Source organism: Cibotium barometz, chromosome 8, assembly GCF_041138505.1.
Source record: "Cibotium barometz isolate CiBa-2024 chromosome 8, ASM4113850v1, whole genome shotgun sequence".
NCBI classification, from domain to species: domain Eukaryota; kingdom Viridiplantae; phylum Streptophyta; class Polypodiopsida; order Cyatheales; family Cibotiaceae; genus Cibotium; species Cibotium barometz.
In genome coordinates this window covers 40,833,049-40,905,137 of record NC_141053.1, presented here as the reverse complement: position 1 = coordinate 40,905,137, position 72,089 = coordinate 40,833,049, and the positions used below count along the sequence as shown (strand labels likewise).

At 42.1% G+C, this 72,089-nt stretch overlaps 2 protein-coding genes across 2 annotated transcripts; one reads left to right on the top strand and one right to left on the bottom strand.

Moving 5' to 3' along the window:
- The first annotated feature begins 20,939 nt into the window (after positions 1 to 20,939).
- On the top strand, positions 20,940 to 39,652 carry LOC147636267 (thiamine-repressible mitochondrial transport protein THI74-like). The gene is made up of 8 exons (XM_086801711.1): positions 20,940 to 21,350; positions 21,728 to 22,134; positions 27,860 to 28,075; positions 28,193 to 28,263; positions 28,378 to 28,479; positions 38,600 to 38,717; positions 38,832 to 38,967; positions 39,057 to 39,652. The coding sequence occupies exons 1-8, from the start codon at positions 21,270 to 21,272 to the stop codon at positions 39,117 to 39,119; spliced, it is 1,194 nt and encodes a 397-aa protein (XP_086657837.1). The 5' UTR covers positions 20,940 to 21,269; the 3' UTR covers positions 39,120 to 39,652.
- An 8,042-nt stretch (positions 39,653 to 47,694) lies between these two features.
- Positions 47,695 to 67,450, bottom strand: LOC147636266 (nuclear pore complex protein NUP35-like). The gene is made up of 4 exons (XM_086801710.1): positions 67,329 to 67,450; positions 65,408 to 66,071; positions 65,199 to 65,310; positions 47,695 to 48,144 (listed from the first exon to the last, which is right to left on the bottom strand). Exons 2-4 carry the CDS (start codon positions 66,067 to 66,069, stop codon positions 47,839 to 47,841), a joined length of 1,080 nt encoding a protein of 359 aa, XP_086657836.1. The 5' UTR covers positions 66,070 to 66,071; positions 67,329 to 67,450; the 3' UTR covers positions 47,695 to 47,838.
- Between the last annotated feature and the right edge of the window lie 4,639 nt (positions 67,451 to 72,089).

The following is a 72,089-nucleotide window of genomic DNA, read 5'->3' as shown; positions in this document are numbered from 1 at the left end:
AAAATCTGAAAAGAATACTTGCCAGTGCACAGATCATCCAACCACCAGAATGGGATAAGATTTTACATGTATTCGTGGATGCATGGGATATAGTAATTGGAAGTGTGCTAATGCAGCAGGTAGAAGAAGGGTGTTACCAACCCATTTACTATGCCAGTCAGATGTTGTCAAATGCTAAGAAAACTTATAGCACCACGGAGAGGGAACCCTGGGATTGATTTACTTAGGCAATAAATTCTGCCATTATCTGTTGGGAAATCACTTTATGTTCCATGTAGATTATCAAGCCCTACTGTATCTGGTGAATAACCCAGATCTGACCGGGAAGCTAGCAAGGTGGATGCTTCTACTGCAAGAATTTCAGTTCACCATTGTGCACACTCCCAACAACCAAAATGCAGTGGCAGTTTTCCTCAGTAGAATAGACACAAGAGAAAAACCTACAAAGGTGGCTAATCAGCTTTCGAATGCAAGTCTGTTACTGTTGAGTCTCATCGCCCATGCAAAGAAATTGGTACTTTGACATGCTACAGTTCATCATAGAAGGCACATTTCCCACTAACATGAGTAGAGATAACCGGAAGAAATTGGATCTTCGAAGCAGGCATTACCTTGAGATTGTAGGAGCTGTGTACAAAAAAAGGCATTAACCAAGTGGTCCGTAGTAGTAAATGTGTGCCAGGCCATGAACAAGCAGCCATCCTCGTGGAAGCACACCAAGGAGTGTCAGGAAGACACTACTTTAGAGAAACAACGGGTAGAAAAGTCTTGTAAAAGCAATACTTAAAGATGCATGGGATCATGCTAGGCAATGTGACGTGTGTCAGCGGATCGAAGAGCCACCGTCAACTACTAATTGGATGCTTCATTAGTCAGTCCTACCACTTGAACCCTTTCAGAAGTTGGGAATGGATTTTGTGGGACCATTTAAACCCTCAACAAGAAGGACTGGTAACAAATACATCCTCGTGGGCAAAACTGACTACTGCACTAAATGGGTGGAAGCAAAGGCCCTCAAAGACAATTCAGCTGCTATGTAGTAGCCAAGTTCCTAAACGAGAACATCATGTGATGAGGTTTAGATGCCCAGTGGAGCTGGTAAGTGACCAAGGAGGGCACTTCATCATGAGGTGATTCAGAAACTAACGGAGTAGCACATGATCCTCCACAAAAAATCAATTGTTTACTATCTGCCACAAGCAAACGATCAAGCAGAGTCTACAAATTAGGTGCTGAAAGGGGTCCTTCATAAAGACAGTCAATCAAATAAGAACAGACTGGGATGAGAAGCTACACTCCACACTGTGGGCATTCCACACAGCATACAAGGTAAGCACTAGATGCACCCCATCTATGGCTTAGAAACAATAGTTCCAATGGAGTATGTGGTCCCAAGCCTCAAAATAGCCCTAACCAAAAGGCTCAACCTCAAGGAATCAGTCAACGAGCAGATGGAACACCTCGTGGAAATGGAGGAAAGCATAGGATTCAGACTCCAACCCTACACAGAGAACGAAGCAACAAAGGGCAGAATCAACCAATCAAGAGGACACAGAGGCAGACACAGCAAACAAGTGCGCATAATGATATCGATCCCCATTTGTACAGTGCAACCAAATGAAGACACGTGCACAACACTCCGATGGGCGACATTTAATGGAGAGAAAATGGAGAGAAAATGCATGAAAAAGAAAAGGAATATGAATGTGGAGCAAAGAGAAGTAAATACAACACACACACACACACACGTGGGAATCATGAAATTCTTGGGTGCCTACCTTGCTTTTGGGGAAATCATCATGGGTGTAGGAGCAAATACCTCAAAAACACGGCCCCAATCATCAAGGAACCCTACCACAACCAAACTCCTCTACCCTGGCTCTCCCTGAATCATTTGCAAATCTCTCTCTCGCTTTTTCCCACTGTCTTGCCTTCTCAAGCTCTCTCGCTATCACCCATATTTCCCTCTTCTTTCAAAACTCCGCAAAAACTAGAACTTGCCATGGCTAGCAGCATAGCAAGCCACTGGAGTTTGACTTCTACAACACCATATTGGACCCTATGTTTCAGTAAGAGTGGCTGCAAAAGGTTGAACTATTCGGCTTCATAGCAAAGAACTGGACAAGCCTACAAGAAAACATAAAAGCCAAAGTGTAGCTAGCAACGTTGTCAACGAACAACACCATCAAGATGGAAGGGGGTAAGGCTGTGCCAGTCACGCCAGAAAACATCGCCAAGGTATTCAATCTTCCATGTGGAAGGCATCACCAACGCGACTCCTATGATGTGTATATTGAGGAGGAACTCTCAAAAGTCGATAAGAAATACTCAGTCGCCACATGATGTGATCCAGATAGGAAAAAGCAATTGAGATTTTACCTAGCCATGATCTATCTACTTGCCAAGAACATCAGTAAAAGCAGAACCAACTACAAACTTTTGGCAGCAGTGGGCTAAACATGGCTAGAAGTTGAATTAGGCAGTAGTGGTGGCTAAAAAAATGCAACAAGCAAGCTCAAAAGCTGTGGCTATCACAGGAGGTCACACAAAGATGGTAAGACACTTAAAAGCCTTGGCCCAGCTCGCTGAGTTAGAGGATGATAGCTCCGCTCTAAAAACCAGGACGTGTGAAAAAGCAGAAGGAAGAAGAAGCAACGAAGAGAAGAGACTAGAGAAGGAGTCTCAGAGGTAGACGCTAGAAGAAGAAGCAGCCACGAAGAGACAAGTGGAAGAAGCTAACATGCAAAAGTTGGCTATAGAGGATAAAAAAAATGCCTTGTAGCCAAATCAACAACCAATCTAGCTAAAGAGGCACAGAAAAAATGCCTTTAAGTTGAATCTACAACCAAGAACAAAGCAGATACTTCCTCAACGGAAGCTGAAAAGACAACACAATACGAAGCCTCCAAAGTAGACTCCCTCAAAAGGAATTTTGAATGGTCTCATGAGGCACATCACCACTCTCAAACCAAAGAAGCAAAAGGAGACCCAAAACAACCAAGGAGCAGCAAAAGCAGCAACTTGAGGACAAAGGCAAGCAATTGGTGAAGAGTTGACTTGCCTCGAGCAGTGAACAAGTAGCAGCCACATTAATAGAACAAGTAGCAGAAGAAGCAGCACAGGGGAAATCCACAAGACACCAACTCCATTAAGTGATAGGCTAAGCAGGATAAGGTAGACAACTAACCCAGCCACTCACAACATTCTCACAACACTAGAAAATATTACAAATTGTGTCATAAACAAGCTGGAGAATGAAGAAAGACTTGCCAAAATAGATGAGGTGTGGAAGCACAGGTGTAGCTGCTGTCCTCTCAAGTCCAACACAACAGCAAGATACCATCACAAGACTTGAGGAGGAAGCAACAACACAGGAGATGAGTTAGAGATGGTGATCGCTGAGCTCTAGATGACAAATCTAGACATCCAAAGAAATATCCAGCAAGCAGATCATGCAGCGTAGTTAGCAGCAGCGAAAAAAGAAACTTGCATTGTGAACCACACCACAAATGATTCACAATGTGGAGCTAGTAGCAGGAAGAGACCGCAAGGAGCTACTCCTTGTGAAAGGGAAGCTACGAATACAAGAGACCATGGAGGCTGATAAAAAGCTCCCCATAGTCTAGATGCCTGTGGAATTAATGGAGCAGTGGGAAGAGGAACTAATAGCATCGCAGAAAGCATGTTGGGAGGACAATCTACAGCTACTCAAAGAATACATTTTTGAGAAATGTAGTGCCAAAGAGCACAAGGAAGGTAGGGAGTGAGTCACATGAGCAAGAGAAGAAGCATGCATATTAGAAAGAGGAATAGACTAAGGGTACTTTGGCGAGACTTTGGCAAAGGTTGTGGTCATTTGTAAAAGGTGAAGTCAAAGATAAAAAAGGTAGCACATGAAAAGTGCAAGGGAGAACATGTAGTGTGAGCATTTATGGACACATGTTTGGCACTAAGGTACACACAAAGCATGGAATGGAGCCCTTCCCAAGGTTATAAATATGGGTGTATGGAACTTGATTATTGTAATGAGATTATGTGACATTTTGTGAGCATACCATTTTGTTAACATCTTGTTTAATTTCTTAATTACCTTATTATTCTCCTTAATCATGTCTTTGATCACTTGCTTTGAGCCTCCTTAGATCCACGTTTGTAGCATGGTATCAGAGCCTCTAGGGCTAGCCATAGCAAGTGATTAGGAGATCATTAGGTTCTTCTTCAACATTAGGGTTGATTATTTTACTTCATTTTTAGTTTGAGTTGGTCTCTCTGAATTCGAGCCAACAAGATCTAAGTTGTCAAAGAAAGAGCTCCACATTATGCTCATAAATAGCAAGGCATTGAGACTAGCTCCGCTGTAGGGGAAGAGAGGCAACCATCACTCCAAGCACAACTTCTAGTAGCAACGAAAGTCTATCTCAGCTATGTGGCTATCAACAACAACAGGTTATCTGCACTTAGGGGAGAGTAGGCATCAAACAAAAGAGCTTGAAGAAGATCAGCTGGAGCACTGGAGAGAGCATCCAGTATGGACGGGTAGCAGTATCAAGCAAAGTGAAAGGCTAAGTTTAGTAACAACTCAGTAGAGAGTGAAGGAAAGAAATAGCAGTATCAAGGGCGCCATCAAATTCAAACATTGTAGAGCAAGCGTAGGCCCGAGAACACAATAGCAGGTGGCGTGGTGACCACCTCCAGCAGTGACGTCAAACAAAACAGAGAGAAATAGTTGAAGGTGTATTAATTTCTTGGTTTTGAAAACACATAGCTTGAATTTGGATTTTTAATTGTTAAGTTAATATTTCGTTATGGAATGTGGTTGGAGCTATCTAGAGTAGCAACAAACCAATCGTCTCATAGGAAGGTAAACCAGTCATCTCGCACAGCGCGACAGTGCAGCGGCATCCACCATGGCAGCCCACAACACAAAGATAAGGTTGATTTGTTTTCTAAAGGAAAAAAATCCTAAGGTTTAAAAAAATTATGTGTTCACACACGCTTTGTAAAGCCAACATAAAACTGCACTCCTTTTTGGACTGTTGGAATTAGGGTTGCAGGAAAGCACACAAAGCTTGGAGAAGAAGAAGCAAGAATGCACACAACACACAATGTATTAGATTGTGTCAATGTACAAAAGATAAGTTAGCCCTAGAGTGATGGGCGTATATACAAGCCGGGGGAGAAAACCTCCTAAAGAGGGAAAAAGTGCCCCGACGGTCCTAAGTGTGTTCACACACATCACTGCCTATATATATGGCAACAAATCCCCCCTGGGAGTGATGGTGTGAACGAGAGCTGGCACTCATGTATAGGGGAGTGCCATGCCCGAAGTAGATCAATCCACAAAGGGGAGCAAGCCCAAAGCTTTGCGGAAAGCTTCAAACTTCTCACGAGGAAGCGCCTTTGTGAAAAGATCGGCGAGGTTGTCCTGTGTTGGCACATAGGTCAAGCTGATCTCTCCTGCTGAGAGTCTCTCCCTAACATAGTGATAATGCACCTCAATGTGCTTTGTGCGAGCATGAAAAACTGGGTTTCTCGCAACTGCCAATGCGCTCTGACTGTCAGTGAAGATAGAGGTGGCAGACTCCTGTCCAACACCCAAGTCAGCCATAAGCCGTCTGAGCCACACACACTCAACCGTAGCTGTAAAAGCTACCCTGTACTCAGCTTCACAACTAGAAGTGGCCACAGTAGGTTGCTTCTTGCTCAACCAAGATATGCATGAGCTACCGAGCATGAAATAAAAACCACTTGTGGACACTCTTGTGTCATAGCAACTAGCCCAATCTGAGTCCAAAAAAGCATGTAAATCTGGCAGTAATGATCCCCCCTTGGGATAAAACAATCCAAGATGTATGGTGCCACTCAAGTAGCGAAAGATGCGTTTAACTGCCTTCCAATGCTGAGACCCTGGGCTATGCATAAACCTGCTCACCTGTGAGATTGCAAACTGAATGTCTGGCCTCGTAATGCATACATAAATGAGGCAACCAACAGCTGTCTGATAGAGTGTGACATCAAAGTGATCTCCAGCATCATGAAGACTCAACTTCAAACCTGTCTCCATTGGAGTAGCAATAGGCTTGCAGTCTTCAAGGCCAAATCTCCGCAACAATGTCTCAATATACTTTGTCTGACACAAAGCAATACCTCCATCACACTGCTTAAATTGTATCCCCAAATAATGATGCAAATGCCCCAAATTTGACATCTCAAAAGAGGCATTCAAATCAGCCTTAAAATCAGCAATATGACTCTCATTTGGTCCTGTGAGCAGCATGTCATCGACATAGAGAGCAATGATTAGATGTACATCATCCACATGTTTAACATACAAAGTGCTTTCTGTTGGACTATTCTGAAAACCATGTGCAGTCAAATATGCATGTATCTTTTCATACCAAGCTCGTGGAGCGTGCTTTAAACCATATAAAGCCTTTCTCAACCTGCACACTTTGTTTTCCTGCCCTCTTTGAACAAAACCACGAGGCTGCGATACATACACCTCCTCATGCAAATCTCCATTCAAGAACACAGTCTTTATGTCCAACTGATGTACATTCCAACCATTATGAGCTGCCAATGCACAAATGCTACGAATGGTAGTCATACGACAAGTGGGAGCAAAGGTCTCATCAAAATCAATGCCCTTTTCTTGAGCATAACCCTTTGCAACAAGTCTAGCCTTATAGCGATCAACACTGCCATCTGGCTTTCGTTTCAATTTAAAAACCCACTTACATCCAATGGCCTTTTTACCAATAGGCAAATCACACAAAGACCATGTACCATTCTTCATTATAGCATCATATTCACTTTGCATTGCAGCCAACCAATTTTTTGAATTTTGTGCCTCATCAAATGAAAGAGGTTCTTCCTCTTCACACATACTAGACACAGCCAAAGCATAACAATCTGATGCATAAGAGGCATGCTGAAAACCTGAACGAGTACGACTAGTCATAGGTGCATCAATCTTACTATCACGCAAGGTTTGCACCAGCCATTTAGGCATACCTCTAGCCTACTCATTTTCAGCCCTATCCTCATGAATTACATCCTGTAAATCTGCATCAGAAATAGGCTGATCTATGATGTCATTTGAAATCTGCATAGGCTGAATATTTGCCTCTTTAGGACTTACATTTGAATTCCCACCTGTAAACAGAGGCAACAATGTATCAAATATATCCCGAGAGCTCACACCTGTCTCTTTGGTACATGATAACAAAGGCTGCACAGCATCTTCCACAAAAACAACATCTCGACTAATCAAGATACGCTTTGACTGCGGATGATACAATCTGTAACCCTTGCTCTCAGCACTATAACCAACAAAAATGCATTTGACAGCCTTATCATCCAATTTTCTGCGTTGTTGCACAGGCACTAAAGCATAGGCCAAGCAACCAAAGACACGCAACTGACCAATAGAAGGCTTCCTGCCATGCCAAGCTTCGTATGGAGTAATAGACTGCAAGGCCTTAGTGGGACACCTGTTGAGTACATATGCAGCACACATGACAGCCTCAAACCAAAACGCATGTGGCAAAGCTTGGCTCTTGACCATACATCGTGCCATCTCCATAAGTGACCTGTTTTTCCTCTCAGCAACACATTTTGCTGAGGGGTATACGGCACTGTACATTGGTGTTTTATTCCACGACTAGCCAGAAATGCATCAAACTCTTTAGACATGTACTCCCCCCCTCGATCAGAACGGAGGGTGCCCACATTATAATTGGATACATTTTCAACCATAAGTAAAAACTGTTTGAAGCACAAAAACACTTCGGACTTTGCCTTCAGTGGATATACCCATGCATGCCTTGAGTAATCATCACTGAAAGTCACGAAGTACAAGTGTTTACCAAATGACGGAGTTTGCATAGGCCCACATACATCACTATGTACAAGTTGCAATTTGCGAGTGGCCCGCACAGAACCATCCTTTGGAAACGCAGAACACTGCATTTTGCCCAAAATACAGCCTTCACAAACATGTTTTAATGGTGCCTCAAGAGGGGGCAATGAAGCAACCATATCAAATTTCTGCAAACGCAGCAAACTAGCAAAGTTCAGATGACCAAAATGAGCATGCCATAGTTTTGCATCTGAAACTGCCTTTTCATCAGAAACTGCATTTGCTGAATCTTCCACACACTTGTCATAAGAATTGAGCCTATATACAGCCCACGAAACAAGGTGCCAGATACAATAATCGTATCACCAGAAGTCAAATCATGAACAGTACATCTGTCATCCACAAATTTGACTACAAGTCCAAGTCTAGCAAGCGCAGAGACAGACAATAGATTCTTCTTTATCCCTGGCACATACAAAGCATCTGAAAGTGTGAATGCGCTGCCATTTGCACAAGCAGTAAGCATAATTTTACCAATGCCCTTCACTGGGTAAGAAGCATTATTGGCACATGTGACAGTATTCCCATTAGGGACAGCCTCAAGAGAAGTGAACATATCACTATGCGAGGTAATGTGCTTTGTAGCACCACTGTCAAAATACCATACATGAGAGTCAACAGAAACTACCAAACATGCATCATGTACAGATGGGTCATACTGGCAATACACGCTAAACGCCCATTCTGTATCCTGCACAACATTTGCAAAATCTGCATTTGTAGAAGCATCCGCTATTGTGGCTGCATTTGACTCTTTCTTCTTTGCCTCTTTAGCCTTTAGCTTAGGGCAATTCTTAATGACATGATCATTTGCCTTACAATAGTTGCACCTGGTCTTTTTCTTGCCTTTATCAAGAGCCTTCTCAGACTTATTGTTGTTACCTGTGGAAGGAGAAGAAGTTGCAGACCTACTAATAGGAGAAGAAACAGTGGAAGGGGCTGCCTTACCACTTCTTCTCTGCTACTGGGCAGCAATAAATGCTTGATCAACTGCATGCTGCCTGGCCCTGTTTTGCCTGGACTGCGCTTCTTGCAAGAGCTTGTTGACTAAAGTATCATACTTGACAGCATCAGGTCTGTCCTCAGCAAGAAGTCTCCACGTGGAAGCAAAAGTCTGATATGTCTCAGGTAAAGCATCAAGAACAGTCTGCACAAGAGAATGATCAGGAATAATCTCACCTGCAAAAATCAACTGTTCTTTGAGATCTTTAATCTCAGCAAGAAAAACATTCATGTCATCATCTTCCTGCATAATCTTCAATTCTAGCTCTTTACACAGGTAAGAGATTTTTGGCTCGTTACGACCTGCATACAAACCAGCTAGAATATCCCAAGTCTGTTTTGCTGTTTTAGCTGAACGAATATGTGGGGTGATGTTACGTTTGACAGAAAGTGCAATCAAGGCATGAGCCTGCGCATCTTTACCATCCCAACAAGCTTGTTCAGTAGTGGGTAAAACAGCAGCAACAGTAGAGCTGCTAGATCCTGCAACATCCTCAACAGATCCTACATCCACAGAACTTGGACGTACATCCATACCCTGTACAATGTTCCACACTCCTTTTGCAACCAAAACATGCTGCATCATGTATGCCCAAAGTGGGTTGTTGCTGTCTCCATCCAGTTTGTCTCTTCAGCAGACAACATGCGAAATACATCATTGTTGTTATCAGCCATGGCCACTGACTGGAACTGATGCAAAAGCTACCTGTAATGAAGCAAAGACTGAACAGAAGACAACTTGTGCTATGTAGCACGGTCCACAATAGAACACGTATGCCTGTTTTGCAAAAAACTGCACTGTCAAAATTTCTGCAGAAAATGACGAAAACACCTGTGCAGAACTTGAAATGCAAAAACGGAGCCCAAACGACCTCAGATGCAAATTCTGAGAACGCTAAGCCTTACAGGCTTATTTGCAGAGTATAGGGACCTGCAAGCGCTCGTGAAAACTCACCTCAATCGGAGAACGTGAGTCGGAGGGTGCTGGCGGCGTAGCCCCGGGAGCCGATGCCTGCTCTGATACCAATTGTTGGAATTAGGGTTGCAAGAAAGCACACAAAGCTTGGAGAAGAAGAAGCAAGAATGCACACAACACACAATGTATTAGATTGTGTCAATGTACAAAAGATAAGTTAGCCCTAGAGTGATGGGCATATATACAAGCCGGGGGAAAAACCTCCTAAAGAGGGAAAAAGTGCCCCGGCGGTCCTAAGTGTGTTCACACACATCACTACCTATATATATGGCAACATGGGCATCACGCGGATCTCCATGGGCTTCTGCAGTAATGACATCAACAAAATCAACATCAAGCATTTGTAACCTTTGTAAAAAACATCGCAACCACATGAGGATGCGAGAAAGTGGGTCTAAAACAAACCTGTCAAGCATGTGTAAGCAGCCAAATGAGTGTGCAAAAATTCCCTCACTACCCTACCCTAAATCATATGTTGTAAAGGCCACTAAATGAGTAGGCAAATTTGTATGTTTTGAGCACACTTGACCACCTATGAGTAGCCAAAGACCACCTAGGGGAAGTGATGCAATTGTAAAACACTAGACCACCAGAGAGTAGCTAAAGTAGCACCCTGGGGGAGTGAAAATCTACCCGACCACTTGAGAGTAGCCAGTCGAGCACCCAGGGGGATAATGATTGTTGTAATTCACGCCCAACCACCTCTAAAAGTAACCTCTGAGCTAGAGAGTAACTAAACCAAAGAGCCTCTAAGTTACCTAGCCAAGTTAGAAATAAGGGGGGGTGATGATATGTTGTAAACCTCGCATCCGACCACCTTGGGCAGCCCAAATATTTGGCACCAAAGGGGGGTTCTAAGAATTGTCGTGCCAAAGAGCACAAGGAAGGTAGGGAGTGAGTACTAAGAGATTGATTTGTATGGTCATTTGTAAAAGGTGAAGTCAAAGATCAAAAAGGTAGCACATGGAAAGTGCAAGGGAGCACATGTAGTGTAAGCATTTATGGACACATGGTTGGCACTAGGGTGAACACAAAGCATGGATTGAAGCCCTTCCCAAGGTTATAAATATGGGTGTATGGAACTTGATCATTATAATGAGATTATGTGACATTTTGTGAGCATACCATTTTGTTAACATCTTGTTTACTTTCTTAATTACCTTATTATTCTCCTTAATCATGTCTTTGATCACTTGCTTTGAGCCTCCTTAGATCCACATTTGTAACATACATGATACTGCCAACTCCCACATGCCATATCCTACTAACACCAATCCCACCACAGGACAAAGATGGAGATGGAGGCAGAACCGGAGGGTCATCCTCTGCATAGCTACAAGGAACCTTAGCTAGCTGCAGTAACCACCACCCCTCCACAGCTACCACCTCTCAAGGGAATACACAATCCGATCAGCAGAGGTGAAAGAGATTCAAAGTAGAATACATTAACTAACTGAGCAGCTGGAGGAAAAAAAGGAACTATAAATTTGACTGGAGCTACTCTAGAAATGAGTGTCAGCTAAAGGTGCTACAATAGAACGCTCCACAAGTCAGCAGCAGCTGCTCGTGGACTAACAAAAATAGATCGAAACACTTAAAAACCAGCTTGAACACGAACAACCAAAAACAAAGCTGGTGCTGGCCAAAGGCAAAGAACCGATACAGTAGCCAGAGAACACAAAGAAGGTCACAGTTGGCAGTTTGCATGCTATCGACCAGATGACACCGGCTCAATTAAAAGAACAAAGTCATCTTGGAGAAGTAGATGTCTATGCATTGGAAGAGGAATTCAAGAAAACGGACAAGGCACTTGCTTAGGCATATACAAAGCTGGATAGGCAAAAGGCAAAGTTTATATAGCTAGAAGAGCAAGTCGCAGTAGAGAAGAAAGTCTCCCCCAAAACAAGGTCCAAACGGAAGATTGACGCACAACACCAAAGCAATAGGAGACTATAACTAAAAGTTACAATAGTTGCGTAGTCTAAAAGAAGAGCAAGTCGCAGTAGAGAAGAAAGTCTCCCCCAAAACAAGGTCCAAACGGAAGACTGACGCACAACACCAAAGCAATAGGAGACTATAACTAAAAGTTACAATAGTTGCGTAGTCTAAAAGAAGAAAACTCCAAGCTAACCTTCCAGCTTGCTAAAAGCTCTCAATAGGAGTTGAAAGCTATCAAGGAAGAAGCCAAAAAATCGCAAGAAAAACCAGAAGAGCTGACAGAGGCAATAAAGAAACAACTGGTAGATCTGCACAGAGAAATCCAAATAAAGGACACCAGGTTAGAAAAAGCTACCAAGGTGGCGATAGAGCTATAAAAGGACCGAACATAGCTCATACAAGAACAAAGCCAACATAGGGAGCTACACGAGGAGCTGCTGACAGCCAAGCAACATTTGAGATCAGCAACTCCGCCAGCTGCTCTACAAACAATCAAGTGAGCATCCTCCATCAGTGGTCAATGTTTAGGAGGCACATCAGGATAGTAGGCACATGCAACATAACAACTAAAGGCTAGAGAACAGAATCTAGAGTATGATGCCTACTCGCTTGCCAAATTCAAACAACAATACGAAGATGAAGATTGGAACCTGTCTGTCAACCCATACAAGTTGGATGAATTCCTTTACAAATACAAACCAGAGGAGTGATCCGCATCCCAAGCCCCAGGATCTTCAACAAGAAGATCTAAATGATGGTGCGCATCAGGGCAAGATAAAGAAGAAACAGACATCTGTGAAGAAGACAGAGAGGCCCTTCAGCAGCTGGACTTCTGCCCATAGATACAAATATCTACTAAACTATTCTTTCATTCTTTAAATTACCAAGCGGCACATGCTGATGTAGAAAGAATTTTTGATATGATTCAACCCCAGGAAAATAGGGTGGAGGGGTTAGGATGATCCACAGGAAGCAAATAGGTACTTGTTGCGAAGATAGAATAAAGGGTCATCCCAATCAAACGCCCATCAACCACCTCCACCCATTCATCAAACCTTCCAATCCACCTCTCAGAGCAAGTTGCTAGCGTGCAAAGCCACCGGGCATGCCAGTTGTTGAGCATTTGACAGGAGCTGATTGGTGGGACCTCAAGAACTGGTCGTCGGAGGACACAAGTCGGTAGTAAAAGGCCAACACAATAACAGTCGTGCACTGACAACAATGCACACACGCCCATTGTAGTCATATGTACTTTATTGTAACAGTTTGTTAACAGAATGAGTCTTGTAATAGTAGGGCAACGGCTTGATGGGACAAGAAGAAGGTCCTTCCAAGATAGGAAAGGAGGAGGGAGTTGGCAGATAGGAAATAGATATATAGAGAGATAGAAGAGAACAGTAGGATAGAGTTAGTCTCGAGCACATAGCACTATGCAAGTTTGACAGTAGTACAGAGTAGCCCTTAAGCATTTTTCATTGTGTACTGTCTGAATGAGTGAGTGAGTGAGAGAGTGAGCTTTGTAGTTTTGTATGTAATGTCTGTTTTAGTTGACGATGGCTAGTGAAATCTAAACCCATTGGGCTTAGGCATTGATAGAATTACTTCTAACCAGTGGTACTATCTTGCCCATTGGATTGACCACCGACACCTATACCTTCGTGCATGCACATTCATTCATTCATGTTCACACATCTCTAGTCTACACTAATGTGCACACACCATCTACCAATACATGTGCATGCATGTGCATACATGCGCACTCATGGGAGTGCACATGCACCTATAGCTACATCCCCCCCGTAGGTGCACATTCATTCATATTGACACATTGCACACCAATACCATTCACATTCATTCATATTGACACATTGCACACCAATACCATTCACATTCACACATTTACACCTACAACCCCCCCCATCGGGTGCAAAATGTGTATCTACACCTACCCCCCTGTGAATGTATATTCCTTCATTTATGTTCCAACATTTGCATCTCTTGTGCCCGTTGTGTGCACACACCATCCGCCCATGTATGTGCATGCACGTGCACACTTATGCGCACGAGCACCTTTATACACATTTGCACATGCCCATACCTCATACCTTGCACGTGTACCCACATTTATGCATGTGTGAACATGCCCTACCCTCACATATCCCCTCCATGTATGCCTATGCACACTAGCATTCACACCTTCTATCTTGATTCACATGACATCACATCTCATCCATTCACATCACATATCATTCATTCATACTTGTCCGACTCACATCACATCACATCCACCCATTCACATCCATCACAAAAATGGAGTTGCACTGAAGGTAATCCAGTAATAAAGTCCATACTGATACATTCCCACTTCATCTGGGGGATGTCCAATGGATGTAACTTCCCAGGCATTTTTACTCTTTTAGCTTTGACTTTCTGGCATGTCAGACATTGACGTACATGATTCAGTACATCCTTTTTCAGACCAGGCCAAAAGAAGCTTTTCTTTACAGACATGTAGGTTTTGATGAAACCTGGATGTCCTGCTATAAGGCTGTCATGGGCTTCATTCAGAAGCTTCATTCAGAATTTGATCCTTGGTTCCCTCATCATTGGGAATGCATAGCCTACGATTATAATACATAATGCCATCATCCAGGCTGTACCCTTGAACTCTGTTCAACTCCTGAGAAGTTTTCCTTTCCTGCATAAGTAAGGTAGCAATAGGGCCAAAGAATATATCCTGCATGATCTTCTCTCTTGCTTCAATAATCAAAGGATTTGATATTACAGTAATTGCAAGCAAGGAGGCTGAGGGCATCTGCTACCACATTCTCTTTGCCTGGGCGGTACTTGATTTCAAAATCAAACTCCTGTAAGGTCTGCATCCACCTTCTTTGGTGCATGTTGAGGTCCTTTTGAGTGAAGATCCACTTTAAGCTCTGGTGATCTGTCATTAAAGTGAATCTTTTTCCCAGTAGGTAATGTCTCCACAACTTTAAGCTCTGGTGATCTGTCATTAAAGTGAATCTTTTTCCTAGTAGGTAATGTCTAAGTGAAGATCCACTTTAAGCTCTGGTGATCTGTCATTAAAGTGAATCTTTTTCCCAGTAGGTAATGTCTCCACAACTTTAAGGCATAGACTACTGAAAGTAATTCCACGTCGTGGATAGCATAATGCCTCTCATGCGTTCTGAGCTTTCGGGAGTCTCTAAATAAGGTACAAGTCGTGATCAAAGGTATTAAGTAAGTTTGGTTCATGTCTAATCACAATTAATCAAACCGAGATATAGATGGACATATTGTTGGAAGGGACTCATTAGAGAGTTAAAATCATGTGTTAGTTGCACATTAGTACATATAATGTATTAACTTTCACCCTAGTACACACTAAGTTGGTATTAAGAAAGAGGTTATGTGATACCTTCATATAATATTAAAAATTCCTTTATAGGTTTAATTCTAAAAAAGAATTGTGCACATAAATGTGCATATGATAACCATAGTAATGTTTAGGGTTTACTTCATTCAAAGGGATTGTTGAATGTTAAAGGATGAGTTATGATAAGAAAGCATGTCGCTTGAACTAGCTGATACTTGGAAACCTTAGATTGTAAAACCTTGAGACCCAAAAATTCTACAAGATTCTAGAGAGAGGTAGTGAAACTCTAAAAAGGTCAGGTTGTAGCAATTAAGAATTCAAAAAGCCAAGGTTAGTAAAGGTTCAAGCTTAAGAGAAATTAAAGGATTTAAGACCTTGAGGGAAGAATATGGACTAATACAAATGTCTATTAAGGCTTTAGAGAGAAATTTAGAGCAATTTTTCAAAGCTTGTTATAAGTTAACTCAGGGCTATCATCCAGTAAATGAGGAGAGCTTATCCTAGACAGATTCTCTTCTGGATTTAAGGAGTAAATAATGCAAGAGAAAGGTCTTAAAGATCTACCTTGGAAACATCAAGTTTGGTTGAAAAGCTGGAAGCTTAAGATCTTGAAATTAAGACCTTAGCATAAAGATTAGAAAAATGACAAAAAAACTCAGCTAAAACCTTGGAGAAACAAGAGGTCTCAATGTTTGAAACAGGATTGGAGACTTTAAGCAAAAATGTGTAAATCAAAATTAAGAGACCTTGTGCCTTTGGTCTAGTGAAAATACAGATTCAGGCTCAGCTTAGCAGCAAAGGATCAAATTAGGAACAAGTAACTTGGGGACTTAACATAGAATTCGAAGAGACCCAAAAATGTTATTCAAAGGCTTGGAGGATAGATAATGGTTGGATCAGGAATGCATTTAGAGATTTAAAGGAGGGCCGAGACTATCTCATCGAAACTTGCGATTGTTTACCCTGTTTCGTAATGCGTGATGCATGGTTGTTTGATCACGTTGGATACCCTTTGGAATACTGCTTAATGAAATACTATTTTTTGTGTAGAGATTATGAAGGTACCTCTTAGGCTGTTGTGCTGCATGCATATGTTATCCGTCAGTGGACGTGTGTTTGTGAACTGTCTTCCAATGCATTTTAGTTGAGTGTGTGATTAATGAATTATGAATATTAATTATAGGTGTGTGGAGTTCACGTAAACTCCATAAGTCCAATGGTAGGGTGGCAAGCTGTTGATTGAGGTGGATTTGAGAAGAATGTGAGTGCATAACTAAGAGAGGTGTGAGGTATGGTGGATGAAAGATGGAAGAGGACATGTTTAGAGCATAATGTTGACACTAATGAAGATATACAAGATATGGATTAGGGCTAATCACATACTGACATTTTTGCATTAAGAAAATGAGTTTGATATATCCATTTATAGCTCTATTGCTTGTGCGAGGCTTTTTGTTGCCATCGCAAAAAAACCTCCAAGATCTAGGGAAGCCTTCTCTCTCTCTTGGACCAAAAATGATAAAGTGAGCCTTTTTAAATTTCTCTCACAAAGTAAATAGTAGCTCCCTCACTCTCACACACATTAATAACTAGCTAGCATAAGAGAGAGAGAGGCACATAAGAAACACACACACATACAATACTCTTTATAACTTCAGTGGGGGGAGCTCTATTGGTTATCTTATAAATGACTTATGTGGAAAAGGGTTGTATTCACACTAGCCCAACTAAGACTTAGTACTTGGTCCCATTATAAGTCAAATAACCATGGCTTAAGCCTCCCATTGGCTATTAAGCTCAATATGGAGCTACATGAAATGTGGGATGCCTTTTAGACAAGTATGGAGCACGCATAACTCATAAGATCTTCCGAAGATAAGTCAATGAAGTGGTCAATGTAGCCAGGTTAACTAGAATGGTTAATAAATTACTAGTAAGAGTAGCAATCATATTGGTTGCTTCTAGGACTAGTAAAATACTTTTGGTGCGTGTCACAATTTTTTCTCCTTGATACTTTGCATGGAAATCATAGTGTTAAAGTTGTTTTAAAAAAAAACTTGTTTTTGGGAAAATCATTTAGCGGGGAGCCTTTTAAAATCCGTGAATAGAATAATGATTGAGAAGGCCATCTACTTAAGACAATGTGCATCAAGCTTTACCCCAATACCTTTTATAGGGTAATCCTAGAGCAATGCAAATTCAAAGAGAAAACATAATCATAATGAAATGACATTGGCTCCTTATGGAACATGTTACATTGGGTGTCACTCAATTATTTTTAAAAAAGAAATCCATGGAAATAAGCCTATTCTAGAAGGCCTTTGGCTTGAAAATAGGATTTCTTTGGTGCAAACATGATAACACTATCATTGTTTTATTTTGTATGTGGAAATTTCAACTAGACAAAACCTTTTTAGGGAGCTTCTGTGTGCAGATTTATACAAAACTTGCTTGGAGAGGGTCCACTCATGATGTTTGTTTTTAGAGAGAGAGAGAGATGGGAATTATATATCCATATCCATGATTGATCATTGTTCAAAAACTGAGCATGCTTGTTCTTTCACATAACTATACTTGAAATAAGATTAGTTGACATGACAATGCTCTTAATAAGAATAGTCAACATTACAATGATCTTATCACTAGAAAGCAATAAGAAAAAATCATTGAGTTGACATGATAAGAACCTTTAATTATGCAAGCATTATTCCTCACTTATGAACATGGATGGTAGAATGAAGGGGATATTTTTAAGCTTGAAAATGCAAATATAAATGATTTGTCAAGCATTATGTCTTACACATGTGTTCACCGACCCCCACAAATACTTTTTAAATAAATGTACAGTTTTATCTAGCATGCGTATGCGTGGACTTTAAATAGACTCTTCAAGAGTTAATAGTGACATCATATTGAATATGATGGATTAAGGATTTTTATCCCATTCTTTTTTACATTGAAGAAGGTAACAAGCATTGGGCTAGCTTTAGAATTCTACACAAGCAAGGGGATACATCATGCTACTATGCCACCTATTCATAGAATTAAAAATAAAGAAGAGTGCTTATCTAGCAAAATTATGGCTTAGAGATTTCATTTTCACATTAACTAAATGGCTTTGAGTGATGGCCATAACATAAGAGACAAGGTTTACCTAATTTTTGTTAAAAAACTAGATTTGAAAATATATTATCACTTTTGGATGTGGTTAGAATTGAGTTCAAAATATTATGCACGTTTTTGTAAAAAAAGCTACCTTCCCTCATGAAGTAGGATCATTGCATTTGTATGCATGAAGACCTTGTCTCCCACTTCCGCATCCCACTTCCACACAACTATTAAAAAAACAAGTTTATGAAGAGTTGCTATCCCTCACTATTGACCCCACAAGCATGCTCAATTAATTATGAGACGAAGGCAAGGATCATCTTAAAACCTATCCTTCTTTGAGTGGGATGTGGTTAGAATTGAGTTCAAAATATTATGCACGTTTTTGTCAAAAAAGCTACCTTCCCTCATGAAGTAGGATCATTGCATTTGTATGCATGAAGACCTTGTCTTCCACTTGTGCATCCCACTTCCACACAACTATTAAAAAAACAAGTTTATGAAGAGTTGCTATCCCTCACTATTGACCCCACAAGCATGCTCAATTAATTATGAGACGAAGGCAAGGATCATCTTAAGACCTATCCTTCTTTGAGTAAGAGAGATGCTTCTATATTTACTTGCAAAAAGTTAGATGGTTGATGTAGTGGTAACCCCTCAAAGCTCCTTTCTTAGTCTACTAATTACCATGCACTTATGACTACTTACAACAAGTTAGATGGTTGATATAGGGTTCACCCCCTCAAAGTTCCCTTCTTAGTCTACTAAGTACCATGCACCCATAACTCCTATAACTACTTACAACAAGTTAGATGGTTCATATAGGGATAACCCCCTCAAATCTCCTTTCTTGGTCTACTGATTACTATGCTCCTATAACTCCTATAACTACTTACAACAAGTTAGATGGTTGATCTAGTAGTGATCCCCTCAAAGCTCCTTTCTTAGTTTACTCATTACTATACACCTAGAACAACAAACCTAGAACAAGAAAATCTAAGATGTTTAAACTATTGGAATTACTTTTAACATGATGAGCAAGCTAAGAGGCTTTTTTGTTAAGGATTTTCATGCAAAAACTAACACTAACAACACTTTACAATACCTATCACCATTTGTTCCATAAGCAACCAAAGTGCTCTACTTATGATAATATTATATGAGTTTTGGAATTTATAAAAAAAATTATAAGGACATCTTCTGCTAGGACCTAATAATTTCATAACATTTCATATGTAGCCACCTCGCTTCAATATAACTTATCTCTTACTCTTTTTGAACATCATTGAAGAGTCCCATGTATAGAAACTCTCAACACACTCTAGCTTGTGTGAGATGAGGTCACTACATAGTGGGAGACATCAACTCAAGGAATACTCATTCACCACCATTAATAAATAGTGTGTTCATATCCACACCATGTAGAAGAGTGTGGGAGACATCAACTCAAGGAATACTCATTCACCACCATTAATAAATAGTGTGTTCATATCCACACCATGTAGAAGAGTGTGGAGGGGGGTTGTAATTGATGATGTGTTATGGGATCAACACGAGGGCCCAAATGGCTAAATAAGCTTCATAGATCAAGTGTCCATTCATTTATATCCACAAGGCTCATGTGGCACACAAAAAAGAAGAAGTGGATTTGGTCCTACAATATGGTGGTTAGAGCATTGGCTTCACATTCAAAGAACTTGGGTTTGCATGCTTTAAAAAAATCCAAATTTGCAATGATTTAACCTAACACACTCTTTATTCCACCCTTTTTGAGGGAGTAGAGGGGAGGGGTGAGTCAAGATTCAAAGTCATCTCCCATGGATGGTAGCCTAGAGCTCTACTGATGGGCTATTATCCTCACCCCTTACATTTGCATGTTGTCGTGTGCTCCTTAATCGAATCTTAGGAAGAGATTTCAGGGGAGGGTAGGTGAAGTGTGGGCAATTATGTCGATGCAAGGTAAGGATGAGGATTCTTCACTCACAATATGAAGGGTGTCATCCATTTGGCGAAGCTTATATAAAAGAAGATAGTTCCATTCATATAAACAATGACTTTAAGATCAATGGTCGTAAGGAAGCCCATTATACGCATAAAAAGGTGGCCTTTGTTGGTTGGTTTCTCTGGAGGCCATCTACATGGGTAGGGTGGATAAAACCAAGTCGATGATTCATAATGCCAACAAAGACTGTCTTGGCTTGTTTTAAAGAGCATCTGGGTGTAAAACAAGACCTTTGGAAGCTTTCAAATAGGTTGGGAATCTTGAGCCGAAGTGCAAGCTCCTAGCCTTGCTTCGGCCAATTTTGTGACATAATCCATAGCTATTAAAATGTACCTTGCTTGTGTGCTACATGCAACCGAACTGATCAACATATGTCAGCTAGCGCTTCTTTAAAGCTTGAGAATTCCCTTCTTCCAATGATATTGAACGAGAAAAGGCACTGCCCACCATGAGGCAAGGTTGCGAGTCGTTCCCAAAGCTTGCCCACCATGAGGCAAGGTTGCGAGTCGTTCCCAAAGCTTATGATATTGATGGAGTGTGTGAAGACCCTATTTCTCGATTGAGTGTGTGAAGACCCTCTCCTGTCCCTTTGTAGGGTAGGTCTCCAATTCAATACCAAAAAAGGGGGAAAGTAAAAATCAAAAGCAAAAAAATTGAAGGGAAAAACCAAGGTGATTAAAAACCAAAAACTGGCAAAGTTGGCGTGGCACGACTCTGGTCGGCTTGTCCAAAAGCGGTCGGCTTTATGGCTCTGTGTGAGGGAAAGCGAGCTCCGGCCATGGCGTCCAGCATTTCCGGATCGTTTCCCCCCCCTTCCTCTGACCCCCTTGCCTTGATTTCTTTGGAAGCAGGACTCCTCAATTATCTGCTTTCGAACCCCTAATTTATCTCAAAACCCTATTCCTCTGCTTCATAAAGCCTTAATCGAGCTCTGCAGGTTCCTTTAATGGGCTGGAAGTACAATGCAGGTTTGCCGCTCATCGGCTCTGTTGTGCTCATATGGGTCACCTCTGCAGAAGTCACACAGGTATTCCTTTCCTACATCACCCTAGACTTTTCTTTTGGATAAGGTTTAGTCTTTTCTTAAGATTTTAAAAAAACCTGTTATTTAATTGCTCAACGCTGATTTGTTATGGAAAATTTTAAGGCTCCCTTCTTCCAAATTGTCATTAACATGCATCAAAGTATGCAATGATGAGTTTTTTTAATCATATGAACATGGTGAATTTCATCAAATGAATATGGTGATTTTTACCAAATAAACATGGTGATTTTTATCAAATACACACATGGTAATTTTCATTAAATAAACAAGGGACTTTTTATAAGTATGGTGGTTTTATTTAAAAAAACATGGTGAACATGTTAAGAAATACTAAAAATGTATGAAATTGTAAAATGCAGAGCATATTCACAGCATATAATCATCCCTTTGTCCTCACATACCTCGGTGCATCCCTCATGGTTGTCTACCTCCCAGTGTCTGCCGCTAAGGACTGGATATATTCGCATGTGAAAAGGCGCTACTCTTTGCAACACAGAATACTCGACACGCCTCTTGAAATTATATGTCTAAAGAACCCCAGTATTCCAGAGTCCCCCTCAAAGGCGAATGGCATCGTCCTGAAAGGGTCAGATTTAAATCTGCAGCATCCGATTTTCATAAGAGAAGATGTGGATCATGCTGTTGAAGTAGGAGTGGTGGAATCAAAAGATAACACTAACTTGTCTGAGAATCCTATTGAGCTAAGTTCGAGAGAATTGGCAAAAAAGAGTTTCTGTATAGCTCCACTTTGGTTCCTTACTGAGGTGAGCAAAAAAATTATTGCAAGGTCTTATCTTCTTTGGTTCTTCTTTGAGTGTTTTTGTTGTAATCACTTTCATATATGCCATAGCTGCATCAACATGTTTCTTTCACAATGAAAATTTCATGGGTCTGTATGCATATAGTTTTATCGACATGGTGCTTCACACTGAAGATTTCATGTATACATATGCATAAAGGATGGGAGACAGATGCTTTGATGTTGTACTCTAAAAACAGTTTGGGGTTCCCATCATCACACCTTTCCACATGTGCTCTTTGTTAACCACCTCAAGTAAACTTATATGCATGGTGATGTGGATTGTTGATGATGTTGCGTGATGAGGTGGTGTAGCATGATGACTTTGGTGTATTGAAGCACATTGAATTAGGAGCCGTATTGAATATATATTGTTAAATTGATAATTATGTAGTGCTCACGTCTATGCTTTTCTCATTATAGTATCTATCTGTTAGCACTTTCATCCCCAGTTTCTGCTCTGTATGGTGCCCATTTGGTCCCCTTTTGCATGGCCCTTGTTTGTGGGCTGGCCACCCCTTTTTTTAGTATTTTTCTGGGATTTTTCCCAGCCTTTCTGGCATTTTTCTAGGGAGCCATGTCCAACAGCTCCAGTCGGCCTGTTTCTATGCTCCAGTCGGCCAGCTCTTCCCCACTATAAATAGTGGGTGCTGGCCTCTCATTTTTCATAGAGTCTTGTAGTTATTTGCTCCCTCACTTATGAGACTATCTCTGTCTCTTGCTTGGGACTGTTTTGGTTCAGTATATTCAGCATAGTTTGCTCCATATCTCTTTCTCTCTTGCACTCTCTGTTCAGCACATTCTAGTGCCACTCTGCTTCCGCTCTGTGCACTCTTTCATGGTATCATCGCTCTAGGTTAGCAACCTTTCTGCTGCCCCAGTTCAGCCCTGTTTTCAGCACTTCTCCTCTGCGTTTTCTTCCAGATCCATAGTTTTTTGCTGCTGCGTTTTCTGGACAGCACTCTGCTGGTCGGTTCCTCTTCAGATTGGCTTCACCGATTCAGCCGTCTGGCTCTTGGAGATCAGTGTTTCATTGCCCACTTGGAGATTGGACTGCAGGCGGCCTGTTTTCTACAGGACAGCACTTCTTCATTGCTGCGTTTTTCCTCTCCAGTGGTTCTTTCCCTTTGCAGAGGGGGCTTGTGGTGTTGCAGGCTTTGGTGGCACACTTGGTACCTGTGGAGGACACTTTTTTTCAGAGATTGTGCATTTCTTGAGATTGAGCCCAAGCTCTTGTGATGGCTGCTCCCACTTCTCTTCATATGTTTGCAGAGTCTGCCAAGTTGGATGGTTCCAACTACACCCTATGGAAGGTGAAGGTGAAATCGGCCTTGCGTGGCGTGGATCTCTGGGATTGGCTTGTTACACCAGCCAATGCCACCCCTCCCACCCTTGCTTCCGGTGGTGTGACTCAGGCACATATTGATATTTGGCAGTCGAATGATCGACGTGTTTTTTCCTTTCTGATGTTGAACTGTCAGGATGCTGTTCTCTCTCATGTGCGTACAGCTGATGCTGCACATGAAGTTTGGAAGGCTTTTGCAGATCTCTATGAGATTAAGTCTCCGGGTCGGATTTTGGCATTGGAAAAGCAACTTATGAACTTATCAGTTTCTGCGTTTCCATCTTTATCTGCTTTCATCTCGAAGATGAAAGATCTCCGGGACGAGCTTGCTGTTTGTGGCAAGGACATCTCCACAGAGGATATGGCTATTCGGCTGCTCTCCAAACTTCCAGAGAGGTTTGATGCATACTTTCAGTCTCTGGTTTCTTCTCCTCGTCCTGTTCCAGTTACTTGGGAGGATGTTCTCCCCTCCATTATGCAGATAGAGTCTCGCTTTGAGGAGCGGACTGGCACCTCCGGTGGCCCTGATGGAGCTTTGGCAGCACGAGATAAAGGGAAGTCTCAACAAAAGAAAGGTAAAGGGGGTTCTGACAAGAACTCCAAGGATTCCGATAAGGATAAAGACAACAAATCTTCAAAGAATAAAGACATTGAATGTCACTATTGTGGCAAGAAGGGTCACAAGTCACCCCAATGTCACAAGAAGAAGCGTGATGAAGCAGCAAAGAACTCTTCCTCAACGGCGGTGTCTCAACCCAAGAAGGATGATGGAATACTTCTCTTAGCAGGTACTCGGCGTATACTTGCTCTTGTGACTTCTCAGTCACGGTCTTGGATTGTTGATAGCGGTGCTACTGCTCATATGACACCCCATCGAGATTGGTTCGAGGACTTCACTGCCAGATCAGGCGAGATCACTCTGGGTGATTCTTCTTCTGTGCCAGTGCATGGTCATGGCACTATCCCCATCTTCCGTTCTGAAGAGGACAAGAGGTACTTCTCTGACGTTCTGTATATTCCAGATTTGGCTTTTAACCTTTTGTCAGTGAGTGCTCTTACAGCTCAGGGTGCGGAGGTGATCTTTTCTCGTTATGAGATTACCATTCGTGATAAAGCGACTGGTAGCATCTTGGCTCAGGGAGTCCAAGATAGTGGTCTCTACAAACTGACCGCTCTGCTTTCTTCTGGTGCTTCTTCTGCTCTTTGGCATGCTCGGTTTGGCCATTTGAGCTATCAGCTTCTGCAGCGAGCTTCGAAGGATGGGTTGGTTGATGGATTACCAACCATCAAGGCTCCGTCTTCTCCTTGTTCCTCTTGTTTGCAGGGGAAGCAGCACCGAGCCACCTTTCCGAAGGAGGCGACACACAGATCTTCGACATCACTTGCTCTCATTCATGCAGACTTGTGTGGTCCTATGAGTACCGCGTCTTTGAGTAAGGCGTTGTACATGCTCGTGATGGTGGATGATTTTACCAGATATACTTGGGTTTTCTTTCTGAAGACCAAGGATGAGACTTTTCATCACTTCTGTGATTGGAAAGCCGAGGTGGAAAAAGAGACCGGTCATTCGGTCAAGGCTCTCAGGACCGATGGAGGGGGTGAGTTTACATCCCAGGAGTTTAAGCAATATTGCAAGACACATGGCATTCGGAGACAGCTTACTACAGCATATACTCCATCTCAGAATGGAGTTGCCGAGAGGAAGAATAGGACCATTATGGAGATGGCCCGTGCTATGCTTGAGCATTCTTCATTACCTCGACGTTTCTGGGCTGAGGCGGCTTCCACTGCTGTCTACATTCAGAATAGGTCTCCTACTGCTGCTCTTCTCGACAAAACTCCATATGAGGCTTTCCATGGTGAGAAGCCCTCTGTTGTTCATTTCCGGATATTTGGATGTACCGCGTATGTTCATGTGCCTAAGGAGCACCGCTCCAAGTTGGACTCGAAGTCTCAGCGCATGACTTTTCTCGGATACAGCACTGTGTCCAAGGCATATCGTCTTTATGATCCTCAAGCCGGTAAAGTTATTGTGAGCCGTGATGTGGTGTTCGACGAGACTCCTACATCTTCAGAGGGGGGTGGTGAGCTTGGTGAGCTTCTTCTTCCTGCACCTCCTTCTCCTCCTCCTACTCATCCTCCTGCTCCCGCTGTTACTGTCACACCTCCAGCTGAGGATTCTCAGTCAGATGATGATGACCCTGCTCCTCCTCCGGCGAGTTCGAGCAGATCTGTACCTGGTTGGTATTATCAGACAGTTCGTGACTCTGGGTTACGTGAGCTTCCTTCTGCTCCTCCGCCTGGTTCTCTTCGGCGTTCTTCCAGAGTTACAGGGAAACAAATTCATGAGGGCAACATGTTTGTTAATTATGCTCTTATGTCTACAATCATTCATGGTCCTTCTGATCCCACTTCTGTAGACGAGGCTCTTTCACATGAGTCTTGGCGTCATGCTATGCAGACAGAGCTGGATGCTATCGAACGGAATGGCACTTGGATTTTGGTGCCTCGGCCTCTGCAGCGTAAGGTGATTGGTGTGCGTTGGATTTTCAAATCAAAGTTCCGAGCTGATGGCAGCTTGGACAAGCACAAGGCGAGGTTGGTTGCCAAGGGTTATGCTCAGCGCCCCGGTGTCGACTTCGATGAGACTTTCGCTCCAACGGCCCGAATGACTACCATTCGCACCGTTCTTGCACTTGCAGGACATCATAGATGGCCCGTTTTCCAGATGGACGTCAAGTCGGCTTTCTTGAATGGAGAGCTTACACAGGAGGTTTATGTTGATCAGCCGCCAGGATTTGTTGTTCCGGGCAAACAGGATCATGTGTACCGGCTAAAGAAGGCTTTATATGGTCTAAAGCAGGCTCCGCGGGCTTGGTACCAGCGGATTGATGAGTTCTTTCAGAAGCTCGGCCTGCGCCGCTCTCATGCAGATTCGAACCTTTATATCCTCCTTGAGAGGGAGTTGATTGTTATCATTGTGGTCTATGTTGATGACCTCATCTTTACAGGTTCTTATTCTGTGCGGATCCGTTCTGTTATGGATGCTTTGGAGACAGAGTTTGAGATGACGGATCTGGGCCTCTTGCACTATTTTCTTGGCTTTGAGATTTGGCAGACCTCGAAGGGCATTTTCTTCTCTCAGCAGAAGTACACTCGGGAGATTCTCGACAGATTTCAGATGACTGGGTGCAAACCAGTATCTTCTCCTTTGGATATTGGTGAGAAGCTTTCTTCACTTGATGCTTCTCCAGGGACTGATCAGGGACAGTATCGGGTTCTCGTCGGTTGTTTGGTATGGTTGACCTACTCCCGATTGGACATATGCTTCGCAGTCAGTTTATTGAGTTCCTTCTCATCCAAACCCCGTCAGCAGCATTGGCGGTGTGCTCTCAGAGTTCTTCGGTACTTACGTGGCACTCTGGATTTTGGCATCTTTTATGGCCAAGGACGCACTCTTGTTGGATGGTCTGACTCAGACTGGGCTGGAGATCCAGATACACGGCGTTCGACCACTGGTTGTGTTTTTTCACTTGGGTCTGGAGCCATTTCTTGGAGCAGTAAAAAGCAGCCTACTGTGGCGCTTTCCTCTACCGAGGCGGAGTACCGTGCAGTTTGCTATGCTGCATGTGAGGCGATATGGTTGCGGAGATTATTGGAGGAGCTTGGCTGTCCTCCTACCGGATCTACTCTTCTTTGGTGTGACAATCAGAGTTGCATCGCCATCGCCAAGAACCCTGTGTTTCATGCTCGTACGAAACACATTGAGATTCAGTATCACTATGTTCGTGAACGGGTTCTTGCTGGAGATTTGCGTTTGGAGTATTGTCCTTCCGCGGAGAATGCTGCAGATTTGTTCACCAAGCCGGTTTCTCAGGCTTCCTTGGCTCCTCATCTTCGGCTTCTCGGAGTTTGTTCAGCATCTGGTGCTGAGAGGGGGTGTTAGCACTTTCATCCCCAGTTTCTGCTCTGTATGGTGCCCATTTGGTCCCCTTTTGCATGGCCCTTGTTTGTGGGCTGGCCACCCCTTTTTTTAGTATTTTTCTGGGATTTTTCCCAGCCTTTCTGGCATTTTTCTAGGGAGCCATGTCCAACAGCTCCAGTCGGCCTGTTTCTATGCTCCAGTCGGCCAGCTCTTCCCCACTATAAATAGTGGGTGCTGGCCTCTCATTTTTCATAGAGTCTTGTAGTTATTTGCTCCCTCACTTATGAGACTATCTCTGTCTCTTGCTTGGGACTGTTTTGGTTCAGTATATTCAGCATAGTTTGCTCCATATCTCTTTCTCTCTTGCACTCTCTGTTCAGCACATTCTAGTGCCACTCTGCTTCCGCTCTGTGCACTCTTTCACTATCAAATGCTGCGCTTGCCAACACCAGCGTTGCCAGTACGACAATTCTCTCATCAACATCAGGCCTTTTTACGCTCTTCTTTGGGGCCTTCCTGGGCCAAGATTCTTTGAATATAAGCAAGATTGTAGCAGTGTTTGTTAGCATCACAGGAGTGTTCATGACAACGCTCGGTAAGACGTGGGCAGCAGATGATGCAAAGGTTTCTTCAACTGAGTAAGCGTTGCTCACAATACGCTATATATATCACTTGATCTGAAACTTAATTTTGTAGACAGTGGGTTTTGTTGCTTTCAGAGTTTAATTGGACCCGTCTCTGCACTATATGTACAGATCAAGTGAACACTCAGTTACAGGAGATATCCTTGGATTGCTGTCAGCGGTGTCGTATGGTCTGTTCACTGGTAATTCGCTCACACAACAAGGATTTCCATTACACTTATGTGTATGCTTTTTGTTTTAAAAAGAATGTCTCCTTTCTGAATAACCTTATATTTATGCTGGTTTTGCTGTCGCAGTGTTACTGAAAAAGGTTGCGGGGAAGGAGGGGGAGGGTGTGGATGTGCAGAAGGTGTTTGGTTATATCGGCCTCTTCACGCTGGTTGCACTTTGGTGGTTAGGTGAGGTCAGTTTTGTTTCTTTAGTTTTTAGTGATAATTGAGGGAGTTCAATATTCATGATATTAGGGTTTTAAACTGGTGTTTTAGCAAGACATAACACATGATTTTAGCCCAAATTTCATGTCTCAACTCAAGGAAAAATGTTCCCTTCCATGAAGCACTAAGCACATTGATATAACAGTAGATCAGTGCCTTGTATCTTTTTGCACTTTCATATAAATAGAGTAAATAGACCGGTATGCCTTGTTTGCACTCATCAGTATAGCAATTACTCATGTGAGTGTATCTTTTCTAGTTGTCATTGCTCTTTAAACGGTTCAATACCATAAAATTGGTACCAGCAGTTTAGACAGCAGATTTCCATAACTTTTTTTTGGCCCCCCTTTGTAAAATATAGGCCTTAGTGTGTGTATAATATTTTCCTTAGCGACTCTATATTTGAAAGATAGTTTTTTTTAGAAATGTGCATGCTTTGGTCTCATAGGCCCATTGGGTCTTTAGTAGACGCTTAATCTCTCTCTCTCTCTCTCTCTCACACACACACACACACACACACACACACACACACGAGCTTCCTACGGAACTTAGTCCTACGAACAGCATTTCTTGCAAGTTTCAGATGACATCTTCATCTGATCCTGGATACCTCCATAGGCACATGTCACATGCCATGTGGTTTATGACATCCCCAAGTAGCTTAACTAGAGACTCAAGAGCGTGTCTTTCTTTCCACACCAATTCAAGTCTATCGAGGGTATCATCTCTGTGGCACACCTCACGTCACATGTGGAAGCTCTGAGAGTCTGTTTTCAGCCCTAAACACCTTACTTGGAACAACCTGATGCAAAAGTTAAAAAGCATGCAAGAGATGGAGAGAAGAGAGAGAGAGAGCTGAGTTTCAGTACATTCATAATGTACAAAAAGGACCAAGGTAGTACAAATCTGGCAAGCCTTTGGCTGCCCCTCAAAAGGTGGAAAACGCCTAGTCTACTGACTCTACTCCCTAAAGGAGTGAATGCTCAAACAATGAGCAAAGTGTGCCTCATATACACCTTGCAAGCCCTTATGGACTGGCTGACCTGCTGTTGGCAAGGTCCCTGGACAAATAAATATCCCCTTGCTGCAGCCGATAGAAGCATGCTCCTCTCATGTGTTGGCCGACAGCCACCTGGTCCATCCACAAGTCTTCCCTTCCCATACTAGCTGCACAAGCTCCTGAATCCGGTTCTAAAACTTGTTCTTTATCTGTTGCCCTTCAAGGATCAGCCCTGGTAATGAGCATGCACATGTCTTGCACATGACATCCCCCTCTGCTAAACTTGATGATGGGATTCCAATTTCTATTCTTGGATGACTGTCATCATCCCTTTGTCTCTTCTTGGACTCTCAAACCTTCATCCTTCCCTTCTTGGCAATCTTTTTAGTGACAACCCTGCCTGGTCTCTAAATCCACTCCAAATCTGATGAAGATCTATGCATATGCTCCATCTTATCCTCTAGCCCTTCATGCCCTGCTCCTAAACACTTTCTGTGGTCTTCTATTCTTGTGTATTGAGTTTGGCACTCTCACTCCACCCCTTGGAGAATCATCCTCCCTTGGAACCATTGCCTAAAAGCCTTTCCTGGTATGCCCCAAGTGGCACCCGACTCACAGGACTGCCATTCCTCTAGGTCTTGTGGAACACCACCAACCAACCTCCTTAGACTGCCATTTCTCTGGGTCTTGTGGAACACCACCAACCATAGTAACATGAAACGTTTTGTTTGTTTTGCTGTTTCGTCGTTTCGAAGGTTTCGTTTCGTTTCATTTCATTTGTTTTGGATGAAACGGTAAGGTTTCGAAATGACGCTTCTTATATACACATACCAAATTTATAACATAGCCAACAAAAAGATGAAGATGCATTTTTTGGGACTAGTGGGTATGAAATTCATGATTTTGGGTAGGTTTTTTGGTATTTTCAAAATTTGGGCAAGAAAAGGAGAGAAAGAGAGGAGGAAAGAAACAAGTTGGAAGGGAAGAGGGAGGTGAGAAGAAAAGGGAATGAGGTGAGAAGAAAAGGAGAGAAAGTTGGAAGACCAGAAAAGGAGAGAGAGGAGGAGGGAAGAGGAGGGGTGCACTGTGGAGGAGAAGAGAGAAAGAGGAAGAGGAGGCGTGGAGGAGAAGAAGTGAAGGAGCGAAAAGGAGGAGTGGACAAGGAGAAGAGGCGGAGCAATAGGTTGCGGCCGAGAAGAAGTGTCGGATGCGTGAAGTGGCAAATGGGCAGCAAACAAAGATGGAAACGATGGCAAAAATCACATTTGCAAAAAAAAAAAACCTCCCGCCCGTTTTTCTGACCTCACTTTACATTTGGGCAAAACACCGTTTTGATGGGCAGGTTTCGTTTTGTTTCGAAACGTTTTGTGCCAGAAACGTTTCGTGCCATTTCGAGAGGGCAAAACGGGTTTTTATGTTACTATGCCACCAACCAGCCTCCTGGGAACTTCTTCCATGTCTTGTGTTACTCTCCTTGGACTTTGCACCTTCATCTAGAACTAATTCAGTGTTTAGCCTTGCTGACTTTGATGCTCTGATACCAATGTCACATGCAGAAACTCTAAGAGTCTTCTTTCAATCCTAAACACCTTTCCCGGAACAATCTGATGCAAAACACAAGCAAGAGATAGAGAGAAGAGAGAGTGTAACATGCAACGGAATTATGCGTAGATGTAGAATCCTGTCACACACAATCTCACACTGCCTTCTGTATCCTGAGTTTCGTGAGTCTTTAGCAATCCACTTTGTCACTTCACACTTTAAGAGATGAGAGAGAGAGAGAGATTTGTACACCTTATTGGGTCCCAAATTACCCATTGAAGGGCCCCCTCCTATTGCTTGGGTATTTACTTTATTACTTTGAAGAGGATGACTGACTTTGGGCCGTAGATAAGCCAAACGCAAGACCAAGAGTCGGGTTGACTGTACACTGTTGTAGAAGCACCAATGATGGCCAATCTCGATGCCAGTGCACTCTTCCAAGGGGCTGTAGGAAGGCTGCAAACTGTGGCTGAGAAAGGGGCTGAATTGGGACTGTTCTAGGCTGTGAATATGCAAGGGGAATGACTGAATATGCTGCGTTTACCTTCGCCCGGGAGGATGGAGAAAACGATGATGTATGATTGCTGAATTTCTGTTGTGGGGCTGAGAAACGTTGATGGACTGAAGCACTTCTTCCCTATGCTGATGATGATGCCTTTTGCTGAAGGCTGAATGCTTGTATGCTTCAAAACGATGATGCTTGATGTGTTGAATGCTGAGATGATTTCGATGATGCAAAATGCTTGCTATTTATATGCACCTATGGGTTGGTCGGCTGGCTACAAAGCTGGCCAATTGGGATAATAATGCTACATGACTTGTTAATGTGATATATGATGAATAATGGTGATAATGCTGAATAAAATGCTAATAAGCTGGCCGACTTGACATTAAATGCTGTCGACTGGATGATAAATATGGATAAATGGTCTAAGGCTTATGCAATGGTTCACATGCACATGAGATGAATGCTATGCAAATGCAGACCATGAACTAAGGCTTCTACTGACTTATACGTGCATGAATGATTCTCTTCGAGTGGGTTAAGGGACTTGATTGACTGAGTGACACTAAGGCTGAGGAAAGACCTACGTAGCTCGTGCGTGACATATCCTCCTAGACTAGGGCTTACAATGGGGCCATGGCATCCGACAAAATCATATCCTAAAGGGTCTCACTGTTGTACAATGATGCACTGACGATGAGCCAGCTTGTCACCATGCGCTATAGTGCACAGTGCATGTGACAGAGAGAGAGCTGAGTTTCAATATATCCATAATCTACAAAAAGGTAGTACAAATCTTGCAAGCCTTTAAATCTGGTTCTAAAACTTGTTCTTTATCTATTGTCCCTCAAGGATCAGCCTTGGGAGTGAGCATGTGTTGGAGGTGGCAATTCGTGTAGCTACTCTCGGGTTGTTGCATGACTGGAAGTTGTTGTGGATTATCCCATATGCTAGAGCATGGGAAGTTGAAGAGCCATATAGAGGGTGTGGTGGCACCTTTTCATAGATATCTCCTCCGGTCGGGTTTTTGGGGAGAGCAATGGCTGGGAGATGGGAGCCTAGCCACCGACGTTGCTTAGTGCCTTGGGGTGGTGTGCATGTTGCTGTTGTGTGACTCTGACAACATGCACATGTCTTACACATGACACCTCACTTGCAAGTATGCATAGAACAACAGGTCTAGGCAGTCCGGTAGGTACGCGTAGGCTTGTGGGTAGCAGCCAAGCCAATGCAGGTGCCATGTGGCAAGCACCTTGTAAGTGGTCTCCCAAGCTTGTCTAACCAAGATCTCCTAAATTTAAGCTACTTTATTAAGGTTGAATTGACGCTAAATATTGAAATGGCACAACACAAACAAAGTAGCAGTGCTGAAGGTTAGATGACAAATGCACTAGGGCCAGAAAGAATCGGCCCTCCTTTGTAATATATGTATTAACAAGGAATTTCTGAGATACAAGCGTCATGGGCATTGAATGCCCGATCTCCAATGATACTCTATGCAATGAAAACATGATTTTGTCAATGTTGAAAGTAAAAATCCAAAGCATTATATGCACAATTCCTCACTCCAAAATAACTTATCACATGTAGCTACGCCGTTGTCATTTATTGTGACAACATGAGTAGCATACAACTGACCAGTAACCCAAGCTATCATGCTAGGACGAAGTACATTGAGGTGCATTATCATTTTGTGAGGAAAAAGGTTCTAGCAAGTAATGTGGATGTGGTATATGTCTGTTATGAGTATCACTCTTGTGTTATTGAGAATTATATTTCTTATTTTATATTGGAGACGTCCATGTGCGTCATGCCACTGGGTACGTGCAATTTGATATTATGGTTGCATGACATCGTTGGGATTAATTGATATAATTTCAACTGGCTGTTTAACTAACGTGGAATATATCTATGAGTATAGGTAGTGAGATGTGCGAGGGTGCCAATTAAGGTGTTGTATAGATGGTGGACTGAGCGATGGTGTGAAGACAAAGATCATGTGTTAATCATGATATTTTTGTATTAGCATTTAATTGATTATTTGTAACATATCATGTGGCTAGAGTTTATGTGCGTATGTATAGGACTATTTGTATTTATTATTGGGCAAAGATTTTATGTGTAAAACTTAGAAACTTGGAACAAAGTTATTTATATGTAAAGCAAAAATCCAAAAGTGGAATAGATACTATTGATGGCTGAAAATATGAATATGATATAAATACCACGTGTGGAAGAAGGATCCATGCACGTTAGGGAAGGGGAGGGAAGGAGGAGAGAGAAGGAGATTACATCCAATGCTCTTGTTGTTGTGTTATTGAGTATTTTGAGTATTTTCTTCTTCTTATGTTATGCTATGGTGTATTGATTTAAGATATGTAATTCTTCTTTACTTAAAATTACAATGTTAAATAAATAAGAATTGCACACCTTAAATCAACACACTATATCATAACATAAGAAGAAGAATAAGATCATGTTCCAGTATCTCAACTCCAAGTAATTACATGTGCTTGCAATTTCAAATAAACAAGAATTATATACCTTAAATTAATACATCATAGCATAACATAAGAATAAAATACTCAAAATACTCAATAACACAAGAGCAAGAACATTGGGTGCAATCTCTCCCTTGACGTATGTGGCTCCTTCTCCCACACACGATATTTATGTCATGTTCATATTTTCAACCATAGATAGTACCTATTCCACTTTTGCGCTTTTGCTTCACGTATAAATAACCTTGTCTCAAGTTTCTCAGGTTTATATATGATAAAACCTTTGTCCAATAATAAATACAAATGGATCTATACATACTCAACTACTTGTGCACACACAAACATTTCTTGTGTATATACACACATAAACTCTAGCCATATGATAGGCTACAAATAATCAATTAAATGCTAATACAAAAATATCATAATTAACACATGATCTTCGTCTTCATACCACTGCTCAATCCATCATCCGTGCGACATCTCAATCGGTATCCTCGCACATCTCACTATCTATACTCATAGACATAATCTACGTTATTTAAACAATCAATTGAAATCATATCAATCAATTCCAACGCTATCATGAGAAATAGACAATCATAATATCAAATCACATGTATCCATTGGCATGACGCTCATGGGCGTCCTTGATATAAAATAAGAAATATGATTCCTAATAACACGAGTGCTGCTCATAACAATGTCACCAAGAGGATAAGTAATTGACACCTTTACGAAGGCATTGGATACAGAGAAGCCCCGCAAGTTTAGCGCGCTTACTTGGAGTACAAAGTGTGAGGTTGAGCTCGAGAGAGAGAGTTGAGATATCGAGCTCAACTAGTGTTGCAGATATTGATGACCCGCCTAATAGCTTCCGCAATTACACCACTGACATAGTTGATGAGATTATCAGTGATATACTACTAGTGGTTTACAGGTTGTGTGACAACCACTTTGGTGTACTAGAGTTATGGCATAGTTATAGTGCCTAGTTGGGTTCACACTATGGACCGATCTTTGTATGTTGTAGTAGGAGAGTACTTTCCTATATACTATGAATTCTTATCTCTTTATATTAATGGTTGTAGAGAAGAGAAGAGATATAGAAGAAAATTCAGCCATCCATCTCTCTTATGTGCTTGTCTACTCTTGTGTATGTATGTTTGCTTGCAAGGAGCTCAAGCTCGTCCTCTCCCCGGCATTCTTCTCAAAAAAGATCCCTTACAATAGTGATTCCTAGATTTTTGAAAAATAACTACCTTCTTATATTTTCCAACTCTCAAAACATATTTTGTCACTCGTACAGTACACTTCTGATGGGTTTGTGTCTGGACCAGAGTTTCTACTCCTGCTGTGGACATGGCATATCATTCCTCTAGGGAATGGATCCAGCATTAGGACAGTTTTTGGGTGTTTCCCACCTTTTATGAAGGCGGCTATGGCTGTAGATTAGGAGTACCTTTTTGTACAATATGAATATACTTAATTTCCAGCCATCTCTCTCTCTCTCTCCCTCTACTCTCTCTCTTCATGTCTGCGTTTTGCATCAGCATGTTTCCAGTAGTGTTTAGGGCTGAAAGAAGACCCTCAGAGCTTTCGCGTGTTACATTGGTATTAGAGCATCAAGCTCAGCAAAGCTAAACACTGATTCAGTCCCATATGATGGTGTACAGGTCCAAGGTACAGGAAAGTACACGGATACGAAGCCCAAGGCAAGGAACACAGAATCGGGAAGAGCTCCCAGGAGGTTTGTTGATGTTGTCCACAGAGCCAGAGGGCATGGCAGTCCTGTGAGCCAGATAGGTTCTCGGGCAACGGTCCCAAGGGAGGATTATCCTCCAAGGGGTGATGTGAGAGTGCCAGACTCATTTCTCAGGAATGAAGATCAAGACAGTGTTCAGAGTCAGGGCAAGAATGGATTGGGGACTGGAGGGAACAGATGCATGAATATTATTCATAGTCAGAGTGGTTTTTGAGACCGGGCCGGGCAGTGAAAAGGGTTGCCAGAGTTGGATGGATGACAGAGGGACTCCGGGAATAGAGTGGGATGATGACCGTCATCCAAGAACAGGTTGGAATCCCGTCATTAAGTTTAGCAGACGGGGATGTCATGTGCATGAAGATGCCATGGACATTCTCAAAGACTCTAGCAGAGGCAACCAGAAAAAGACCTTTAGAGCTAGGGACTTGGAGCACAAGATACATAAGTGACTAGTTTGGACTTGGAGCAAGGGCATGGAAGGCATGGGATGCTGTCGGCTGTTGGATGGTGCTGTCGGCTGCATTCAGGGTTGTCAGCTGTACCAGAGAGGCAAGGCGGCTGTACCAGAAGAAGAGGATTCAGGGGCTTGATGCGCCGACCAGTGTTTATGGAAAAGGGTGCCCAGTCGGCTGGTCCGACAGCAGTCGGCCAGCTCATCTATGGTTCAAGAAGCCTATATAAAGGCGTGAGTGCTCATAGTTGTAATCATTCATTCCTCTAGGAAATGGGTCCAGCATTAGGACAGTTTTTGGGTGTTTCCCACCTTTTATGAAGGCAGCCTATGCCTTTAGATTAGGAGTACCTTTTTGTACAATATGAATATATTGAATTTCCAGCCATATCTCTCTCTCTCTCTCTCTTCATGTCTGCGTTTTGCATCAGCATGTTTCCAGTAGTGTTTAGGGCTGAAAGAAGACCCCCAGAGCTTCTGCGTGTTACATCCTGAGTTCAAATCCCTGCTGCAAGTGTCCGATTGGCATCCGGGCTACTTTTTGGCCACAATTGTACCGCCTTCAAGTGGGAGACCATGCCGTCGGAGGGCGGGCATTCAAGTAGTTACTATGAAAAAAAAAACTATCTTGCACCAATCGTTAGACAAAGTGCATCCAACAAACAACTGTTTTTTTGCAAACTGAGAAATCAAAATTGTCAAAATTTTCAACTCTCTTGCCCATTAACATTCTCTCAATAGCTCTCAACCTAAATCCCAAGATCAAATCAAGCAGAGGGATATCACATTGCAACAACAATACATTTCTTGTGACTATGGTTGGACATGCTTTTACTCATAAAAATCATTAATTTGCAAGTACTAAGTAGTAAGGTTGTGTGTTAATGCTTTGCTTGCCCCACTTCCTAGTCTACTGCCCTGTGATGCACTCTTGTGCAGGGGAGACCGTCCCTGATGGAGGATGCTTGTTAGGACCACATACTAGGAAACCCAAATAGGGTTATGATAACCTGCATCGAATCCGAGATTGTTTACCGCAATGGATTCCAGCTAGTGACTCTCCTTCCCTTCCAGAACCACTCCCGAGCTTGAGGCTTGATTGCCGTGAGTCAGCCAAGCCTCGACAGCATGCCTTGGCGTCCCATGCCACCAAACCGCCTGATCCCTATAGCCACTTGGCCTTGAGGTCCTGTACACCTTGGTAGACCTCTCTATCTCTTGGATACCCCATAATTATCATAAGTGAGCCCAAACTCAATTATACAGTAACAAACATGCTAGTATTGGTTCTTTGCTTTTATTGTCAAGCTTTTAGACATTATAAGCCTCTAGTTACGGCCAGTTAACATTGGTTGTAGCCCAGTTAGGAATGTAGCTGTTAGCAGTCATCTCCTGTCTATACACGATGTCAGGGCCTCTATTGTGGGTGTGTCCGACCATTTTAGTGACTTCCCATTTTTCCTCACTCTCTGTAGTACGTTATTTTTCCTATTTTTCTGGAGGTGTGTATGGGCTATCGGTTGCCTTCAGGTGCTGCCCGACTGTTCTGGTGCTGGCCAACTGTCCCTCAGTGCTGGCCGACTGCATATCTTCTAGCCGACTGAGCCTTTTGCTGGTCCTGGGAAGCCAGGGCTGCTGTCGGCTGTTTATGGCTGGCCAACCAGCAGCCAGAGGCTATATAAAATGGCCCTTTGCCCCCACACTCCAGATTGTACATTTCTGGGATTTTATGTGGTGTATATAGCAGAGTCACACAGCTTCTCTCTCTCTTTCATCTGTGTCTTGCTCTCTCCAGCAGTTGTCTTCATTTCCGCTCTGCATTCTGACAGTAGCGTTGCCCATCTATTGAACAAGTTCAAAATCCTGAATTTGCCTTATCTGAAGAAGAGAGGTTTGTCACATAGCATTACCTCAGTGTACCCAGTTGTAGAGAGGAGTGGAGAAGCTTTCATTTTTTGGATTTGCATGTGGAGATCAAATGCAATGTGCATGGGTTTGATCCCCTCACTTTTAATAGAGCTCTTGCCCTCGTTCAATGGTTTGAGCAGACTGCGTTTAAAGCTGAAGAACAGTTCAGGGAAAAAGACGACATGACTGGTGTCTCTCTGGCAGACTATTAGACCCCTTAGGCTCCCGTTGTACAACAGCTGGTTTCCTAAACCTACTCTCATCTTTCAAGTGTGGTAGTGCTAAGTGTCTGTTGCTAGTTGCACCAATATGAGAGTTCATTTGGTTTTAAGTTTACTTATTGCTAAAATGAGGCTACTGCTGTTACCTGTATAAAGCTCTCTTTGTGACATGGAATTGTGGCGTGGAACAGTGTGGCCGCTTACCGCCGTCCACCTAGAGCCCAAGTTCAGCATACCTACTTCACTCAAAGTGGATGAGGTGGTTCTTGCCAATAGTTTCGTGGGCAGCGTTCTCTCTGACTACTTCTGGTATGCAAGGCCAGAGACCTTTTTTTGGTGCCCACTTTTACTTTGATTTTGTAAGGCCAGTTTGTTGGTTGCATTTGAGGGTTTGGAACCAATCATTTTGTGTTTCTCTTGCAGGGCTCTATCTGTTGTGTGGACGACTCCCCTTGTTGCGACACTTGGAATGTCCTTAACAATACCGGTAGCCATGGTAGCTGATATTCTCATTCATGGGCGCCACTTTTCGGCCATTTATGTTCTTGGTTCTGCGCAGGTAATGGATTGTATGCACGGTTTTGAAACAGTGTTGTGTTTTTCCTTTTTCATGCTGTAAAAAACTGAACTACGAGTGGTTCTTGACAGGTCTTTGCTGGATTTGTGATTGCCAACCTTTCTGAACATTGTACACAGAAACTTGGTTTGTAGAACATGTGCTGTTATCATTGAAGTGTAAAACTACTGTGGGTGTAGGCATGTATTCCCCATTGTCATGCGCCAGCATTTGAGGATTCAGGGCATTCCTTGTTAATCTCAGCTATTTGGAGTGTCCAACACATTTCGTTGGATCTTTGGAAGAGTGCATCATCTCGGCCTATTTTTCAACACTCATTATTTGCCATATCAAGATCACTAGGCTATGCATATGAATTGAAGCTCATCAAGAGGAACAAAACAAAATAACATAAAAATACTACATTCAATTTTGTGCTGGAGGAAAAAAGATCCTCATGTTAATATGTATTCTAAGTTGAATAAAGATATTTGTTATATGTTGTAAATGTATTGAGGTAATCTTTTACTGAAAACTCCCCTCTCATCAAAGATTCAACCTCAACTTTGATGAGTTTTCATTGAACTTACATATGGTGGGGATGCTTGAATTGAGCTTAGGTTGCAGAGCTTATTGTACAGTTGGGATACATTGCATTGCAAATATGGGATGTTTGAAATGTTACGACATTCAAACATTGTAAGGATCATTTCCCTTGAACGCATCACATCAACAAAATTGCTTGAAGCTAAGTTATGGTGCTTAGTTTTGCAAATTTTAAGAGTTGCAGGTTTTTAATGGTTGCATTTCGAGACATTAAGTATGCTGATTCATGAGGAGAGGATTCTCCAAGAAGATTTCCCTCAAAATGTGGTCGTTTTCAACCTTGACAATGAATGGTGCAATCATGGCACGTGCCTTTGTTCTTTACAATGGACAGAAGCTTGACAAACTTTATAAGACCAATTACAAAAGCAAGGAAGAAACTTGAGTAAAAGCCTTGTTTGTTCCAACCCAAGGAGATACTACTCACCCACATCTATGCAAAAGATAAAATGAAGAACACTCCACATTGGGTATGGAAGCTTATAGGAATATCTCAGTTAGTCGTGTCATAGCTACACCCATTTGAGTGCTTAGGAATAATAGAAAATATGAATGTATAATACGACCATACAATCACAATGATTGAAGGTTGAGGGAATAAAAGTGAAAAATCCCTTACATATCGTGGGGCTTAAAATAAAATGCAATGAATCTTTTGAATTGGGGAAACCAAGCTTAGAAGGTTGCAAAGCTTATTGTACAGTTGCAATACATTGCATTCTCTTTCTCTATTTCTCACTTATCTCCTACTTTCACCACTCATCCATCCTACTCCTACTATTCTCTTTCTAACTACTCCACTCTATATTCTCTTCTGTGTAAGTCATCACAAATGGTAGGTTTTTAATGGTTGCAATTCAACACATTAATAATGTTGATTGATGAGAGGACTCTCCAAGAAGATTTCTCAAAAAGGTCATTTTCAACCTTGACAATGGTACAATCATGGCACATGCCTTGTTCTTTACAATAGACAAAGAAGCTAGAAAACTTTAGAAGACCAATTACAAAAAGCAAGAATAAAAGCCTTGTATGTACCAAATCAAGGAGATACTACTCACCCACATCCATGTAAAAGATAAAATGAAGAATGATCATTGGGTATGCAAGCTTATAGGAATATCTCATTTGTTATTTGTGACATAGCTTTAAAAACTTGCGGGCGCTTGAAGAGACCAATGCTAAGCAAGAAAATAAGCTTCTTGATTGAAGAAAAATGAAACATGCTCAATAAATGTAAAATTTAGCCATACAATCATAATCATTGAAGGGTGAGGGAATAAAAGTGAAAAAACCTTCAAGGCAGTCATTATTTCATGGAAGATGTGCATCCATCATGAAGTTGAAGGATATGGAAGATAGTAACAATAAGAGGACTTCAAGGAAAGTGGCCATGTCTACATGCTGTGTATGTTTTTAGTCTTTTATATCTACAGAGAGACTCCAAGAACCTTATCCAACTTGACTAGTGAAAACATTGAACATGATTATATAACAAATTGTTTACAATAACCATGTTACAAATACTTGGAGCCAGTGACTCCATTAGGTGAAAGAGAATTTCGAGCCTCTGAGCATAAACCACGAAAATACTTTAAGAGAGTAGATCATGTTACTTGCATCCATCCAAACAGAAATCTAAAATGTTAGCCTGTATGTGTCGCAGGTGTCATAGGAAATACCATGTGTTATAGATGTTACTCAAACTATCTTATGATTTATGCGGTAGAGGGATAGTGGACCCTTGATATAACTAGTATCCTTCAGGAGCCAAGGAATCAGATATTATCTTGGTTTATATGTATAGAAGAGAGTTGTGTATAAAATACTCTTAGGACAATTAGAATACCCTAATATATTCAATTTTTCTTCTATTATCTTATTAGTATCTTACTATAAGAAAGGAAACATAATGAGTCATGTACATCTTTCAAAGGCAGTATACAGGTTTAGAACATCTCATAAGAGCATTTATGCAATTACTCACAAAAAACCAAATGAGACTAAATCAAGCTGCTACCTTCCTGTACATAGTGGGCTTCTCCAAAATCTCACCTACAACTACACTCAACTTGCCATTTGAATCTAATGGCATAGAAATTGGTTTACAACTAGCTATACCATATATGGACAACATGTCCAATGCATACTTCCTTTATATTAGTAGCCATATGCCCTTGGTCGTCCTAAAACCTCAATGTCAAGGAAGTAACTCAACTCACCCAAATCCTTCATGTCAAATTTTTGCTTGAGGAGACATTTCACGTTCTCAACTTCCTCTCCACTATCACCCCCAACAATCAAGTCATCCACATAGATTGTGTTACCCTCAAGCAATAATTCTAGACCTCATGTATCGGTTTCTAAGGTAATGTGTATGTAACCCTTTATCTAAGTAATCAAACAACACATATATATTATAGTTCGATTCATATTTTCGCTCAACCGGGGTCTCATGATAACCATCAATAATTCGGCCACAGGGATTATCCTGGCAGAGATAGCAAGATAGCTTATCATACCGAGTCAACCCAGTCAGATCATCTCATTCCATTCCTGGTTAGGTGGCACAGTCACGTATCCTAACTAATCAACCATATATGAGAGATTTAGGGCACCCATTAAAGTCAAAAATGCTAACCATAGGATTGCCACATGCAACTAAGAAGAGGCCATACAACATATAGTCATTACTCAAAGGCGAATCACATATACAATACCGTGAGAGGTATGAGTCAAGTTAATATGCGAAGCTTGATATAACAAAAATAATATACATAGCATGCATGCATTTTTCTCAAGTACAAAGCATAAACTCGTGTGTTGAATGCAACATGCAATAATGAATAAAGAACATATTGAAACATCTGCCATTAACCCCAGATGAGAACCATATTATCTCGATAGAAACAACAAGCTATCTTATCATAGCAAGTCAACACGACCAGAGTATCTCATGCCATTCTTAGTTAGGCTCAGTCACATTGCCTAACTAATCCATCACATTTACCAGAGGTTTCAGGGCATTGACGATAGAATTATCACATACAAGTTTGAAGTAAAAGTGACCATACAACTTATATTCATTACCTACTAGAGGCAAATCACCAATACATTACCCTTAGAGGTATGAGCCATGCAAAGCCAAAATTATCAAACAATGCATGCGTTTTCCAAAGCAAAAACTCGTGTGCAAAAAACAACATGCAATACTGAATAGAGAACATATGGAACCATCTATTATTAATCCCAGATAAACTAAGAGATGTTATGTACCTACACTATCAAGGATTGGTAGTACAAAAATTAGATTGAAAGCATTCTACGGGCTTCCATTACATCATTAACCCATACTTAAATGCATATTAAAATCACATAATGTGTCTAGCGCTTATCATAAGAAATAGCGTATTGCTATGATTTACTTGAGAGAGGAAGAAGCACCCCCCCTACTATAGCAAGCACAATAGACATGGTGCACATACAAGATTACAGAGGCTAAGTGAGTGACAAAGCACTCACCAGTTGCTGTATTTATAGGTGGAAGCGAGCCGGTGCCGCGAATAGCTGTAATGAAAGCTCTATCCCAGGTTGTCCATTCTTCACAACCCACCATAGCTAGTTAGAGCACAGAATAGAGCTCATGTAAGTCGTAATTGCCATGAACAGTCTGTTAATCCTAATTTAACCATGGCCAACTAATAACCAGTGTAAATGGGATGTTAGGCGAGCGAATCAACGCCACATGCAAAGTGTAAGTAAAATGATGGAGGTAGGTGACCCATTCGTAGGTGTAAATCCGACCCTTTCTATTTTTTCCAAAATCATAATGATTTTCGAAAAGGTCTAGGAGTGGTTAGAAGACAATAAACTGCAAATTTTCCATATTACCAAAGTAAAATGTGCATGTCAACCATTCAAAGATCCGGACTACTAATAAGGACAATATTTTTCTTTCAAGTGAGTGTGTGTGTGTGTGGGAGAGAAGTTTATCAAAGAAAAAGAGTAGGCCCCGTGAGTATGGGCCTACTGCCTCAAAAGATTGATAATCAAAGAAGGATTAAATCTAGCTCCATGCCATTCATGATTAGCTAGACTTTCTGTCAGTGATTACATTAAGTGTGTGTGTGTGTGTGTGTGTGTGTGTGTGTGTGTGTGTGCAGAATACAACATGCAATACTGAATAGAGAACATATGGAACCATCTATCATTAATCCTAGATAAATTAAGAGATGTTCAGTATCTACACTATCCAGGATTGGTAGTACAAAAATTAGATTGAAAGCATACTATTGGCTTCCATTACGTCATTAACCCATAGTCATATGCAAATTAAAATCACATAATGTGTTCAATGCTTATCATAAGAAATAGCGTATTGCTATGATTTACCTAAGAGGAAGAAGCACCCCCTACTGTAGGAGGCAAAATAGACATGGTGCACATACAAGATTACACAGGCTAAGTGAGTGACAAAGCACTCACCAGTTTCCGTATTTATAGGTGAAAGCGAGCCGGTGCTGTGAATAGCTGTAATGAAAGCTCTGTCCCAAGTCGTCCGTTCTTCACAACCCGCATAGCTAGTTAGAGCGCAAAATAGAGCTCATGTCAGTCATAATTGCCATGAACAGTCTGTTAATCATAATTTAGCCATGGCCAACTAATAACCAATGTAAATGGGATGTCAGGCGAGCGAATCAACACCACATGCAAAGTGTAAGAAAAATGATAGAAGTAGGTGATCCATTCGTAGGTGTAAATCCGACCCTTTCTATTTTTTCCAAAATCATAATGATTTTTGAAAAGGTCTAGGTGTGGTTAGAAGACAATAAACTGTAAATTTTCCCCATTACCAAAGTAAAATGTGTGTGTCAACCCTTCAAAGATCCGGACTACTAATAAGAACAATATTTTTCTTTCAACAAGTGAGAGAGAGAGAGAGAGAGAGAGAGAGAGAGAGAGAGAGAGAGAGAGGGGGGGGGATAGAAGTTTATCAAAGAAAAAGCAGAATGTGTAATTTGTGTGTGTGTGTGTGTGTGTGTGTGTGTGTGTGCCCACCCCTACCCAGGCACCATGAGTATGGGCCTACTGCCTCAAAAGATTGATAATCAAAGAAGGATTAAATCTAGCTCCATGCCATTCATTATTAGCTAGATTTTCAGCGATTACATTAAGTACGTCTTTTTCTCTGAATCCATTATTGTAAACTTATTGATGAGTTTGGATATCTCTTCATAGGCCACAGAAGGGTTAGTGGGCTGAATAGACAATGAGGTGAAAAGGTCCTAGAATTGTTTTTAGGCTTTGGATAAAAGGACAATGCTTTTTCTTTTTACTAACTCAGAAGGTTCAATAGGGAGTTTCTCACGTTTCCAAGTATATCTTGTAATGAACTTACTTGTATACGGGCTTAAGAGGGAAAATTCAATATTCAAATAATTAGTTTTAGTGATGAAGACAGTGTCATCGATCTTTATCCCATTACAGAGCGTGGGTTCTATGGAGATAAAGTTAGTTTTAGTGATGAAGACAGTGTCATCAATCTTTATCCCATTACAGAGCGTGGGTTTTATGGATAGACTTCCCTAAGTAGAGAAGCAAACATAGGGTAAGGATATCGTCCATGTATCGGAAGGAATGTATAACGCCCTCTAACATGGATTTCTGAATAGGATCCGCATGAGATGACAAAACAATATTCAAAGTAAGCAAAGTATATGTTACACGTAACGGGGGAGCAAGAGAACCCCATCGGAATACCTTTGGTTTGTTTAAAGACTTGTGAGCCGAGTTGAATAAAGTTGTGGTTAAACAGCCCAAATTCCAAATGGTGCATCTCTTCTCCATCAATTGTATCTGGGAATGTAGCTAGTGGTTTTTTAATTCATCGTGGAAGGTTATGTCTAAGGGATATCTTAGAAAATCCTTCCTTCTTTCTTTTTTCAAATATCATGTTGCATACCTTATATAGTATGTTCATGAGTCCCGTCTCCCCCATTAGTGGAATATTTTCATAGCATTACATGATATCCGTAGTATAAATGTGAAAGATAGTATCTGGAAGATTTAATATCAATTATGTGGCATTTCTAATCATCCAAAAAGGATTTGTTTGTATGTTAAGAAAAGTTTTAATCTCTTGTTGCTTTGTCCCCCAAATTTTATGAAAGTCCTTAAGAACCAAGTTAAGCACTTTGGTAATGATGACAATAATATCAATAATGATACAATTAGCTACATTAGAGATCCATTTGAATTTGATTTTATGGATTTTGAACTTGTGAAAACATTGAACATGATTATGTAACAAATTGTTTAAAATAACCATGTAACAAATACTTAGAGCCAATGACTCCATTAGGTGAAAGAGAAAAAAAGCCTCTGAGCATAAACCACGAAAATAGTTTGCGAGAGTAGATCCTATTACTTGCATCCATCCAAACAGACATCCAAAAAGTTAGTCAGTATGTGTCTTACAGGTGTCATAAGATCTACCACATGTTATAGATGTCACTCAAATTATCTTATGATTTATACGATAGAGGGATAGTGGACCCTTGATATAACTTAGATTTATTATCCTTGTATCCTTTAGGAGAGTCAAGAAATCAGACATTATCCATGTTTATATGTATAGAAGAGAGTTGTCTATAAAATACTCTCAGGACAATTAGAATACCCAAATATATTCAATTTGTCTTCTATCACATAAATAGAAATTAATCATGTATTTGTATCATACTTTCATATAAAAATTTACCCTAATCATAAACCAATGAATTTCTATTGTCTTATTAGTATCTTACTATAAGAAAGGAAACATAATGAGTCATGTACATCTTTCAAAGGTAGTATACAGATTTGGAACATCTCATAAGATCATTTATGCAAAAAACCAAATGAGAATGGAACATCAATTACCCTCGAGCAATAATTCTAAACCTCATGTATCGGATTCCGAGGTAATGTGTATGTAACCCTTTATCTAAGTAATCAAACAACACATATTATAGTTGGATTCCTATTTCCGCCCATCGAGGGTCTCATGATAACCATCAATAACTCGGCCAAAAGGATTATCCTAACAGAGATAGCAAGATAACTTAGCATATCGAGTCAACTCAGTCGGATCATCTCATTCCATTCCTAGTTAGACACAGTCACGTATCCTAACTAATCAACCACATATATGAGAGATTTCAAGGCAGCCTTCCAAGTCAAAAATACTAACCATAGGATTGCCACATGCAACTAAGAAGAGACCATACAGCATATAGTCATTACTTAAAGGTGAATCACATATACAATACCCTGAATTCAAATTCCTTTTTTTTTCAAGTGAGTTGTGTGTGTGTGTGTGTGTGTGTGTAATATTTGAAGGGTTGGCATATATTACTTTGGTCTAGGTATTGTTAGAAGACAATAAATTGCAAATTTTCCACATTACCAAAGTAATATATGCCAACCCTTACATAATCAAATTTCAGCCCAAATTCAAATTCCTTTTTTTTCAATATTCAAACAAATAATGGAACTAGAGACATACACGGGCATATATTTGCTATATTTCATGGCTCTCTCTCGCACACCTAAATGGCAAAGAGCATATCCATACTTTATTGATAATATCTAAAACCAGCATGTTCCCCATGAAACATATACATGGCTTAACCACATTAGCTGAACACAAACACTCAACACACTTCTCTAATGGATATGCTTTAGATGTGTTGCAAAACTATTCAACATATTAAGTGCTTTGTGATGAAAGAGTTCACTGGTTGAATGTATCTAAAAACCAATCTACAGTGCCTGGCCATTGCAAGATAGACATGACATTACCACTACATTGGTGACTATATGGCTCTTTACAGCAGGAGTGTATTAAGAATGTCTTTAGGCCTTGGTCCCCTATACTCCATAAGTCCACCAATCTCACACATGCACACAGGCATGCTTGCCAACACACATCTGCACCCACACAGGCACACATGTCACCCAAGAACACATGCACTCATATTCTCTAACCAATACATTGGCTTCAAACAAAAGATTCACATCTAAGTTCTTAAAATTGGTTGGATTATTTTTTTTTTTGTTTTGCATTTTTTAACACTTCAATCAAAGCTTGGCAAACATTCAAGCTAAAGAAACAAAAATACCCCCTCAACCAGGACATAATGAATTGAGTTTTGCACATGCCTGAATGTCTGCATTGCATGGATAGTTGATGCATGGGATTGATTTGTCCAAAAACTGGTTATGAATTTACAGACCAAACATAAGATCCACAATTTTGGAAAAAGATGACTTAGCAGGTGACGCGATGGGCCCTGCGGCATGTGGCCCTCCGCTTGGCTGCAAATAATAAGGTCGAGCAGAGACATTCCCAGATGCAGCAAGGAGCGTGCTTTTTGCTGGCGTCTTGGGAGGCAGCACACTGAAGATAGTCCTGTGGCTTTTCTCGCTGAGGGCTTGTCTCTGCATAGGATCAAGAGGCTTGATTCCTATAATAAGGGCTCCATTTATTTGCATGCCATTTTTGTAAAGGGCTTTCTGAGCATCTAGTTTACTCTGCACAACAACAGTCAAGCCTTAGCCTTATGCCAATGCAAGGCAATATGCCATTCATTATCAGGAGACATTGAATGCATGAAAATACATCCACTCGTGCCAGTTGTCCCATATAAAATGATGGACATTATTCATAGCTGTGTTTATGCACTTGGCATCCATCAACAACAATATTAACATACTTTCAAAATTGAATAATGCAAATAAATCATAGCTGGGTACATGCACTAGGAGAAACATACTTTCAATATTGTTGCATAGACAACCTACAGTTTGCAATTTCTGAGCAGCCTTGCTCTACTATGCATGCAATATCCTTAAAAAAATAAATTTAAATCCACTAGGAAGAGAAGAATATTACTTTCTTGAAGAGAAGCATGACTGCAAGAATGCATTGATGGTATCAACAAGTGTGTCAAAGGCCCTAGTCCCCGGGCACCTGCCGCGAGTTACATTAGTATCAAAGCATAGGCTTTCTTGGAAGCGAAGGCTTCCTTCTATCAATAAGGAAGAGAAAAGATCTCAAGTGGAGACCACACTTACCATCATTGCTGTTAAGCATGGCCAGCCGCTTCATAGCTTATGAAGCAAGAGCATGAGCAGTAGACAGCTTGTTGATCTAAGAATTTATGAATTACAAAATTTATCTTGGAAGTATGGAGTTGGCTTTATGTGCACATGTTTAGCACTCTTTTCATATGGATATTGTGGATTATATTATCAAGCTTACACGCAAGCTATATGGAGATATATCTCACGATATCTTGGAAAGTACAAGCTTTGGGAATGGGGGATTATCCTAGAATACAAAGGACCACACTCCTAAAATTTAGGAGAGTTGCTTTTTTTGGCCTGACTCCGATGGAAATTCTGTTCGCGTCATTACATCTAGAATTGAGCAGATACCAAGAGTTGGCAAAGTGCCTATGACAGAATGTCTACTAGTTGGGATATTTTTACAGGTAAAGATTATGGAAGAACCCATCTTTTAGATTGGGACATGTGGCAAGAAAGTGGACCAAAGTGAGACAAGTGGCCTGACACTTGTTAGAAAATGGATCAAAGTAAGACAAGTAGCCTCACACTTGTCACTTCAACTATTGTGTGGCTCTCCACTTGTCATTGTAGCCTTCTCTTGCAATTTTAGCTCATGGGAGATCCTAATCTATAAATTGGAGCCCTCTCTCTTCATTAATGGAGGCTCCCATGCTGCACACTAGCCTCTACCACCGTTACAAGCTGCCCTAATGATTTCTACTCTCTTTCTCTCTCTTGAAGGCTGCCCATGAAGAATATCGGCTGTTGGGGACTGTTTTGGAGGCTTCGATCACGAAGAAATATTGAAGACAAGGATATTTAATCATTTATTATGATTTCTAGTCATTGTACTTGTTGTACCAGACCTTGTACTGGCTGTACCAGCTTCTATACTTGATGTATCACCCATTGTACCAGCTGTACCAACTTCTGTACTTGCTATACTACCCATTGTACCGGCTATACCAACTTATGTACTTGCTGTACCACCCATTGTACTTGCTATACTAGTCACTGTACATGTACCAACATTTGTACTTGTACCTACTGTACCAACCACCGTACCGCCTGTACCAACCATTGTACCTACTGTACCAGCCATTGCACTGACTGTACCAACCATTGTACTTACTGTACCGGCTGAATGGAGAGTTGTACTTATTGTACTAGCTCTATTGCATGAAGACCCGTGGTTTTTGGGGAAGAATCAATACCCACACGGAGGTATATGGATTATATTGTTGGCTCGGCATTTCTACAGCCTATGTTCCGACTTGGTTGCCTCATGTTGGACTGTGTTATGGCAATTGTATATGGATAAGTTGGCATCTCCCGTGGAGAGAGTAAGACCCTCAAAGCTTGTACATGATATTATTCTCCTTGGGTAATAAAATACTCCAAGGGGGGGGGGGGGGGAGGGGGGGGGGATCGGCCCATTCCGGCCTCTATGTGGTGTCACATGTGCAAGATCCATTTTCAATTTTTGTGGATGTTTTGTGCAAGTTTTATGTTTTATGCAAAGTGATGATGGATATGTGTTAAGGTTGTGGCCATGTTTAAGTGTTTTGATATGCATTGATGGTATCAACAAGTGTGTCAAAGGGCCTAGTCCCCCAGGCACCCGCCGCGAGTTACACATCATGAAGCACATGAGAAAATGAAGCATGTGGGGCACATCATCCTCCAATAGAGAGTACACCTCTCAAGTATGTCGTGCATGGGGTTACTAAGTATAGCCAATTGATCCCCTTCCATCACAATATGTGAAAAGGTGGTGTGATAAAGGTGGAGCATGTCATGGATCTGGAGCTGATGGGAGAATCGTGGTCGGTGTCTCATGGACTCCATACGTCGAAGCGCACAAGCCTGTTCCAAAGTGACTCCTCAAGGATAGGGTGGAGCTAAGGTACCATGTGGTGGACCACCCATGGAGGTCCGCTACGCCAATATCCCTTCTTGGGCCACGAAGAAATTGGTGAAGGTCGGCTAGCGAGGAACGTTGGCCCAAGAGGAGAGTTGCAGTAACTTAACTAGGGTGCAACAACACACACAAGGTGTTGAGAGATGCAAAGAGAAGATTGCATTGGAATGTGTCAAGTTAGAAGGTCAACTCCATAATATCATAATACAACTAAAATAGAAGACGTCCTTTCACACTAGATCTCCAAGGGGAAAAAAAGTGCCTTTGGTTAGCCAATGTTCACCTGTGACACTACTCATATCATTTATGCCAATAAATCTCCCTTGCAATGGTAACGTGAACCTGTCCAAGGTGGGTAGCAAATCACTCTCTATAGGAGAGGAAGCACAAAGCTTTGCGAAAAGGTTCAAACTTCTCTCGAGGCAACGCCTTCATGAATAGATCTACAACATTGTCTTGTGTAGAGCAATAAGATAATGTGATCTCCCCTGCATGTATCCTCTCTAACATAATGATAATGAATCTCAATGTGCTTAGTACGTGCATGAAACACTGGGTTTCGTGCCACGGCTTTTGTTGACACTCACGAAGATCAACCATCAATCTCTTCAGCCATGCACAATCTATTGTGGCTATAAAGGCTACACTGTACTCAATCTCACAACAACACCAATGTTCAATCGTAAGATCTCCTTTGTCCAATCCTCACCTAAGACTAAACCCAACATCTGTTTTCCGATTCAACAAAGGCATAACTACCAACTCCTTTCTTCATCCTAACTCCTCCATCTAGAGTCTATTTTATTCTCAAAACCCCGACTTCTTTGAAGCTTAAGGTTGTCCAGATTCACTAGAAGCGAGAGATTGTCCTTCAAGCACCGAGCTTCTTGCTCGCAGAAGATGACCAACTAAAGGAACTTGTTCCTAGAAAACCAATCATTCTCCTAAGTCACCTTCAAACTCTGACCTAAAAAGCCGGACTCCTTAAACTATCTCTCAACTCCTTGAGTTGCCTTGCATTCCGTGAGCTATCCATTGAGAAGGAAATAAGCATTCTTATATACAATACACTCTTTGAATGCCAATTGCCTGTTATAAACCAACAACTATCACAAGCAAAGAGTATGGTTCCAACTACTCTTTCACCCCACCAGCTTGGGGGAAAACTCTATTAAAAACATGTGCATCTTGTTAGACATCATCATCCCCTTGCCACTGGCTTCCTTTGTGGTGTCCTATTTTAGCCTTTAGGACTGACCATGTTAGCTAGAGGGGCTGGTCACCCCTCACATCATATTCCCACATTTTTCCTATTTTATGGAGTCATTAGGTTTTATTTCTAATCGTGAGGAGCTGGTCACCTGCCCGGATTTGGGCATATATATAGTTGGGCCTTCCCTCCCTCACATTCATTGCTTTGTGCCTTTGCATATTGGCTTGCTGCAGTCCCTCACATACGAGGTCATCTTCCCCTCTTGCTCGGGACTTGTACCAACATGTGTTTCTTGTTTGATGATATTGAGAGCAGGTATATACTTGTGTTTCTCTCCAGCTCTCTCTCTCTCACTCTCTCTCTCTCTTGTGTTTCCACTTTCCCATCTTCCGATGTGCATTCCTTCATGGTATTAGAGCGCCGGTGACTTGCAGCATTAGTTGCTCCCTCTTCTTTCTTGTGGTTTTTTTATCAGATCTGTTGCTGGTCAGTTTGCCCTCTTCCAAGCGCTTCATAGCCGTAGTTTTGTGGTTGATCTTCATCAACATCTGTCCCTAGGACTCCTGTAGTGATGTCAACTTGCTCTATGCAAGGCAACAGCAGTGTATTTGCTACATTTTTTCTCCTACAAGCTCGTTTGCTGATGTTGATTGGTTGATCTGAGGCTTGCCCCTTGGTGGTACCTTCCAATATCTGCATTTTCAGATTCTGCCTTATCTACTGCCCCTTTCACTTCTGCATTTTTCAGATTTGCAGCCCTGTTTTGCTACGTTTTCTGGACTGTTTGGGGTTCATCATTTGGACCCGAAGGTCCCTTCTCTTCAGCGTTTTTTTCCTCATCTTAGGTGTGGAAGCTGGTCGGCCTGAATTTTCAGGTTTACAGCCTCTCTATTGGCTGTGTTTTCTTCTCCAATGGACACATATCACTTGCAAAGGGGGTTTTGTGTGGATTATGGCTTTGGTGACAGTTTGGTACCTGAGGAGGACACTGAATTTTCTGATTTCAGCCAGCGTTTTGCTGATTTTGGAGCATCTATACCTGCGTTTTGTTTTTGGCCTACATAGTTCCCTGGTTTCTTCATGTTCCTTGCCTTCTGTCGGCAATGGAGTGTTGTTTTTTTGCTGGACAGCAGTGTTTTGGCTGCATTTTGCTTCCCAATGGAGTTTTTCTACACTCAAAGGGGGCCCATCTCTAGCTACTTCACTTGAGGATCAGTATCGGGAGCTGTTTTGTATCTATGGAGACTCTCTTCTACAAGACTAGAGTTTGCAAATTTCGGAGGAAAGTAGTTCTTTCTTGACGAGAGTAGTGGTCTTTTCAAAGATCTTGAGCAAAGTTTATTTTGTTCGAGCCTATGTTCTTTGCAATGTTTGCAAAGAAAGGAGAGTGTTTTGCCTATGAGGTGTGATCCTTTCACAAGAATCATTTGAGAAAGAGTCTTCTGTCCTCAGCGATGCTTTTGAGAACTTTGCTACCACTACAATTTATAAATTATATTCATGCTTCCCTTCCTCATTGTGAGGAGTCTACCTTTGCCTCTCTTTGTGATGCTTTTGAGGATGCCCCTCCCTATGCTAGTTCTGCATTTGGTTTGATGCAACATGCAAGGTTGTTTTGGAGGATGGACTTTTGAGCCCGATGGGATACTTTGGATCTGTGGTTACTAGCCGTACCTAGGACACAGTGGTACTTCAAAGTTTCTTGGATTTGGATCAAAATCAGATTGGGCTTGTACTAGTCCGACAACGTCATTTTTCATAGGGGAATGTGGAGTACTTTCATCTGGCGATGCCCACCTCAATGGAGTGTGCTTGTGTACAACATTGGGCAACTCATGGTACAGAGCTTGAGTAGATGGACCCCATCTTTTTCACAGAGTCTTTACATCTTGCGATGCCGACCTTCCCAGAGGATGCTTCTTTTCAACGTTTGGCAACTCTTGTCACAAAGTTTGAGCAGTTGGACTCACGAGGATTCTAGTGAGGAGCAATCTGCTTCTCCCAAGATTGATTATCTACAAGATCTGATCTTGGTTGGCTATGAGGTTTTTCAAACCTTCTCCAAGCTGGAAACACGACATTCGACTTCGGAGAGTGTTTTTACACTTGGGAGTGAAACCATTATCTGGAGCAGCATGAAGCAACTTACATGGTTGTTTTCTTCCAGAGGAGCGTTGTACCTGGCAACTTGTTCTGTTGCTTTTGTAGTTGAGTTGTTGAAAGCTTGCTTGTGGAGCTTTCTTGGCACATGTTGCAGTCTTTCATCTTTGAGATCGAGGAAAACGTTTCTGGCTTCTTGGAGTTCACTCAACATTCGATGCTGAGAGGGGATGTTAGACATCATCATCCCCTTGCTATTGGCTTCCTTTGTGGTGTCCTATTTTAGCCTTTAGGACTAACCATGCTAGCTAGAGGGGCTAGTCACCCCTGACATCATATTCCCACTTTTTTCCTATTTTATGGAGTCGTTAGGTTTTATTCCTAGTCATGAGGAGATAGTCGATTGTCCCTATTTGGACATCCCTCCCTCACATTCATTGCTTTGTGCCTCTTGCATGCCCTAGTGTCCTTGTGTATTGGCTTGCTACAGTCCTCACATATGAGGTCATCTTCCCCTCCTGCTCGAGACTTGTATCAACATGTGCTTCTTGTTCAGTGATATTGAGAGTAGGTATATGTTGGGGGACTCACACACAGCTAGGGTTCTTGCAAATTGGGGTTAGATGCAGGAAGAAGAAGCTCACACAAAAGAGAGAGAGAGAGAGAGAGAGAGAGAGAGAGAGAGAGAGAACTAGACACAAAATGTGTGGTGATCACAAATGCAAGTCAACCCTTGCATGTGAGCCACATGCATATAATATGAAAGTACAAAAGTTATATAGAAAGTGTCTTTTCACACTTGATATCCAAGGGAAAAAACCACATGGAAATGCAATTTTGATGTCCAATTGATGTACTTTCCATCCTTTATGTACAACCAATGCAATTATTGATCAAATTGTAGTCATTCTCGAAGTAGGAGCAAACGTCTCCTCATAATCTATTCCCTTTTTATGAGAAAAGCCTTTACCCAAAGTCTTGCGTTGTACCTGTCAATAGTACCATCAAACTTCCTTTTGACTTTGTACACCCACTTTGTTCCAATGACATTCTTGCCTTTCGACAAGTCCACAAGATCCCAAGTATTATTCTTCATGATAGAAGAGATTTCATCTTGCATGGCTTACACCCAGTGCTCATTCTCCTATGCTTCTTCGAAAGAAGAAGGCTCTTCTAAATCAAAGAGACCACCCATGGCTAATGTAGACTCCCCATGATGCATATTCAATGCATGGCTGAAACTAGCCCTTGTTCTACCTGTCAATGGAGCTGCAAGTTTGCTATCTTGCAAAGTTTTCACCAACCATCTTGGCACCGACTTGGCTGTGTCTATGGCTGTTTGCTCTTCCTTGACAAGATCTTCAACTTCTTCCATAGAAGGGGCTGAATTGTTGGCTGTTCTACATGTTCTACATGAGGATTTTCTTGTGTAGGGGCTGGCAGATCTGAATCCCCCCCAATTGCAATGGGTAATAGCCCATCAAACATGTTATGTATGCTTGTATCATGGCTTTTATACAAGTTGTACATGGGCTGTACTAAATTTTCAACAAATACCACATCTCTACTAACAAAAATCCAACGTGTTGCTGGATTATAAAGACGATATCCTTTGCTCTCATTGCTGTAGCCCACAAAAATGCAATTTATTGCTTTATCATCTAGCTTTGTTCAGAGTTGTTCTGGCACATGTGCACATGTGCATATGCCAGACACCCAAATGTATGCATATAATACACTTTTGGCTTTCGGCTATACCAAGCCTCAAATGGTGCTATGGTTTTCAAAGCTTTTGTTGGACACATGTTCAACACGTGAGTTGCACACATTATAGATTCCATCCAAAAATTGTGAGGCAATTTTTGTGCTTTCACCATGCATCTTGCCATTGCCTAATGTATAAACATGCGTTTCTCTCTCTCTCTCTCTCTCTCTCTCAACTCCACAAAACGGCATGGTTCACCTGCGCAAAACATCACCTAGCCCTCGAGACTTTTGTGCTCACTGCTTGTGTACCCGATTTCAAAGTTCAGGTCTCTCTCTCTCTCTCTCTCTCTCTCTCTCTCTCTCTCTCTAGGTAGCGCCCTCCTCAGTCGGGTGCACTTCTTCACTTTTATACCCTGCAACGCCGCCTTAAGCCCTGCAACGCAACCTTCAGCCCTACAGTACCACCTTCGGCCCTGCAGCACCACCTACAGTGCCGCCTTCAATCCTATGCAGCCCTTGCACTGTCCAAGGGCGCCGTCCCTCACTTTTTACTGGGTCGCCTCTGCCCAACAATTGCGCCGTCTCCTTACCTACTGCCAAACTGCGCCTCTTCACCTGTTGCTGTCCTGTGCAGAATTTCTGCTTGCTGCTGCAACAACACAGCATTGCTATTTCTCAATTCTAGTACCACCTACCCTTGCTCAAGCCCCCAAGGCAACAACTAGTAGGGGAAAACATGTCTCAACCCCTAGAGGAGGAACAGGATGGTGAGACAACCTTTCACACCCCACGAAGACACCAAATGCCTACCGCAAAAGACTGAGGAAAGGAATCATGTCCCCTCGCTCACAAAGGATTACGAAGATGGCCCGACAAGATGAGGCCCTTTATGAGAAGCTACACCTTCACATAAGGACAGAGATGAACACCATGCGACAAGAGCTTGAAAAGGAATGGACCGAGCAGATGCATGACCAAAGGAAAGTGATACGAAACGCTGAAGGAAGAGATCTATGTCCAATTGAAGGGAGAAATGCAAGCCCAAGTACAGGTTGAGATGGAATTAGCCCAAGCCTTGATGCACACGGAAATGAAAAAAGAGATGCAAAAATGGAAGGATGACATGCTACAAGAGATTGGCACAACAGTTGTATCGTACGAAGGCACTTTGAAGACATGTATGGCTGACCACGAAAAAGACATCACAAAAATGCAAAACACTTTGGAATCATGTAAGGCAAAAGTGGCTGCAGGTGAGAAGGAAATGCATTCATGGGCTGAAATTGCCAGTGCCACAAAGAAACAAATTGAGGAAGTCAAACCCATTGATTGAAGTAGTAAAAAAACAGAAGGATACACCAGTCAATAAAGTAGAGGTGATGAATGCTACATTGGAAGAGGAAGCCAAGAGACGGGCACGTGCCTTACATGTATGTGTAGTTAGGTGGGAAGATAAGGGAAATCCCCAAGAGGATGCAAAAGCTCTTGCAACAAAAATTGGAGCCACTGATGTACCCTTTACCGGAGCATGGCGAGTAGGCAGAGATGAAACCAAGGCAAAGATATTGATCATTAGGATTGGTGACTTGGAGAAGAAGGCCTTCCTCTCCAAAAGGATGGCCCTTAAGGGGAAAAAGATTTATTTGGATGAGGACTTTACACCGGCACAGATAGCACACCGAAAGGAACACATGCTGCTTGAAGCAAGGAAAGAGGGGAAGGGCGGTATACAAAGATGGCAAAGTCATCATTACGAAGAGAAGGCCCGCTTGACGGTGCGCGGCCTATGAGACCTTGCGATTCACGGTGTGGAATTGCAACAGAGTCCTTAGAACAAATGCAAGATACTTTGAGGATACTTTCAGACACAGTGATATTGCTATGTATACAGAGACCCATCAGTGCACAAACAAGAGACTTCTTGACGTCCGGGGTTATAGATGGGAATCAATTTTCCGCCCTCAGCCACGCACAATGGGAGGTACCAAAGGATCTAGAGGAGTGTCAATACATTATAGGGAAAAGCTTCGTGACAAAATACATGTGGTACATAGAGATGTAGATGCGAGGTACATGTGGGTCCAAATATGCAGAGGGGGGCTCCGCGAGCTATATGTGGCGGTATGCTACTTTCCCCAAGCCCACTCCAAGTTTGCACCATCAAGAGAGTCGCCCTATATACCACTATATGATGATATCATGAGGTTTGCTAGCATGGGAGACATATTACTATTGGGAGACTTTAATGCACGTACAGGCACAGAGCAGACAGAGTTGTATGATACCTAAGAGGCTATGTACCAGGAGATCACGACAGAGGATGTAGGGTTGCAGAGATCAACATAGGATGAGTAGGAGATTACAGATTATGGCAAGCATTTTCTCACACTCAGGAGTGCACATGGGTTGGTCATATACAATGGCTTATCGAGATGGCAAGGATCAGATGCTCTCACACACTAGAACTCTAAAGGGGGAGCAAGCACAGTGGACTACTTAATGGGATCTCCTTCATTGATACCTGATGTGCAAGGTTTCACGATTTCCAGTAGGCCCATTGGCATAGCAACCGATCATGCATACCTGAGTTTCACACTAGTAGGTAGATCCCCAAGAGATGGGCCAGCCACTCATCTACCTAGGTACCCGAGATATCTGTTTACACGTGAGACAGTTGGGGTTTATCGAGATGCAGTATCTGATGGTCACTTTAGACCCGCATACCCCTCTGGACGAGATCACGAGAGGATTGGCAGGTGTACTACATGCATCTGCCTCATATGCGTTTCCCTACACTATTATCCCTTCCACTTACCCCCGTAGCACTACCCCACAAAACAGTTGGTATGATGATGAGTGTCGTGAGACACGAGCACAGCTACAACATGAGATTGCCATTAGGTCTCACACGCATAGACAGGCTAGGATGATCTTTCGACGCCTTGTGCGGAGGAAGAAACGAGCCTATCTGGCTAAGCTAGAGGAGGAGATCTACCAACTCTTCCTAAGGAAGGATAGCAAGAGGGCATGAAAGATGTTTCAGGAGTGACAGCCTGGTACTTCGATTACTGCACCTAAGGCATGGCATACTTATGCTAGAGAGCTATATGATGCACCAAGACAACCCCCCACCCCCCCTCCACTGGGAGCTAGACCGGCTAGCAACACCTTTTTTACTATGCGGATGGTGCTAGATGCGATAGACAAGTTACAAAATGGAAAGGCACAGGATCATGATAGGCTAGTTGGAGAGCACTTCTCATATGCACGGACACTTTGGCTCCGCTCATCATACATGTGTTTAATTGTGCCATTTGTGCGGGTTTCCCAACAAGCTGGACAAAGCATATCATTGTACCACTCTTTGAGAGGGGGGACCCCATGGTACCAGGCAACTACAAGACGATCATGATTGGTCATTACTTGGCCAAATTATATGGCTCTATATTGGAGTCGGAGCTAAGCCGATGGGCAGAGAGGCATGGTCATCAAGCACATGGACAAGCTGGCTTCAGGAGAGGATTTACTACCTTGGATCACCACATACTGACACTTCGGGCACTTATTGAAGAGGGCAAGGCACAGAAGAGAAGGATATACTGTTGCTTTGTGGACTTCCGCAAAGCCTTCGATACCGTACCACGTGCCAAGCTTATGCACAGATTGCATGACATTGAGGTACCCGAGGATATGCAATGGGGGATATATGCTTTGCATGAGTCTGTGACAATCGGAGTCCAAGCTCCAGGCGAACTATCTGATAGGGTGACCAACACAATAGGGGTGAAGCAAGGATGTTCGTAATCACCCACCCTCTTTGGACTGTACATTGATGCGGTCTCTGATTATGTAGACAGATTGGGAGGCCCAGGGGCATGCCTGGCAGGGGTGTTGATACCCATCTTGTTATATGCTGATGATATTGTTCTAATCTCAAACTCTCCAGAGCAATTACAGAGACACCTGGATGCATTACAAGCTTTCTGTGCAGATAGAGATCTGACAGTGAACCTTGGGAAAACCAAGGTTATGGTGTTTAACACCACACAAGCATGGGTGACGAGATCGCCTTAGTTCACTTTCCGAGGGGAGCCGGTAGAGTATGTCAGGTCATATGTCTACTTGGGAGTTACTTTCACAAGACCGCATTTCTCCCTGAAGGAGGCAACAACAGCTAGATTAGCTCGAGGGCATGCAACCTTGGGGACACTTGAGAGGCAGTATGCACACTTACAGTTTCAAGAGCCACGCACAAAATTGTGGCTATTTGATACGCTTGTCACACCGACCCTCCTGTACGGTATACATCACAGATCTCAGAGAGAGACAGCTGAGGGATGGAGGCAAATGGAGAGACCACTGATTATGATGATTGCCTGCATGATTCGGAGCAAATCATCAATACCACATGAGATTGTTCGGGCTGAGCTGGGTGCCCCACCAATAGTAATCGAGGCTCTATTCCAAGGAGTTACTTTTTATAGCGGTTATGGGAGCTCCCTCAACAAAGGTACTCCCGATTGGCATTGACCTCATCCATACAATTGGCACAGGATGGAGATACTCATTGTTGGTACGCTCAGATGAGATCATGGTTTGACCTACATGGTTTGCGGATAGAGGCACTACTACCCTTTCAGTACAGTCTGGATTGTCCATTTTTGGATCTCACCCGCTCAGAGCAAAACCGCATGATCAAGATGAATATCATCAAAGTGGACATAGAGAGGACATGGACTAGCCCCCTTGAGCCCTTGGGCACGAAAATGGCTCATTACAAGAGCCATTTCATTTTCTACACCTCTCACCGGATGATTTTATCACCCGCCCAGTGTACATGGATGTACACCTATCACATGGGATACGTTGTGCCATTGGACAGATCCAAACCTCATCACACCAGCTGCGGATTGAGACAGGGCGATATGTGCATCAGATCTTGGATAACCGCATTTGTCAGCTATGCTACCAAGAGGTAGAGACAAAGGAACACTACATTTGCCGATGTACAATCTATTATGAGATCCGAGGGAGATATCGCTACCTCTTTCGAGAGGGTTTTGGGCCATTACACAAGGTCATGGAGTTTGAGGATCAGAGATGCTTGGGATTGTTTCTACTTGAGCTCAAGAGACACAGAGAGACCCTCTCGGCAAACAAGAGGCCGAGCCATGATGTACCTAGACAAAGAACCCTGATAGATTTATTCGGCACCAGCATCAACAACCCAGCCCACACACCTCCTGATACCTCCTCCATTGGGTCATCAAGGCACCGACCACGCTCCCAAGGAGTCACCACTGATAGAGCAGTTATCTTATATCATGCTCGTCGACCACATCCACCAAGACCCTGACCACGACATCCTCACCATCGCTAGATCAGAGCCATTATTACTCAGCATTGAAGGCGCCTACCTCGCTTCTACGACCTCTCCATTCAAGACAACCCCATGGCGAAGATACTTGATCTAAGGAGAGGGCAACACTTCAACTGATCAGCATACATGGATCTACTTGATATACATTTTTCAATATTTTCCAGTATTTTCTACTCAATATCATCTTATTTTCTACTCAATATCATCTCAAAGTCTTACAGTTCTGTCTTATAATTGTAGGACAATCAGTTTATTGTATTTTTTAGTCTCATTTAGTTGTTCTCTTTGATGAGACACCAACTTCAGATGTACTCTCAATTTTGGTCTCATAGGCCACTATGGCCTCTTAGAGACATTAATATATCATTTCATTTCTCTCGTTTCCACTTTCCCATCTTCCGTTGTGCATTCCTTCACATCTCTAGTGTGGGAACCAGTTCTGTATAAAGGGCATAGCCCATTTATTGAGGTCATGGTTGATTTATGCTGTCGACCAAATTCATGGACCTAGTTGGCCAACTCCTCTTGCTCGCCTTTATAAAGGGCCTCTCTCCCACTTGTAATCAATCAATCCCAACGCATACATACTTTTGCCCATTTGTTGGTTGTACTACCCCTTGTAAGAACTTGGTCATTGCTTCCTTTCTCTCTCTCTTTTTTTCGTACCCAACAAGTGGCTTCGATAGATCCTCTTCTTCCCCGACTTCCCTCCCCTTCTAGTGGATGCTTTCCAATGCATTTTGGTGAACTGTTTTACTACTGTCCAATCCCTTTTTTTCCTCGGTTTTCTGAGGGGGTTGATTGGTCCTTGTACTCTTATCCTTTAGATGTGAAAGAATTCTTGGAGTGGTGAGGTTTTCAAGCAGTTTTCTTGCAACAATGGTGCGGGTTTGGTTTATTCACAAGGGTTTGTAGAATATTGTTCAAGGCAATGAGAAGAAGCCCGAGCATCCTCAAAACTCGAGGCATAAGGAGGATGAATTCCTTGTGGAATTACAAGATTGGGAGAATCGTGATTCAAAGGTGCAATCGATGCTTGTGCGGACGATTATGAAGGAGGTCTCATCACTTGTTCAAACTCTTGTCAATGCACAAGGTTATAAATGACCAATTACTGGCAATGGGTGTTGCCTTGTCCTCTACTCAATTGGCTACACTTATCCTCACAAAGCTTCCACCGGAGTACAATGTGGTTTCTCGAGCTATGGTGCCAAGTCACAAAAAGCAAGTTGGATTTTGATGACCTCAACTCCCTTCTCTTGGAAAAAGAGTCCGTCCTTGTTTCACAAGATAAGATCAAGGTGTCTCTTAATGGTCGGGATCAAGCGCTTGCTTCAATAATACAAAAGAAAGGTCATGTCAGTGCTACTCTTGTGGGAAGAAAGGGCATTTGTCTAAGGACTGCTTGTTCAAGAAGAACAAAGGCAAGGGCAAGTCTTCATCCCAATAGAAGAGCAAAGACGAGACACAGGATAGTGATTCAAATGCATCTAATGACTTTTTTAGGACTCCCAAGGCGCTTCCAGCTTGGGAGAACCAAGATGGTGTTCTTCTCTAGTTATACACATAGTTTCCCCCCATGTGCTTTCAACCAAAGGAGGCTTTTGAGCGAGAGAGGGGATTGTCAATAACTCCTCATTTCTAGTGCATGAGACACATGTCAGAGTTCCAAGCATAATAATATGGCAAGTAAAGCCCAACTTTGATAGCTATGAATAGGTTGTGTTCTAGATTCATTGCTTGTTGTAGCAGAAGCTATGGACTAGATGTGTTCCAAGTTCATTGTTTGAGGTTCCAGGACGTGATGTGTTCACAGTCCACTGTTGGGGTGAATGGAGTTCACTACACACGGGTGTGGAAATTCGAAGCCAAGAAAATTTCTTTGCTCTTCAAGGTGGCACTGTGTTTTGAAGAAACAAGTTGGCAAGTGCATCTTCTACCGTGTTTTCAATATCCACCCGATACTAGGGTGTCCAAGGTCGCATCTTCTTCATCAATTTTCTTCTTCCGACATTTGCACACTATGAGCTACAGAGGGGGTGTTAAAATATGTGCATCTCTAGTGTGGGAACATGTTTTGTATAAAGGGCGTGCCCATTTATTGAGGTCATGGTTGATTTATCTTGCCGGCCAGGTTCATGGAGCCAATCGGCTAACTCCTCTTGCTTGCCTATATAAAGGGCCTCTCTCCCACTTGTTGTAATCAATCAATCCCAACGCATATGTGCTTTCACCCATTTGCTAGCTATACTACCCTTTGTAACCTCTTTGCTATGATAAGAACTTGGTCATTGCCAACTTCCTCTCTCTCTCTCTAACTCTCTCTCCTTTGTCTCTTGTGTTCATTCTGCCTATGCATACTTTCACAAACTGAAGGACAACTTTTCAAAAAGCTACCAAGGCTACTAACTCACCAATCTTGCCCATTGTGTTGTAGTGTTTGGAGTATGATGATTAACAACAATTGGTGTCCCAACAATCTCAACCATCCACAGAAAGCCTATAGGATAATTTTAAGTATCCACAACAAGAAAGGAATAAAGATATATTAAGCATCTACTAAATACCGAATGTGGCCTACGAGACCAAAGTGATACAATAATGTCCATGGCATATCTCATCATGGAACAATAAAATAGAACAAAACCAAATTATCTCACAAGAATGATACAAAAATGTCCATGGAAATCTTATCATTGAATACAAGGAAAATGAACATGAGAGGAGCATCAACCCCATGGTATACCACTCTTCAATATATCAAGCATGGGGCTAATGATTATGGCCAAGAGGTCTCCCTCAGCTACAATGCATGGAAAGATAGCTCAATGGGAGTGGAGCATGTCCTAGATCTGCAAACTGATGAGTGAATCGTGGCTGTTGCCCGAGGGGAGTGGACATCGAGCACATTGAAGTGCGCATGCCTAGTCCGAGGTAACTCCTCTTGGGTAAGGTGGATCCGCAATAGCCTTGGGTGGGTCCCCGAGATCCACTGTTAGGTGTCCTTCTCTTGGATCCAAAAGAAGCTGGTGATGGTTGGCTGGTGAGAGAGGAGGCACGATGGCTGGGGCCTTTAGCTCTCCCAAGAATGTATCACTATGTCTACAAAGCTCCAGCATGAAGAGCCCTAAGCAACACTAGTCCGATAAGTCAATGATTCTAGAAAGTGGGCCAAACCCCTCATGCAACAAATAGTGAAACCTCTCGCAAATCACATAGTATACTAGGCAACGACATGTAATGCTCCTCTTACTCAACCTCTGTGTGGCATAATCGATAGATCCTCTCTTCCCTGGGTCTCCGTATGAGCTCCCCAGCTCCAAAGACACGCTCACCTCTCCCTATCTCCACTTTGAGGTGGTGGGACAAAACCCGTATCTAGCCATTCACAATCCGCATGGCATGGGACATGTGAACACTCAAGTAGCCCACTTGTTGGATGAATCCATCCTCAGTGAGCCTGAAAAAGTGATCTCTGTAGAAGTGCATCTTCGGTGGAACTTCTAGTTGATGTCCTCATGAGATGCCACGCAAGAGCCCGAACGATGCCGGGTTCTCCTAGGCGGCTCTTCTGCATTTCTTTCATGGTACCAGAGATTGTTCAGCTCTTGGCCTCTCTCTTGGATTTGCTCTTGCTGCCAGAGAAGCGGAGAGGACAGAAGGCATGGCCTGGCCTATTATGGTCTCCCCACCCCTGATCCCCTAAGTGGAGGATAAGGGAGACCATGGGGCAAACTGCCCCATATAGGAGGGCTGTGAAGGTCAAAACCCACTATGTGGGATATAGCTGTGGTAGTAGCTGCTGACATGGCAGCGAGGAGAGAGTCAGGCGACAAAATCCAACACCAACACAATCAATATGGTGCACAAGGGTTACAATGACCAAGAGCACCCACATTCGCCTTTCACTTGCATTATCCGTTCATAACATCTTATGTATATCCAATGAGAAGTTCATAATATGTTCCAAATTTAACAAAAACCAAAGTGCCATCTTGAAGGACTAAGAGAGTGAATGGATTCAATTCAGACAAAATATATTTCAAAAAACTAAATTTGATACTAAAAGAAGGCAAATCAAGATGGACACACTTATGGGGAAACAAAATAAAATTTCAACAAGATGGGAGAAGCTTGAATATTTGCAGTGACATAATTTGCAAATTCACGCATGCACGCACACACTCGGCACCCACCTGAAACCGAACATGAATCCAATTTGCGCCTCCCGGACCAGGGACGTGTCTTGAAATCACACCACACTTTTCAAGCTCACGCATAACGATGTTTGTATCATCTGCTCCAAAGCTGTTAAAAAACAGAAATGCCCATCCTCAACAGACGTGAAAACAAACATCAAAATTCAACAGATTTAAGAATGTCGCGCAGCTGAGGGGGACCTTACCCAAAAACGGTTACCCATTCATCGCCATCATCACTGATCCCCGCTGCATTTCCGTCAAATTGGAAGCACGACTCAGGTCTCACGATCTCTCTCATTGCTGGCAACGTAAGCAGACCGCCCGATTGCTGTGGCTGTTGCACGACGCCAGAAACCGGGCTGCCGCCATCCCTCCCAAACATTGCGTCAGGGCTCTGGCCTTCTTTGAATGTAGGGGACCACCAATTCAGACTGCCAGGGCTTTTGTACTGCTGAAAACTCTGGAACGGTGGCGAGCCAAACAAAGACCCAGGTCCCGTTTCTCCATTTGGCGTCACAGAAGTGGTGGGAGTCCGGCTTCCCGAGTTCAAAAAAGGGGATCTTGAAGGCGGGGACCTGGCTTCTTCAAACCTAGAATCGGCGGAGAATCTGGAAGGTGATTCGCCAAATGCTGCATCGGGGGAGCGCTCAATCCGGTCCTCCAAAGAGAAGATGGGCGGCGGGGGGTGCTCTGAGGCCCCCAAATTGTCTTGCCACAATGCTGCCGCAGCAGATCTACCCCCTGTGCCCAGTTCCCCTTTAAATGCAGAAGAAGGCCTGGTTGCAGCAGCCGACAAGTCCCTATACAACAAGGACTGCAGCCGAGCCCCTCTGGTTGCACTGCGGCTCTGCAAACTTGCACTCATTTCTGCAGAAAAGGTAGAAACAAAAGGGCCCTCACATCTGAATCAGAATCATTGATCTGATACTAAGTTTTATTCAACTAAATTTATTTCTATTATGTCTATTTATGGATGATGGCAAAATGTCTATTTATGGATGATGGCAAATCTGCCTTCACTAACACGGAATCATTCAACTACATCCAATAGGAATTTGGCACGTCATGCAGCAGGGGCCTAATCAAAAGCTCTCAAAATTGATGACTGTTGAAGTTGTGTCAGAAATAAACTCTTTTTTAACCAGTGAAATAAAAAAGGACGACTTTCAAACTCAACCTTTTTTATTTTTATTTTTTTAAATGCATACGTTAATCGGTTTTATAACTAAAAATTCAAAATTCTGAAACTTTTAAGTTAAAGGTTAAGCAAAATTATAACCGATTTTTAACACTGGACTCTTCTAGCATTACAGAGCCCAAGTGGTAGTTGTCACGACCTCTCAAAGGGACGTCATGGGTTCAAACCTACCCAATGACATTCATTTGAGTAACTATTCTCATAAACCCTTAAAAAAAACGATATGGCAAACCCGTGTGGGCGCATTGAAGTAGCAGTTTTACCTGTAAGCACTCATGAATGATGACACTTTCAGCAAAATGTAACAGCCCGTTGTGCATTCTCATGACTGATGACACATCTGACATGACTAGGGGGCTTCACACATCACCATGACCCCAAAGTCATGCCCCCAAATATCACTATGACCCCAAAAGTCATGCCCCCACCCATGTGTCCACATCATGGATGTAGAAGTTGTGGCCCTATCCATCTCATGACACATCATGGGCACAGAAGCTATGCCCCAACCAGGAGGGGTTGAGCTTGGGGGAAAAAAAATCAAATTTAAGGTGATGCAGGTATGCCAAATTTCGCCTGGGATTTTAAAATTCGAGCACTGGGGGGAAACCATGTGTGATCACTTAAGGGAGTGTATTTTAAATCAATGGTGTTATGCCAATAGAGATTCATAGTAGCTAAACATCCTCTTCAACAAGTTTAATAACGCTCCGTGAGGGTTCAAAGCATCTTAATCACGGGATTATGATTCACTGAGTGACCCATTCAGAAGCGGCGAGATGAGCGGATTTTCTCGCTTTGTGACCCCAAATGAGCGGCTATAGTCACGAAGCGAGAAAAGGAAAGTACTGGGGCTCACGAAACGGATCAAAACAAGTTATGATCGAGCTTAACTTGAGATCAAGAAGCTGGAGAGTTGGGCTTACCTGCGACGCGCGCGTGTTTTTTGGGGGACTTTCAAACGTTCGCGCGGGAAGCAAGAGCACCTGCCGATACATGTGTGATGAGAAGGACTGAGGGTTTTTTCACACTATGTACCGGCCCAATGCCTGGGCTCACAACTTGGGCGGACGAGTGTTTCCACACTAGCCTGAGGGTTTTTTCACACTATGGGCGGACGACTAGCGTCTCAACCTTGATTACAAGAACTTTAAATGATCTAGACGAAAAGGAGCCTTTGTTTTAATGACTCTCTTCAAGCCTTAAGATGGTTCCAATGTACAAAGCCATTAAATCTGCACTTATTATAAAGTATTTGTAATAATGAAATGGTTTGAAGAAGAAGTTGCTATGAGAGACACAAACAGGGGAGAGATAATGCCTACCACCTTTCCAAATACAACCGAAGGTAAATCTTAAAAATTTGTTTAATGGGAAAGCATGTGTTGCCACTTCTACCCCTTAAACTCCAATCATGTGTCCATGAGGAGGGATCTCCATGAATTAACAAAGGTGCTTTTTCCACATTGAGCCCAGGCCTTTCAACAATATGGTAATATTTACGCATAAGGCATAAAGCAGCATTCACATTCTAGTGTGTACTACTTTCAAAACTAGTAATGTGTCATACATAAATGCTTGACCAATTAGGTTACCTCTAGGGTAACCCAACCCTCTAATGCATCTAGCATTTGGAAGACTATATAGTGCAACCAAGAGGGGATGCAAAGCTATGGCGATAGGTAGTGTTTGTCCACAAAAGGAACCGAATCCTCTAATCTGTCTATAATTTGAGAGAATATCTAAGAGCAACCAAGAGGGGATGAAAAGCTATGGCGATAGGGACTCTTTGTCCATAAAAAGAATCTTAAAAACCTTTTTTTACCAAAATAGAAAACTTTCTCCATCACCAAGGCCTACCATATATATATGAAAGCCATCTAGTAACTTCATGTGCATAGGGGGCACTTTTCCAATGGTAAAAATTAGGACCATAACTCTTTCTCTAAAGATGCTCTATTTACATAAATACAAGTTATAAGCACCTGAGGAGACCCTAAGGTAAGAGTCCCCTTAGTGCTTAAATAAATACAAGTTCTAAGCACCTAACGAGACCCTAAGGTAAGAGTCCCCTCAGGTGCCTAAATAAATACAAGTTCTAAGCACCTAAGGAGACCCTACGGTAAGATTCCCCTCAGGTGCTTAGATAAATACAAGTTCTAAATACATGTAAATTCATGTGTGGAGGGTACCTTTGCATTAAAAAATAGGACCATGACTCTTTCTCTAAACATGTCCTATTTACATAAATAAAAGTTCTAAGCACCTGAGGGCAGAAGTCCTATTATCATAAATACAAGTTCTAAGCACCTGAGGGCAGAAGTCCTATTTACATAAATACAAGTTCTAAGCACCTGAGGGTACCTTTGCATTAAAAAATAGGACCATGACTCTTTCTCTAAACATGTCCTATTTACATAAATAAAAGTTCTAAGCACCTGAGGGCAGAAGTCCTATTATCATAAATACAAGTTCTCAGCACCTAAGGGGACTATGGGCAAGAGTTTGATAAGTAATTTCAGTCAACTTCTCCTTGCACCAAGAATAATCATGACCCTCATATGTCCTACAAGCTAAAGTTATGGCAAATAACAAAAGATTTGGCTCTGCGTGTTTTCCTTCTAGGAAAATCATTAAAGTTAAATTATGTAAGAAAACACAATAGCGCAAGCTGGATCAACCCAATATAAAGCACTGAATTGTAGAAAGAAGTGAAGAGCAAACAATTTTACTGCTTGCAAACTTTAATTGCAAAAATTGACAGCGCCCACCCATGTGCTATGGGCAAGGAGCTTTGGCGATCTGGATAAACTCTAGACGGAGGATATCTTGCTTACAAGAGTGCTTGAACACAATGAACTCGATGATGAACTAAGGCTACCAAACTAGTTTATATATAGTACCCATGGTCAACATGCACGTAGGTCAACCACGTCGGCCAACCCCTGACTTGGTCCAAAATGACCAACCGACCACATCATCTGAGTGGAACCATATTAGACTACGACAAAGTCTTTTGCAAACTTTGTGCAACTCCTCCCAAAACGGCCATCTAAGACCGTCTGAATCCTCAAATGGGCCCCATAATAACCCGAGGACTGTGTGTCCTTGGTTTGTTGTCCATGACTCACTAATGTGGTCACATAGCCTGCACAAGCATGCATTCTACTTAGCCAAGTGCCATCTCCTAACCATCTAGCCACACTTGGCCACCATCTAGTGTCTAAACTAGAAACTACAGGGTAAAGTGGAAACTGTAAGGTGCTCGGCGGGTGCTCACCACAAGGGGCCTTACAAAGTCAAACACGTCTATCACTCGTAGGAAACAACACCAAGGTGGAGCATTGAGCGAATTCTTTTCCAACACATTCCTCGCAAGATTGCTTTCCATGTTAGTTTGTAGTTCAAGAACTCCCCATTTTCTAATGGGAGCTAGCTTGCTTGTGCGATAAAGATTGTACTTCTCCTTATAGTAGCAAAAGCTTTTTCCTTGATTCCTCACATACACAAACGAGCCTAGCATGAGACAAGTTATATGGGGATTTGAAAACCATTCAATACGCTATGTTAAAGTAAGAGCTGTAACCTACCACCATCGTCCAAATAAAGATCATGAATTAGTACCATGACTTCTCATTGAGGAAGACATGTGTCAATACCCACCCTCACACGTTATAGATGTTACAATAAACGAAGTTTTAAAGAATAACCTTTTTCATGAGTAGCTATGAGATTTTACAATGGCCTACTAAAATAGGGCGAGATTTTTTTCTAAATCATGGAATGACTTTATTATTTAAAAAAACTCACTAACTAGACAAGGTCCTTTACTCAAAGAGGGTTAGTCATAAGGCTATATTCAGAAAATAGGGATTTAAAGTGTCCAAAAAATAGAGATTATATAGAAATGATCTCGACATATGAGGACATGAAAATCAAGTTTAGATATTACCAATGTATAGTTTAGTAATGAATATCTATAGTTTTAAAAACAAAGTGTAAGTGACCTTATCATGTCACTTCACTTGTACTTCACTTATAGATGTTGAAATGTGCAATGTAAAAAGAATGGCTTATTTGGTTGAGTATGTGGAAACGCACCCTAGACGTGTAAGATATTGTGGAAAGGTAAGAATGCCACATATGATATGGTATGGTGTGTGAGTGTTGACCAAAAGAGTGGAAAAGAGTGTGCCATATGGATGCACACATGTAAAGTGAGATGAGGGCTATCTGTATTAGAAGCCTCATTGTATGGCTCATTGTGATATGCAATAGAATTGAGTGTTGAGTGTGCAATCTCTCTCTGTCTTTCTAGTCATGGAGTTTCTTGTGTGGTTTAATCCACCTTAATCTTTATGCTTAATCTATGTTTATCCACCATGATCAATCCCATATTAGGATCGTCAACAATAGAGAAGTTTCATGCTAAAAGCAACTAAGGGTTGGCATTAAAACAATTGAGAGGTTGAAGATTGGTCATAAATTCCTTATATTTATGAGTAGGGAGAAACCATTATCAAGTATGGCTACTCCTTGATTAATACAAATTCAAAGTGGTATTAACACGTGCGCGCGCTCTCACATGCACACACATGTGCGCACTCATGGTTGTGGTGCTGTTACGAGGGATTTCCTGGATTTGTGCAGGCGCAGCTTCTTGCAGAGGAAAAGGAAGAAGATAAGGCAATTTACAAGTCTTTTGGAAAAGAGGACTTGCCGAATGGTTTTCTTACTAGCAGCAGCATGCCAAGGGTGTAGGATCAGGACTTGCAGAGTGAGAGAGCTTTCAGAAAGATGCTCAGATGGCCTTTGTACATATATAAAATAGCAATGGCTAAATCTAACCCAACCCAAACCCTAACCTAACCATGCACTTGTTTTCTCTATCTTATGGAACATGTTCGAGCCTCCCCTTGACATGAAATCCTATGGGTGTGTAGCTGGTGGTTGTGTTTTGGGATCTTGCAAAAAGATGTTCAGTGCACTCAGAGAACAAAAGCACAGTTAACAAATACTAACAAGATGACTTGAGTTATACAACTAGATCAATTGAGGGAGTTTAGTTTGGTGATCTATATAAAGTCTATCAATTTGACGAGTTCATTAATGTGATGATGTAGATGGATCATTACCAAGTGCAAATTTTCCATCTTCAACTCTATACATTTGTGCCAACCTAGAATGAATGCAACCATTGCAAAACCATAACGTCCATCTATCCATGCCCATGGCAAAAAATTTATATAATCTATGATTTAAAAAAATAGAGATTATGATAAACACACACAGGATTAATAATATATGATGATAATCCCAATCAGATTGTGATAATCTGAGAACATCACCCGTTGATGAGAACTCCACACTGCTAGGCACCCAATTTGAGAACACCACCAATTTGACGCTTTTTTAACGAAGTGGGCACTTTTTATTAAAATTAACTAATTTGCTTTAACTGGCGTTAAAATTGACGACCAGCGGCGCCGCTTTCAAGGTCATCCAGCAGGTTGTATGTCGGATTTATTTTTTTTTAGTGTAACGCCCGTGGGCGGCGCCTCTAATTATGAGGTTTTGGAATCAAAATCTAAAGGACCCTCGAGTCGGGCCTCGACCTGAGAAAAAATATATACTGAGCAAGCCACGTCAATCGCCCCCCGGCCATGGGCTTTGATAAGCATAGTTTA

Coding starts and splice junctions, on each gene's coding strand:
- LOC147636267 (XM_086801711.1), top strand. CDS start 21,270: ATGGGCTGGAAGTACAATGCAGGTTTGCCGCTCATCGGCTCTGTTGTG. Junction 22,135..27,859: donor CTTTGGTTCCTTACTGAGGT/GAGCAAAAAAAT, acceptor GTGCACTCTTTC/ACTATCAAATGCTGCGCTTG. Junction 28,264..28,377: donor GTCGTATGGTCTGTTCACTG/GTAATTCGCTCA, acceptor TTGCTGTCGCAG/TGTTACTGAAAAAGGTTGCG.
- LOC147636266 (XM_086801710.1), bottom strand. CDS start 66,069: ATGAGTGCAAGTTTGCAGAGCCGCAGTGCAACCAGAGGGGCTCGGCTG. Junction 65,311..65,407: donor GAATGGGTAACCGTTTTTGG/GTAAGGTCCCCC, acceptor GTTTTTTAACAG/CTTTGGAGCAGATGATACAA. Junction 48,145..65,198: donor GGATTCATGTTCGGTTTCAG/GTGGGTGCCGAG, acceptor GTTGTTGTGCAG/AGTAAACTAGATGCTCAGAA.